This window comes from Lissotriton helveticus, chromosome 10, assembly GCF_964261635.1.
Source record: "Lissotriton helveticus chromosome 10, aLisHel1.1, whole genome shotgun sequence".
NCBI classification, from domain to species: domain Eukaryota; kingdom Metazoa; phylum Chordata; class Amphibia; order Caudata; family Salamandridae; genus Lissotriton; species Lissotriton helveticus.
In genome coordinates, this window is record NC_136071.1 from 472633758 (window position 1) to 472705846 (window position 72089).

The following is a 72089-nucleotide window of genomic DNA, read 5'->3' on the forward strand; positions in this document are numbered from 1 at the left end:
TGATTAAAAGGGAGAGAAGCTTCTTCAGACTTTTAGCAGTATGGGCCATTAAAACTGTGTCATCCACATATAGTAGGGCAGGAATGGGATGGCCACCTTCTCTGGGTACATCAACACCCGCAACAGTCAGGACCTACCCTAAGCTGTTGATATAAAATATGAATAGGAAAGGAGCTAAAATGCAACCATGCCGCACCAATCGCTGAAGTTTAAAATGGTTTGTTCATTCCCCATTTTGGCCATACCTAACGCTGGCAGAGAGGCCGTTGTGCAAATCACGCAAAAAATGTATTAAAACTATATCAACATTCATCCGTTCCATCATAGACCAGAGCTTAGAGCGGTAAACTCTATCAAAGGCCGAGCTGAGGTCCATGAAGACCAGGTGGATGGCCCACTTCTTGGCCTTAGTATACTTACAAGGTTTAAGGTATGTTCTATTGTTCCCTGACCTGGGCGAAACCCATACTGGAGGTCAGACAAAAAGCCTTGCGCTCGGCCCAAACCGTGAGGCCGTTTAAATTCAGCCAATAATTTTCACCTCCGAGTTTATGAGGGAAATGGGTCTAAAACTGGCCGGGTCTGGTCTATTGGCCTTTTTAAAGACAGGGACTATTATAGACTGGGACCATGTAGAGGGAAGATGACTAGATACAGTAGAATTTAAGTGCAGTGTCAGTATTGTGGTCCACATGTCTATACAATCCTTGTATAGGTCACCAGGTACCCCATCAGGACCTGAAGCCTTGTTTAACCCCTCCCATGTTGATGACGAGCTCAGCTCGTCATGGCCATTAGAACGCTCACACGCGGGGATAATTCCCCTGCTGTGCTGAGCGTTCTAAGGAACGGGCGCGCCGTGACGAGATCAGCTTGTCATCAACACACAAGCACCGGGGCGCTGTGCGCGCCCCCCGCCCCCCAGCACGGAAATGTGCCCCGCAGCCAAGGGGTTAAAGGCAACTTGGAAATGGCATCTCTGACCTCCAAGAGGCTAAAAGTTAGATTACGGTCTATCTGGGGGCCTACTACAGGCTCCGGTTCTCCCTCAAAGCTATAAATGGCCCTGAAATGATCCACCCAGGCCTGAGACCAGATAGTAAATGCCTGATTGGTAAGTGTGTCTACATGAAAAAGGGGCAAGTTGATGACACTTCAGAAGGCTGCGCTATTGCGCTTCTGACTGGCCACCACAAACTTGTCCCAAGTCTCTGCTTTGATTTGGGCTTTACGGTCTTTACAGGCTTTCTTAAAGGCCGCCTGCCATTCTTAACCTTTTCTTGACAGAGGAGCTTAGCATGCAAGAGTTTCCACAGGTCCTTGTGGGCTCTAGAGCATTGTCTGTCAAACCATCTAACCACACAGGTGGTCAGCAAAGGATCGATTTTAAGGAGTGCCAATGTAATAAGCCTGCAGATATTAGTAAATGATGCCAAGATCCTCTGTGGTGCCTCTGCATCTGACAGACAGGTTTGAAAATTGGCATGACACGAAACAATCAGGTTTTTGGCAAAAGCTGATAAGACAATGCTGTCCCACTTTATCTTACGCCCCTGATCTGCCACTGTGGGTGCCTGGTAAGCAAGTGTGGAGCTCACCACTAAATTGTCGCAATAAAATGTTGCAGTTATTGGGTTATGGTCGCTCAGATGGTGTTGAAAAACCTCAAAGTCTAAAAGTGTGTCAAACAGGCAACCAGAGACATAAATATAATCAATCACACTACAGTGCCCCCCCTCAAAGGTGGCCATGTAGGCCTCAACAAGATCATGTTTGCTCGCCAATAAGTTCACTAAATTAAAGGTTGTTAGCAGCTTCCCCTTGGTGTGAGTGTTTAAAATGTGCCTGGGTTACGAATGGCCCCTCAAAATCAGATTCCTGACTGTAAGAACAGGAGCAGCACGGGTGCAGGTTAAAATCTCCCACCAATATGATTAGGGTAAAAGGGGGTTCTGACAGAAAGAAATCATCCATAAAACATTTAAAACTAGCCATCGTTTCTATTTAATCTTTCGGCAGAATTGAGTTATAAAAATTGATGAGAAGTAGTCTGCGTTTGTTAGGGAATATTAAAGGGTGCCTAAAATAGTTTTACATTTGGAAATAATCACCTGAACTTTACAGCTATATTCTAATTTAATTAGGGTGGTGAGACCACCACTAGCTTGACCACTAGAGGAACGGGTGGCTAAAACTGAGTGGGGGGAATAGCGATCAAGATACAAACATCCCTTCGTGTCCTATGTTTTCTGTAGACAGATCAGACCAAAGTTCTTCAGTATGTCCAGCCAGTCACCCTAAGAAAGTTTACTCAGGACCCTGGCTATATTGCAACAGATGACCTGAATAGAATTTTGAGTCACAAACAAAGGATCCTCAGTTGGGATGGCAAGGGTCTGTGATTGGAGTAGAGTCTTGTCAACCTGGGTCCTCAAGCTCACTCAATAGAAGGAAACGGGTGCTCAGTTACAGGGGCGTGGTATTAGATATGGCTTGGGAATTTGCAAGGCAATGCCATGGCTTTCCCTTTGGCAAATTTGAATATCTCGAGCTCCAACATTGGAGTTATTGGAGGGGGTAAAAAAAAGCCCAGTGGGAGAGTTGTTATACAGTCTGAGGGTGCGCCCATCGGTTCTAAGGCGCGAAAAATTAAGCCCGCCTCAAGAATTTGTTAAAGTTCACTATCATGCAGTCTCCCACAGCCGTTTTCTGACATTGGCCTATTCAGACCATCCTACGAACCTTCTCTGTCAGCATCTGCATGGAGGGATAAGAGGCATTGGTCCTGGTTGCCAGACAGTGAACAGTCCTGTTTTTCAATTCATCGAAATTTTCCTCTGCCCCTCTCCTCAAAGGGGGATACATCTACCAAAACAATGACATAGGGTGTGACTGACGGGGGCAGATAGATAGTGGGATTGGAGGGGCAGTAAGATGACTGTGATTTTATGGATGTGGCAGAAATGGACAAATCAGTGTTACTCCTGCTTCCCTGTTGTATTGCCATACCTGGCACTTGCCGCCCAGATTTTGCCTCTGTGATCCTTGACATGTCGGGTAAATTAGGAGAATAGGATTGCAAGGACGTTTGCAGTGGGAATGCTGATAAGACCTGGGCCTGAACTTGAGCTTGAGCCTGGGGAGTTACTCCTACCCTTCTACTGACAGTGGCATCGCGTGGAAGAGTACTTAGGCCCGTATTTAGGAAAGTGTGCTGGAGAGCAGAAAACGGTTTGCTTATACTTGAATATAGAGTGTCCACTGACCCGTTCAATGATCCGACTATTTGCTCAAGTGCAAAAATCCGGGTGTCGAACGCATTTAGGGCTGAGATGATCTACGTTTCAAGAGCTTTAAAGGATGCTAAGAGAATGTTAGCTGGAGTATCTTACCCCGTTGCAACAGAATAGTCCAATTACAGAAGTAGATGGAATGCTCACATGCTCTGGAATAGTCTTTCCGCTCGATATGGTAGCAACAGGCATTTTTGCGTCTGGTTCCCAGTTTATGCATTTTAGCGGGGCATTTCATCACAGGGTCCCTTGGTGGGGGCATTGGATCCGCTGTATTGGAGGAGCTAGCTATGGGGTCGAGGTCAATAGGGAGGGGGACAGGTGGAGGACTGACTATATGGTTGTTTGGGTCAACCAGCCCCCCATTCAAGATGCCTGCCGCTTGATTCTCAGGGGATGTGGCTTGATGATTCCCAGCCAGCTCTATTTCGGCACTATTAATCTCCTGCGATATTACTCCCACAGCCTGGTTCAACAAAGACAAAATCGAAGAGCTGGTTCTTGAGCGTTTGTCACCCCCCATAAGTTGTTTCTGCCTTTCTTTTTCCCATGCTCAAGGTTCATAAAAACAACACTGGGTAAATAGACCAGAGGAATCGCAGACAGTGAGCGGAGACCAGTAGCGGCCCGTGGAGGGAGTTCCGTGGGACGGTGAGGCAAAATGCGATACAGCGCGCGCAATGAAGTTCGTTTTATTCATTTAAATGTGTACTTACCTCTGTTCATCCATATTCCGGTGTTTACTACCCCCCACCCTGCCCCTCCCCTGCCTCGCCTCACCGCCCCACGGAACTCCCTTCACGGGCCGCTACTGGCGGCGACAGTAAAATCACTCACCGACTCCAGAGTACGCCAGTATCTTGAAAGCCAGAAGAAAGGGGGGTGGACCAGCCCGGCCTCTTTCAGGCTATGACAGGCCCAGTCATCCCACGGGCACATGCCCAGGCCTGTGCCGCCCTCGTCCCACGCAGGGGGGCCTCTGAGCCCTATTAAGTGCCTCCGGGCGCAGGAACAGCGGGTGAGGGATGCCCTGGAAATTGAAGTCCGCCCCGTGCAAACTCAAGATTCCAGCTTGGAATCTACAAGTTAGCACCACCACTGCTCACAGATTAGTAGGGAAAAAGCAATCCATGTGTCCTTGCTGCTTTGGCTGCAGCACCTGCATTAATCCTTAGTTAGTAAGTAGCACCGAGACTACACTCATAAGTGGTACAAAAGGGGGTGGTGATGGACGGAGCATCTGAACCAATCAAACACTCACACCCAGTCAACAGATCTGGGTTTAATCCATCACTGTTCTTTAGCCCACTTTGCCACCCCAGTTCAGACATGGCCATATGCAAATCAGTCTGACCCTGCGCCTCATGGGAACAGTCCAGCCCGAACTGCCAAGCCATGCCTTCCCTGGACCGGAAACAAGCTTCCGAGGACCGGTTTCTGGCATTTCAGCCGTCTTCAGCCCGGCTTGCTTGAATCCAGTGGCAAAGTGAGCAAGGGACTCACGTCTGAGCATACCCTGCCAACTTATGGCGAACAAAGTGGTACAAAAGGGGATGGTGATGGACGGAGCATCTGAACCAATCAAACACTCACACCCAGTCAACAGATCTGGGTTTAATCCATCACCGTTCTTTAGCCCACTTTGCCACCCCAGTTCAGACATGGCCATATGCAAATCAGTCTGACCCTGCGCCTCATGGGAACAGTCCAGCCCGAACTGCCAAGCCATGCCTTCCCTGGACCGGAAACAAGCTTCCGAGGACCGGTTTCTGGCATTTCAGCCGTCTTCAGCCCGGCTTGCTTGAATCCAGTGGCAAAGTGAGCAAGGGACTCACGTCTGAGCATACCCTGCCAACTTATGGCGAACAAAGTGGTACAAAAGGGGGTGGTGATGGACGGAGCATCTGAACCAATCAAACACTCACACCCAGTCAACAGATCTGGGTTTAATCCATCACCGTTCTTTAGCCCACTTTGCCACCCCAGTTCAGACATGGCCATATGCAAATCAGTCTGACCCTGCGCCTCATGGGAACAGTCCAGCCCGAACTGCCAAGCCGTGCCTTCCCTGGACCGGAAACAAGCTTCCGAGGACCGGTTTCTGGCATTTCAGCCGTCTTCAGCCCGGCTTGCTTGAATCCAGTGGCAAAGTGAGCAAGGGACACACGTCTGAGCATACCCTGCCAACTGATGGCGAACAAAGTGGTACAAAAGGGGGTGGTGATGGACGGAGCATCTGAACCAATCAAACACTCACACCCAGTCAACAGATCTGGGTTTAATCCATCACCGTTCTTTAGCCCACTTTGCCACCCCAGTTCAGACATGGCCATATGCAAATCAGTCTGACCCTGCGCCTCATGGGAACAGTCCAGCCCGAACTGCCAAGCCATGCCTTCCCTGGACCGGTTTTCACTACACTCATAAGGGCAGATTTATTCTGGTAAGTGCACTGCTGTGCAGCAACGGTATGTTTCACAATGGGAAGAAAACAGCCCAGATCCTTATTTATTAAAAAATGGCCTGCTGCTCGTCTCAACACCTTTGAACCATGGCGTAGACGTGTGTTTGTATTGTCTAAAGTTGGATTTGTACTGGAAGCATACCTTTGTTTACAAAATCATGTGCCTAAACATTTTCTCCTGCATTCCAAAAACTGGATGTCTTCTGTTCAGTTCAGTACTCATGCAACATTCAAAATAATTGGTGAAATAAAACACTTTCCAATCTAGCACCTACTTCAAGAAGGTGTAAATTTTGAATGTAAAGCTAAGTCTATCGTAGTAGATCAGTCTTTGCATCAAAATACATCAGTATTTGCTGTGATCTTCCAATTCCACATCCATTAAACGCTTCCATGTCGCAATCTGACAGAAAGCAGCACTGAACAAAGGGCACCCTTTCCATTGCAAAATACCTTTTGAACTGGAAATTAAATACCGTTCCAAGATTTTGCACCGGTACAAAGTCTTAATAAATCTTTCCTATAAACGGGACCGCAATACAAGATCCTGCTTGCATGTTTAGACTGCACTGTGGGCCAAAGTACTACATTTCTAATGGGAAAACAAAAAAACAATTACTAAAATTGTGGATACGAAAGACAACTGAATAAAATGCTAATATCTACCAGTGGACAAGCTGAGGTCCTGCCCTACCACTTTTGTTCTTTCTCTTAAACAATTAGTTAATTATTGTTTAAACATCCCATCTCATAACATTCTACCTAATGGTTCCTAGCAGGGGCCTCAAGTAATGCAGGATGGAAACTTCAAGATATTTAAACATAACATAGTTAAAGCACATTCCAAACTCCCAAGCAATTTTACCTTTTAATTTTAAAAAAGGTTTCACAACAGTAGACGCCCACATAGGGAAGACGTTGTACATGTAGGTTGCACATCACAAACGCCATGGGAGAACCTGAAACCAGAACCAAGCAAATAGCCTTTATGTCAGAGTTTGTTAAATATTGCCTAAGATCATTTGTCCAAATTTTAAAAATCTGATTTTACACTGCCAGAAGTTTTTCCAAACTGGAAACTTCATAGACCCTTACTATAAGAGCTGCAGAAATAACGGAGGATAATAAACACTTCCTATATCTTTACTGTAAGCGCCGCAGTAAAAAAAGAGGTTGATACCCCACTGGGAAATTTCAATACCACTAGATTCATTTTTTACACAATGCTTACTGATACCGAAGTCCTCATATCAGAATAGGGGATAGCTTGGATTTTCTATATATATTGCAGGTTTTCCCCAAACATATTTCAGTAGGTGTCTGCAGTAATTGTAGACCACTTGCATCCGAATTTGGTTGCGCCAACCATTTTAATGAAGGCCTTTTTCATTGCATAAAGTTGAAGAATATTGTCCACATCCTTAGCATTGTTAAAAGACTTAGAAGACGATCTTAGAAGAACTAATTCTGCTAGAAAGGGAACAAGAATGGGCAAAGACAATAGGACTAAGCTTTGGGACCTATTGGTTTTGTCAATGTTTTTAACCTTGTTGTAAAGCATCACCAATGCTGAATAGCATGACTGAAAAAAAAAAAAAATAAGGCCCCATGGTGCAGTGGTTGTGTCATCTTGTAGGCACATGTACCATGTGCTTGTAGGGCACAGGTTAAGGGAATCAACGCTGGGGAAACGTAGGCCACACAAAGGGTGGAGAGCAGAAGCAACACGTGAGAGAGGAGGACGCAGGTGGGGGAAGCAATACAGAGGATAAACGGAAATCAAAACTGAAAAAGAGCTGGATGGGGGAAAGAACATGGAGGGCTCAGATGTGGAGGAAAAGCAACGACAAGAGCCCAATGTGAAGCTGACGGGGGAGAAATCTACAGGTGAGAAAGCACCAAGGGCTGTAACTACGTGAAGGTGATCTCGACATGGGGAGGGCTACTAAGAAGCACACAGGTAAAAGACAGCAAAACCAAGTTCAGGAGAGAGAGGTACATGAAGGAAACATCTGAAAAACATATATACACCCATGAAGTGGTTAACACAAAGAAAGAAAAGTAGTGCTTCGAAAGCAGGCAGTGGAACACTGAAGCCAGCCTATGAAAAGAGATAGTAAATAGGTTATGCTCAAAGGAGAGAGACAAGCACAAGCCTGACTAGGTGGGGCACGAGTAAGACACAAATACGAAACAGGCAAATGAAAGTAACAGGAAAGCCAGGCAATGTTAATCAATGGGCACAGGTCCAGGAGTATTATGAAGAGTAGCTTTGGAGGTCCAATATTTGTACCTGGTACCAGCCTCTGTGAGGGTGGGGGGGATTCCCTGCATTGCCCCTACATCTGGTTCTGTACATTTCTTTCCCTCCCCCAGTCAGGGCCCCAAACTGTCTGAAGTAACAAAAGAAGGGCAGGCCTGGTGTCAGATTCCATTCTGTGTGCAGGCGACAAAGCCCTTTGAAATGTAAGTGGGGCAGGGTACAGATCCTCCAAGTTATCCTGCTAGGATGACCTACCTTTCCACTCCTAAGCCCCCTTTTTGTTACTGTCTGTAAGCAATACAGTAAGCCCAACAGCATTGTGAATCACAGTCATAGGACCCAAGACATTGGTGGAATGCATATATGGTTAGTACAAGAAAATGCCAACTTTCTAAAAGCAATATTTTCAATATGTAAAATCCTACTTCACCATTAGAGAGGATTTTAAATTACGGTACATTTGCATGTAAACAGTATATTTATCCCTGTTCCCAATTTAAAGTTATCATGAAATAAATGTTCTGAGGTAACCAAGTGTATATTAATTAGGAGAGCTAAGCCTTGCAACAGTGAAATATGATTACGTAAACTTTTCATTGACAGGACATGTAAAACTTAAGCACACATGTCCTAAATTTCAAATAATTGCACCCTGCACTCTGCGTCTTTAGGGCCTACTTTAAGAATAACTTGTATGTAATCAGGTTAGGCCTGGCAAATGGGTTATTTTGTTACATGTTTCCTATGAATTTAGTAGGACTGTGTATGGGATCAACAAACTTCATGATACAGGGACTGAGGCTTCTTATATCATCAGTACATGTTGGTTTGGCTAGCTCACAATACCGCATATCAACTGCTAACCCTCCAGAGTTATAGATGATGTTGGCAACTTCGAACATGCCAACTCTTAATCCCAAGGAATTCATGGAAACCGATCTAACCCTTTCGTTTATCACTTTTACATGCCCAAGCTTTTACAAAGAGAAGAGGCAATAATATTTCTTCAAATGTTTATTGAAAAGATAGAATCCTTGTGAGTAAAATAGGTACTGTGATTATTAGACAGATCAGAGACAACATTGGTAGTGAGGTTCCGTGAATTCTGAACCCGTTTTATAAATGGCATGGTTTCGTTATGAATTTGATATTAGCGAACCGTAACTAGTTAGTGCGGCAAGTATGAGTGCTTTCATCACGTTAGACCGATGGATTCACTACGTATTTAGGGATTTTGTTTTAAACCCTTGAGTTCCATTTTGTGTATGGCAGCCATTTTGTGGTTGCCCTCACATAGGCCGATGACTGTGGCTGAACTAGTCTTTTTAAGGACATGTACACCTTAGCTCCAGTTCGTGCTGACTCCTGTTTGACCTGAGTGAACTGACCCTGTTGCCTGAAGCTGACCTTGTTAAACCAGTTCCTGCCCTTTAGCTGATCAAGATTAAGGATCAGAGCACAGGACGTCATAAAGTTTTACTGCACACAAATATGCCTTATCCTACTCTCACCTGTTTCTGCTCCTTTCCTTATGGTCTATTTATTAATTGGGTTGTGGCCTTTTTTTTTATTATGGGTTCGTTCGACCTGTCTAAAGAAGAATGTTGGGTTTGACCGATGATTGATCATGGGCTGGGCAACTGGAAAGTGGGTTTTACCGTCATGCGATACCTCTGGTGTGGATACATGTGATTGGACAGTTTGTAAATGTTAGGTATTTGTCTGGAATGTGATTTTTTGCATAAAAAGGGATGACTTGCTTTGTAAAATTGAGCAGTCTCCTGAGAACTCAAACCGTGATGATTTCTAGGACTTCTGTTACTGGCTGCAGCCAATAAATTTGATCTTTGACGCCACTCAGAAGTATACCGTGTCTCTGTATTCTAAGACAGGTGAACCCGAAGACTTTGGGCGTGCCCCTGGCGCCGCTGGGTTCTAAAACACGGTTCTTCAATTGGCGCCCAACATGGGGCGACTTCAACGGTACTAGTCCAAGCCTGAAGATCGTGAGGAGCTTCGTGAGGAAATTCTGGAGGACGGCCACCACTTCATCGACCCCGGCATGTCGAACGTGGACTGAAGGTCTTTTTTGCGAGGCTTCCCGCTTTACTGACGGCTACGAAGGACTGCTGCCCTGAGTGTCGCCCTGTCTTGGACCCATTTGTCATGCTTTGTACTCCGAGACGATAGACGGGTCTTCTGGTGGCGTGACTGATACCTCAGTTAAGTATAAGTGGGTCGCTTCCAGTCCTTAGTTTTTGGTTCTTTGGTTCTTAGTTTGTTTGGTCCTTAGTTTTGATTTGAAAATTGCAATTTCCTAAGCCGATGGTCTTGTATATTTACGAGTGTATCGGTAGAGATAATCCCTTGAAGTTTGAAGCTCGATTAGTGAGCGAAGATGCCTAATCGTAGCAAATTTGGTACTTGGTTTGGTTGTGGTTGCAACAGGGATTCCCGATTGGAGGATTCATGTCCGATACTTCCAGTTGGAACTCCGACTTATGAGCTCTATTCTAAACACGGCGTGGGCCCCATTACATTTAATGAAGTATGGGTCCACTATACTAGGAAGGATGATGTCTTACGATGGCCCCAATATGGTAGTTTTGATACCGAGATTTTAGATAATTTAGAAATGAAATTATTTAGGAAGAAAGCCCGGCCGGCAATGTTTGACTCCTTTCGCCTTTGGCGTAAAGAAGCCAGACAACGAGAAATTAAACAAGCTAAAAGAGATAAAAGAGAAAAGGATGTATCAATAATGCAAGCTGCTAGGCAGTTTAAAGAAAACGAAGAAGATAAAGCAATTGAGGTGTCAGATAGGCAACGTTGCATGGCCATAGGTAAATGTTATCCGGCCTTGCCGTCTTCTCCTCCGAAAGCGAATGAAGATCTTGAAAAAGATTCTTTGATCTCTCATTTACTGAGATTGCCACCTCCTTATGTGCAGGGTGCTTCTGCGCCTCCATTACCACCGGTTGTTCCACCCTTTGTTGTTCAACCTCCTGCTGTTGTTCAGCCACCCGGTACTCCACAGATGGCTTTACCTCCTCCTGCGCAACCCGCTCTAGGGTCGCAAGCTTCGCTACCAGCTTTGCCTCAAACTCCTTTGCCTTCCGCTTCTGCATCTGAGACTCCTACTGTTCTTATGCCTACACCTTCTTTGCCTCAGAATACTTGTTCTCCTGTTCTTATGTCTGCTTCTTCTCCTTCTGCTCGAAAACGAATGACCAAGACTGTTGCTAGTCTGCTGTCTCCATTGTTTGGGTCATTGAATATGACCCCTGTTGGAACGTAAGCAGAGTCGTAGTCAGCTCCCTAGTTCCGAGGAACGGACAGTGTTGGATTTGTTGGCTCGTAGATGGATTTTGAATGCTTCAAGGTATAATTTGCCAGCGGTTATGGATGTTTTCTTTCAGTGGGAACCGCCTAAGCAAAGGTATGTTTTCGATGTGATGTGTACTTTCCTGCGTCAGGAATGGGAAGATAATGAGTTGGGTCCGATTCCGCAGGATGTGCTTGATGTTCAGTCAGATTTTGCTAAAGGGATGATAGTGGACACTGATGTTACAGATGCTGTAGAGACGATATTGGCTTTTAGATCTAGACTTCCGTCTCAGACGTTGTATGAACCTGATCCCTCTGTTAGGAGGAAAGTGAGACAGTATCCAATGAGAGAGGTTCCTCCACTTTGGAAAGAAGGAGACGCAACTGCTAATCCGCCTGTTTTGCCTCATTTTCAGCGAGTATGGGTACATGTCCCTTGGAAGAGAGCAGAGATCTTGGCTCTTAAGCAGACCCTACCTGATCCTCGTAAGAATCCTGTTGGTTACTACAAAGAGTTGTCTCAGACAGTAGATGCGTGTATAATGAATTTAGCTGACATCGACATGTTGATGGGTAATGTAGCTCCGCAACTTTTGTGGGCGAAGATTCGACATGAGAATCATGCAGCAGAGTTAGGTGATACTTGGGCGAATATTGTTGCTGCAGATGGTAGACAAGTAGGAGGTGCTAAACCTGAACCCTTAGTTGCAGAATTACCTGGTAGAATTATTACTTTGATGAAGACGATGATGCCTGCTTTACGAGTGAATTGGGATAAGTTAGCAGCATGCAAGCAGAAGAAAGATGAGAGTGTGTCTGACTTCTTCACTAGGTTTGAAGAGACGTTTATTGATCACAGTGGTCAGGATATGAGTACGGAAGGTGGTCAAAGGTTGTTCGTGGATACATTTGTCTTTAATTTGTTTCCTGAACTTTCTAATAAGTTGAAGGACTCTGAGAGTTCATGGGCCGTTTCTTCGTCGGCCCAGATATTGGCTACTGCTCAATATTACGAGAATAGCGATAAAGATGAGAAGGATAAAATAGAGAAGAAAACAAAGGATTTAAAGACGAAAGTTCTTTTGCAGCAAGCTTATCCGCCTCGTCAGAATCAGCCTCAGTTTCAGCAACCTCCACAATTTCAGAGATTGTTACAGAAGCCTGAGCCTTATGTTCAGCGATTCTTTCCTGGCCCGAATCAGTGTGCTTACTGTAGAGAGGAAGGTCATTTCAAGAATAATTGTCCGACTTTGTTACAGCGGGTGAATGGTGCACCTGGTCAGAGAGGTCGTGGTGGTTTTCAGCAAGTGCCTAGAGGAAGAAGTCGTGGTGTGATCCCCCAGAATGAGCGTTCATCTTCCCTACAGAATTCTGCGAATTATTTTGATAGACAGAGTGTTCCGAGTGGTCAGTCTCCTCAGTACTATGTTGAGGATTACTATGTTGAAGGTGAGAGTGTTGGTTATAATGATAACTAGGACAGCCATGGACAAAGTAAGGGAGTAGTGTCAGTTCCAGTAGATCAGAGTGGACCGTATGTTGAAGTGATTACATCAGGTGTAGTAGAACCTTTTCTTTTAGATACTGGTGCGACAACGAGTTCTATTATGCATTCTAAACTCCCTGGCGCACCTTTGTCTGGCTTGACCAATGTTTCCGTAGGATTTTCAGGCGCCCCTGTTCATAATCCGGTTTCTAGTCCTTTGTCCCTTTCTATTGGCCCTTGTGAATTGGAAGCTCCACTTATTCTAACGACTGGTTGTGGTGAGAATTTGTTGGGATTGGACTTGCTGAAAAGATTGTATGCGACATTGCATTGTTCTCCTTCTGGAGTACAACTTACTCTTGGTAAGAAAGTGATTTCTCCAATATATTTGTCTAAAGATTGTTTGCCACTGGAATTGCGTTCGCTTCCTGAAATGCTTTGGGCTACAGGTCCAAATGATGTTGGTCTGATGCAGATTCCACCATATGTTGTTACGCTAATGTCGAATGTTAAGTTGCCTCGTATACCACAATACAAGATCTCGAGTGATGGTGAGAGAGCTCTTTTAGTGATTGTCTATGATCTGGTTGAGAAGGGTGTGGTTGAGGAAACAAGAGGTAACCTGTGCAATAGCCCGGTTTTGCCTGTTCTTAAGCGTACAGATGCTTCTCAGCCACCTGTGTACCGGTTTGTGATCGACCTTCGAGAGGTCAACAAGATTGTCGTGCCACAGTTTCCCGTGGTACCTGATATTACTGCATTATTGACTCTGATTCCTGCTTCGGCAGTTTGGTTTTCTGTCATCGACTTGAAGAATGCTTTCTTCAGTATTCCTATTGCTGAGAAGAGTAGGGATATTTTTGGCTTCTCATTAGGAGGACGAAGCTTCCGATTTAAGAGAGCTCCCCAAGGTTATTGTGAAAGTCCCTCAATTTATAGTCAAGCGTTGAAAACTCAGCATGACGGGTTTGTGTTACCAGTTGGTTCTACTCTTATTCAGTATGTCGATGATTTGTTGATTACTGCTGATGGCGAAGAGATTTGTAAAGAGGCTACTCTTTCGTTGTTGCGATATTTGTCTGACCTTCATCATAAAGTGTCGCCTTCGAAGTTGCAATATTGCCGCCAAGAGGTAACCTACTTAGGTCATCTCTTGTCGAAGGAGGGAAGGAAATTGACCCCAGAAAGAATTCAAGCGATTGCACAAATGAGTGTGCCATCGACACAGATGGAAGTTCGTGCCTTTTTGGGTATTACGTCATATTGTAGACAGTGGATCCCCAATTTTTCACTGTTGGCGAAACCTCTGTTAGCATTGACTCTGAAAGATACTCCGTATCCTCTTCCTTGGTCTGATGAATGCCAGAAAAGTTTTTCTGAATTACGTGATGCATTGTGTTCGGCTTCTGTGTTGGGTACTCCAGACTATAGCAAGCCTTTTACGTTGTATGTGCACGAGAGAGAAGGATGTGCGTTGTCAGTGTTGACACAATCTTTTGGGGACAAGCAGCATCCATGTGCGTATTTCTCAGCAACATTAGACCCAGTTGCTAAAGCATTGCCGAGTTGTTTGAGAGCTACAGCCGCAGCTGCCGCTTCTATTCGATAGTCTGCTGGTTTGGTATTGGATAATACGCTGATTGTGATGGTTCCGCATGCAGTGGATAGCTTGTTAAACAGGACTAAGACACAGCACCTTACTAGTGCACGTCTTTCAGGCTACGAGTTGACACTGTTGGCTAGCCATGTTCACAATAAAAGATGTAATGTGTTGAATCCAGCTACGTTGTTGCCGATCTCTACAGAGATGGATGCTCAAGAACAGCATGATTGTTTTCTTCGTACAGAGGAAGAAACAAAGGCTAGAGTGGATCTTAAGGACACTCCTTTTGAAAATGTTGATGGTACGCTGTGGGTTGATGGTTCGTGTTTTAAGCTTCCGAATGGTGAAACGACTGCAGCATATGCTATCACAACTTTAAATACAGTTGTTGAGACAGCACGCATACCACAGAATTCTGCGCAAGCAGCAGAGTTGATTGCACTGACAAGAGTGTTTGTGTTGTCGGAAGGAAAGCGAGTGAATGTTTATACCGATAGTCAGTATGCGTTTGGTGTTGCGTACAGTTTTGGACGTTTGTGGAGAGAGCGTGGGTTCCTTACTTCTCATGGAACTAAAATTCAGCATGGGCAGTTAGTGAATGAACTTTTGGAATCTCTCATCTCCCAAAGCAGATTGCAATTGTGAAATGTAGTGCGAATAGGAAAGTTGTGGATGATGTTGGTCGAGGGTATGCATTTGCGGATGAAGTTGCGAAGGGAACAGCGAAAGACATGATGAGCCGTATGTATGTTGCAGGACCAGCAAGATGGGTTATGGCTGGTGGAATGTGTGAAGACACGATAGAAAGTGTGAAGATGATTCAGGCTGAAGCTACAGAAAAGGAAATGAATGTTTGGAGAGAGAGTACGGGTATATTGGATTCTACAGGTTGTTGGATTGAGTTGTCGGAACACCAGCGATGGTTGTTGCCATATGCGTATGTGCTCCCAGTGGTTACAATGGCTCATGGATTGGCTCATATATGTTCGAAAGGGATATGTAAGTTGTTGGCTCCAGTTTGCAGAATGCTGGAATACCGAAATGTGCAGAGAACGTGGTGAAACATTGTATGATTTGTCTGCAATATAATCCTGGTAAGGGAACTCCAACTCCAGCTGGTCATTTTGCTCCTCCGACGTATCCGTTTGAGGTGATACAGTTAGACTATATTCACATGGAGAGATGCAACAATCTGAAATATGTTCTTGTGGTTGTTTGCGCCTTTTCTAGATGGATAGAGGCTTACCCCCTAAAAGATAATACTGCCTTGTCTACAGCCAAGGTTTTGTTGAGAGAGTATTTCCCTAGGTATGGATTGCCGAGAATTGTATGGTCAGACAATGGGAGTGAATTTGTGGGTCAAATCATGAAGAAAGTATGCTCTGGATTGGGAATCAGTCAGAAGTTCCACGCAGCGAATCACCCCCAGTCTGCTGGACTTGTTGAATGTTACAATGGTACGCTTAAACTGAAACTAGCTAAGGTACAAGCGAGCACTGGTCTTACATGGCCAGATGCCTTGCTGTTGGCTCTTTTGTCAACAAGCACGGTTGTGCATTCTCGAGTGGGACTTAGTCTGTATGAGATTGTGTTTGGTCGTCCAGCGAATGTTTGGGGAGTGCCTCGTCCGAAAGAATACAGCAGTATTTAATACCCTATGTTGGTGGATTACTTACATGATTTGACTGCTAAATTACGTGTTCTCCACCAACAGGTCTATGACAGTTTGCCGACAGCTACTACAGATCCAGGCCACGTACTTGAACCTGGACAGTACGTTCTTGTGAAGAATTTTCAGCGTACCAAGAACTTGCAACCTAGATGGACCGGCCCCAATCTGATTTTGTTGGTTACTAGAACCGCTGTTAGAGTAGCAGGCAAAAAGAACTGGGTGCATGCCACCCACTGTAAAAAAGTTCCTTTGCCTTTACCATATGATCAGTGGGTAAGGGATGGTATCGCCGATTCTGATTGTGAGAAGGTCCCTAGATTCGTTCCATTTAGTGATGCTCATTTGACATGGACACAGTCTGAATGTGAGGATTATGATGTTCTACAAGCTGCTGTGCCTCCTCATCTGAAGATTGACACCACCAATCCGGATCTTCTATTCAAAGATCAGACTGTGCCAGACAAAGAATGCTACGATTTGAGACCAAGAAAGATTGTACATATGGACAAATAAATATTTTCTTTTTTATGTAGTGAATTTACACTTTGGCAGATCAAGAAACTTTTTTTGTCTTTTTATTTTTTGAACCACCATCCGGGTTCGGCTGTAGGGTCGCGGTATAAAGACTTGGGATTGCAAGCCGTGTAGACACAAGGTCGACGGTTCTGGTTGGTCCAAGGGTGTTCCCTAGACTGACAGGCGCATTCCTTAGCGGAAGAGAACTAACTGCCGCGAACAGCACGGTTAGAGGATGGAGTTTTTTGACGCTGCCCAGAATGTTAGGAAAATGGACTCTAAAGTCCGAATATGTATATTGGTTCGTAGCAAATGTTTTTTAATAATGTGTTTTTTAATGCTTTTAAATATTGCATTAGCTTTGGTTTTCTATGCCACACAACAGCCGTTTGCACCTACTTCCCAACCTATGTCTTTTCCTACTACCGTTTCTTTAAATTCTTTTCATATTTTACCTGAAAACGAGCAAATTAGAAGGTCGGAATTTGTGAATAATTCCTTTGTGCAACTTCTCCATCAACACCAGTTAGTAATGAACACCACTAATTGTTGGGTGTGTGTGGTCTTATGCCACATACTATGGATAGAGGTATTCCTTATCTGGTTCTGCCATTCAGTTACAATGTGTCCGTATGGGCATATCAGACGATGTTTATTTATGCCATCGAAGTCTATCCCCTGCGTTACATAAGAAATAACTCAAGTAATAAAGCCTTGGTGAAGGGAATTACAGATATGAGTAGAGATATCGAAACGTATAAGACTATTCCCAAGGATGAGTTACTAGCATATGTTGGTTGGAATGCAACCGGATATAGTATTAGTCTGGGTGAGAAGCAGAGACGAAAAAGGTCACCTCCGATTTGGATTGTACGCCATCGTGGTCATTTTTGTCTGCAAGGGAAAGGCAAGAATCCGAGAGCTCAGTTAGGGAAGAGTGTTTGTACTCAGACGTATGTTTTTGCGTCCCAAACTTCCCCACCGTTTTTAGCAGATAAGAGCATGTATTTTGTCTGCTATGATAGAGCATATACATGGTTGCCCCCTGATTTTTCGGGAACATGTTATGTTGCATATTTGTTGCCTCCTACGTATACTGCTGCTGTAGATTACCACAGAACTAGAGTAGTTAGAGGTGTCTTAAGTAGGGAAGATACTACGGGACAAGAAGTGGGAGACTTTTTCAAGGGTTTCCTACCGTTTGGGGACCTATGGCAAACAGTAGAAACCTACGGCAATTAACGAGAGTGGTTGAATCCACCATAAATGAAACTGCTGGTGCCCTTAGTAATCTGACCGCTGAGCTTCAAGCGGATCGCCTTATGACATTACAGAATCGAATGGTTTTGGATGTCATACTTGCAGATCGAGGTGGAGTATGTAAAGTGATCCAATCAAGTTGCTGCGTTTTCATACCAGATAATGCTCCTACAGTATACGAGGCTATTTCCAGACTGCATAAGATCTCCGAGTCTATACATGTGGACAAAGGAGATTGGTCGTTGACTGGATGGTTTTGGGGACTGTTATCCACTTGGGGATGGAAGATTCTGATGATCATTGGGATGGCTTTAGCGATTCTTTTCCTGTTCTGTCTTTGTGTGCAGTGCGCTCCTGCTATATGTGGCCTCTGTGCTACTACGTCTGCAAGGAGACCTGTCCCAAGAGAGGTACTAAGTAATAGGATTATGCTCCAGCAACATCTTGATGATCTGATGAATATAGACCTGGACTCAGATTGACGTGAGTTTAGGTTATTGCCTATGTAAGGGCAAAAGGAGGGTCTGAGGTTCCGTGAATTCTGAACCCGTTTTATAAATGGCATGGTTTCGTTACGAATTTGATATTAGCGAACCGTAACTAGTTAGTGCGGCAAGTATGTGGGCTTTCATCACGTTAGACCGATGGATTCACTACGTATTTAGGGATTTCGTTTTGAACCCTTGGGTTCCATTTTGTGTATGGCAGCTATTTTGTGGTTGCCCTCACATAGGCCGATGACTGTGGCTGAACTAGTCTTTTTAAGGACATGTACACCTTAGCTCCAGTTCGTGCTGACTCCTGTTTGACCTGAGTGAACTGACCCTGTTCGCTGAAGCTGACCTTGTTAAACCAGTTCCTGCCCTTTAGCTGATCAAGATTAAGGATCAGAGCACAGGACGTCATAAAGTTTTACTGCACACAAATATGCCTTATCCTACTCTCACCTGTTTCTGCTCCTTTCTTTATGGTCTATTTATGATTGGGTTGTGGCCTTTTTTTTAATTATGGGTTCGTTCGACCTGTCTAAAGAAGAATGTTGGGTTTGACCGATGATTGATCATGGGCTGGGCAACTGGAAAGTGGGTTTTACCGTCATGCGATACCTCTAGTGTGGATACATGTGATTGGACAGTTTGTAAATGTTAGGTATTTGTCTGGAATGTGATTTTTTTTGCATAAAAAGGGATGACTTGCTTTGTAAAATTGAGCAGTCTCCTGAGAACTCATACCGTGATGATTTCTATGACTTCTGTTACTGGCTGCAGCCAATAAATTTGATCTTTGACGCCACTCAGAAGTATCCCGTGTCTCTGTATTCTAAGACAGGTGAACCCGGAGACTTTTGGCGTGCCCCTGGCAACGCTGGGTTCTAAAACCCAGTTCTTCAGTACAAGTGCCATTAGAATGGTGAAAAAAATACATTTTTCAACCATGTTGATTATTCCTAATATTACTTCTATCTATCACTAATGCCCCATCACTTGCAAGATCATGGTGTGAATACCCTTCTGGCAGACCATGTTTGAATGATCTAACCCCATACCTTGGTGTAATGTCTTTGGAAATTGACCTCAGTGCATTAACAAAAGCACTCTGTCCTAGTGTGTAAGCCTACACATATTTGCCTGCGCAGTTATCTTTTTTCTTAGACTGAATGCCAGGACCTGCGGCACTGTACCTCATTAACAGCTCTCCACATCATCCATGTTTACTATGGTGTGAATTGTTTCTCATCTGAATTCAAAATGAACACTGTTTAACTAATAAAACACTGCCAGAGATGCAGAAAAACATCTTTACTTAGCCATCTTAAAAAAGTCATTTCCTATGAGCACAAAATAAAGCACCTAGCGTTCAACTATGTGGCCCTAAAACTAGCACTGCAGACCACAGAACAACAATATCTGACCAAGGCAAAGCAGTCATAAAAGCAGTGCTCTCTTACGGCTGGTGTGAGCATTCAGGATGTGACCACTATCCCCAATTAATTATCTCCAAACAAAAACCTACAATGCTGCACTCCCAGGAGGCTTCAAAATAACAGATTTTATTTGGCATCAACAAACTTCACCAGCATGCCACCTAGGCGTTTCAACCATCACGGTGCTGATCCCCGTAAATTTATCTATCTATCTATCTATCTATCTATCTATCTATCTATCTATCTATCTATCTATCTATCTATCTATCTATCTATCTATCTATCTATCTATCTATCTATCTATCTATCTATCTGTCTGTCTGTCTGTCTGTCTGTCTGTCTGTCTATCTATCTATCAATCAATTGATAGCTAGATAGATACATACATATATATCTATAGCTAGATAGATACATACATATATATCTATAGATAGATAGATAGATAGATAGATAGATAGATAGATAGATAGATAGATAGATAGATAGATAGATAGATAGATAGATAGATAGATAGATAGATAGATAGATAGATAGATAGATAGATAGATAGATAGATAGATAGATAGATAGATAGATAGATAGATAGATCCTTGTGGCAGTTGCATTAGGTCAGCTGTTTCATAGGAAAGTGTTTTTGTGTTGCTAATAACATTGGCACTATTTGATGAATCTCCACAAAACATTCCAAAAAGGTGCTACTATGTGACTAGTTTGTGTATGGAAAATTTCGGGTGAGAAAAAAGAGGGGTCCAAAAACACAAAATCCTTATGCATTTTCCATTGACTTCTTTAAGGCAGGCTACATCAAAAACGGCTGAATGGAATTATACTAAATTTGGCAGGAAGCTAGATGTTGGCCGCAGATTGGGCTCTTTTTGATTTGTTGTAATCCATTCAGTAGTTTTTGATAAATTAGGGTTAAAAATAATTGTATATCTGGACTGTTGGGATGCCTATTTAAAAATGGAGTGTTATGATTGGCATAGAGAGCTATATTTCCCTTGGACCATCTTGCTCCCTTGGGAGTCAGACTCCAGTGGGAGTCTGCGCTCTAGTTGGCTGCCAGATTTGTTGTTGGCTGCCATTACAGGACTCAGAGACTTAGGTGCACAAACATCAAAATAGTCAATAGCAGCCGTTTTTCTGGTAAAGGACTTTAGGATTTGGTATCTGTGCCCCACGGAGCCTGCTATCTCGAAGGGACACTCAATCCTTGGAATCACCGCCGCACGCAGACCGGGGCTGGTACTGGTAGACCCAGGGATCACCGTGCACTACCAACGCAGCGCACCTGGTGTCTCTTCCCGCCCCCTGCTCCTCCTATTTGACCACGCCCTTTACCGCGATTGCGGGACACGTGCGGGCGTGCGCCGGGCTAAGCCCGGGCAAAGGGCGGGCCGTTCGAGACTGGTCGGGACCTGGACCGGGCCACCTCCCTTTCAGCTATCCACTTGGTACATATTGATTCCTACCTCGATTAAAGATGACAACGATGGAAACAAGGAGTAAAAGCACGCAGGCGGCAACAGGAGCTGCCAAAGGTACTCTGGATAATTACTTTGTAAAAGCTGGGTCATTATTGATCGATGAAATTACAATTCTCGAAAGGCGTATTTCCCAAGAAATTGACTGGGTGAGAAGATCCTCTATGGGCCCCCTGGCACAGGCCAAGAGCCCAACCAGCAGACCTACCTGCACTGAGCATATTGACACTAGCAACGGGGTAACTAGCACCAGCGAGCATTTAGTGAATCTAGATTTGTCCAACTCCAGCTCGCACACTAGTGCAAAGGATCTAAATGACTTTAATGATACGAGCTTGCTAAATCTCCTACTGGTCCAACCCCACCCTGCTCAAATCCCTAATCCTGACCACGTTTTAGACGCGGTCATTACTAATGATAGAGTCACACGGCAGGGGATAAGGGAAGGAGCGGTCCCTAAAGTGAAAAATAGGCCACAGAAAAGATGTGGGAGGAAGACAAAAACCCCAAAGTCCAATCCTACTCTGAAAGCCAACAGTCATGGACCGAGCATTGTGGGCATTTCGCCTATTGATGGAACTGAGGTTATACTAACAGAGCTTCAGCCTGCAGAGACATTGGAACATACCAGCAATAAGTCCCATGATACTTCGGGTGAAGACATTACCCTAGCCGATATAGGATCACTTTTGAGAACCCTATTATGTCCTTTAGAAGCACGGTTATTTAAAATGGAAGCCTCGCTAGTGAATATAGAGAAATTCACGGCTCAACTAGCCGACACTCCCAAAATAGAGAGCAAAATAGACAACAAGGGTGGCAGAGCGGGGACAGAGACAAAGAACAAGAGGGGTGCCCCAGCTAATACTAAGGTGGGCAATAGTCTAGGACCCCTAGCACACCAGGACAAACCACTTGCCCCCCTAGTTAAGACCACGCAACCTAGCACTAATATTGCTATTCCCAACCAGTCACAAGCACTCCCTCCCAAAACTATCCCCAATCAGCCTAAGGTTAACACTCCTGCCCCTAGCCAACCTCAAAAAGTAATAGTACCAACAGATGAGACTCTAGGAAATACCAAAAAGCCAAGAGTAGTGAACTTGCCGCCGGAGGCAAGTCAGTATACAGTTATTCTAGTGGGGGTGCCAGAGCTAAAAGCCACTCTGATTGAATCTACCGCCTCTCTTAAGAATAAGGTGATGGACTGGTTATCCACGTACAGACCTTTACCGCAAGGTATAACAAGTGACGTCCTTATGGTAAGAAGGGTCCCGTGGGTGGGTAGTTCAAGAAAAACCATCAAAGGAGACTGTGTCCTGATTAGCTTTAGAGACCCCATGATCGTTTCCCACATTTGTGGATGGTATCATGAGGACCAGGGGACCAATATTCAGTCTCTACCTCTCTCCTTTTTCTACCCTCGGCTGAAACACGCATATGAGGAGGATGGATGGGGGAGATTCCCTGAGGCAGGAGGGAGAGGTGACTTCAACTACTTAAGTCGCCACCAACCAGTGTATTACACACCAAACACCGAAGAAGAAGGCTGGGAAATCTGTCACAGAAGGGGAGGTGGCTGGAGGGGAAGAGAGAGAGTTGATTACCGCCATCCTAGATTTCAACACCCTACATATTTTCCCCTGTCCAATAGGTACAGTCATTTGGACATGGTAGATTGACAGTCTAGGCAGAACGTCAGCGGGCATAACTCGTACCCCAGGGAGGGTGTGGAGGTAGATTCTATACCCCCTGGATCCACATTAGATCCAATGCTAGTTTTGGGTCAGCCTGATGTTCCATCATACTCCAAAGAGAAAACTCAAATTAACGTGGACATTCCCCCCATAAACTTGGAGTTAAGGGAACCTTTGGGAGATCTGACTCCCGCGGCAAGATCTTTGGACAATGTAAGTGACATCGTTACCTCCCCAATAGTGGCCTCGACTCCAAAGCCTCAATCCCTGAAGATAATTTCGTGGAATGTGGCTGGCTTGGGTAACAAGCTAGATCTACAGGAATGGACTGCCCTTGTGGATTCCGGGGATGTATGTATGTTCCAGGAAACCTGGGCAAGGGAAGAATATTCCCGACGGGGTTTCCTGGCATTCTCCATTCCCGCGAAGTGGGGGTGGTAGGGGACATCCCTCTGGTGGGTTCTCAACGTGGGTGGCGACACACTTGGGCTGCCAGGCGGTACGTCTCCCCCTGGCTTCTGAGGACATATTAGTGGTTCTGCTAGACTGGCCAAATTCGGCCAGACTTGTTGTGATAAATATATATTCAAGGCCGGTAAACATAACACGCGAATCACCTACTATTGAGGAACTATCAGCTTACCTCAGTGAAATTCCCAAGGGCACCCCATTCCTGGTCGGCGGGGACCTGAATTCACATTTTGAGCCCTTAGCAGGCCTCTTGGATGGTTTCTCCATGGAAGAGGACGCAAGGTGGGCGGTTCCCTCTGCAGTGGCCCCTCCTCCCAGAGCTTGGACACCTCTAGCCCTACAGATCACTGCCCTAAGTCTCAAACACGGTGTTAGAGCCTGTAACGGGCGTATTAAATCTGACATACCGAGCAAACACACCTACAACAGAGTGGGCAGGGAGTCGCGTCTGGACTATGTCCTTGTACAACTTTCTTCATGGTCGCACATTATCGACTTTAGGGTGACAGAAAGAGTTGACAGCGACCACAATGCCCTAGAACTGGACTATGCCTTCCCTGGCATGGAGGACAGTGATCATGCCACGGTGGTGGCTAATCCTGGGCTCCTCCTTGAAAACAACAGAAGGAGAAGTAGGTGGGAAAACCTAGTTGCTAGTAGCGAAAAGCTCCCAAAGCTTTATGCTGGAATAATCCCAATCTTGGAAAAAGTGGGTACTTTAAGCGAGGAAACCCGCAATCAGGAAACCCATAAATTACTCCATCTGGCTCATGAGGATCTCATTAGGACCATGGCGGTTGACCTTTTCACCGAGGGTCAATGCAGAGGGGGCGCATATTGTAAATCATCATGGTACAATGCTGCATGCCGCAAGGCGAAGGGAGATCTCCTCTCATGCATCAAGGAGGGTAAAAGCAGAGTGGAGATACAGGCCAGAAGACGGGCATACAAGAAATTGGTTACCCAGGCCAAGGTTGAATGGGAGCAGGACAAGTGGGAGGAACTCTCTAGCTCTCTAGCTACCAGGGATTACCGCAAGTTCTGGCAAACTGTCAACGTGGGTTCTGAGCATTTAGTATCAGCAATTGAACCGAATATTGCACCTGGGGTATGGCAGGTGCACTTTCAGTCCCTCTATACCTCGGAAGCTGGGGCCACTTGTGATCCACCCCCAAGTACACTTAGCCATTCTTATGGCGACTTGTTCACAGTAAAGGAGGTGCGAGCCGCCATTGCGGGATTGTCATCAGGCAAGGCCCCTGGGTTGGACGGTCTCCCAGGTGACCTGTTCAAACAAGAGCCTGATGTATGGGCTCCTTATTTGCTGATAATATTTAATGCTGTTTTGCTGGGCATGGAGGTCCCAAGTACTTGGTTGGGGGCAGAGGTGGTTACTATATTTAAGAAGGGCTCGCCTCTGCTCCCAGCCAACTACAGGCCCATCAGCCTAATAGATGTGTCCCAGAAGCTTTTTGGCAGGCTTATATTAGTCCGCCTTCAGACCTGGCTAGAGGAAACTGATATCCTGAGTCCATACCAGGCGGGATTTAGAAGGGGGTGTCCACAATTGACCAGATTTTCCACCTTAACCTCATCTATTGGAGGACTGCACCAATCGAGGGGGGTAGCTTGTACACGGTTTTCGTGGACTTGCGAGCCGCCTTCGATTTGGTCCCTAGATCAAGATTGTGGAGCGTGCTCGCTGAGATGAGGGTTCCAGCCGAAATTCTTGACATTCTGATGAGATTGCACCGGAACAACTTTGCACATGTCAGGTGTGGCAGAAATGGTAAATTAACGGATAGATTCCCCGTTGACAGAGGGGTGAGACAGGGCTGTGTGCTTGCACCGACCCTGTTCTGCCTCTTTGTCAACGGGGTAATCGCCCACCTGAACGGGACCAATGACACCGATGCTCCTAAATTGAATGGCAGCAGGGTGCCCGCCATTATGTTTGCGGACGACACCCTGCTGCTGTCCAAAACTCCCATGGGGATTCAGCGAATCATTGACTCTTTTTTAATATTCTGTACAGAGAGGGGCCTAGAGATCAACGCCCTCAAAACAAAATATATGATCCTAAATCCCACCCCGTCAACACGTCCCAATCCCTTGCTTGGTACATCGCGTTTAGAGACGGTCTCCACATTTGAATACTTAGGTGTAACCTTAAATGAGAACATGACATGGGGGACACACCAGATTAAGGCAAACATGAAATTGGTGCAGATCGTGGGAGGGATCACAAGGATGATGAACAAATCAACATATCGTCCACTTGGTCCTGTCATCCAGATCAACAAATCCCAGGCACGGGGAGCTGTTGCTTAAGGGGCTGAACTGTGGGGTCACACTTCTGCCCAAAATATGATGACAACGGAAAATAAATTCATCAGACAATTGGTTGCTCTTCCATCAAGCACGCCGCTACTCCCCTTGAGACTAGATGTGGGAGTTAGTCCGATTATAGAGGAATTGGGACTTAAACCTTTAACATTCTGGTGAAGACTATGGAGCAGCCAAGAACTCACCAACTATAGGTCTGAGCTCAAGGAGTTTTAAACCCTATCAAAAGCCACCCACATTCCTTGGCTTAAATACATAAAAAGATCATGTGAAAGCTTAGGGTTTTCAGAACTGTGGACTGACCCAGCAAATGCATCTGCTAGGATACCACGTAAAGTTCTGTCAATAGCATACTATGACCTAAAGCTTACTATTGCTCTGGACAGCAAGCGTGAGGGTTCTCTGACGAATTTATTTACTCAAAGTAAAGACTCCTATTTCCTGGAAAGTGTATTGGATGGTATGACCCCTGTGCTAACCAGGAAGTTATTTCTCCAGTGGAGATACGGCACACTACTCCTCAGGTCCTTCACTAGTTCTTGGTCATCGCCACCAACTACCAAGCAATGCCCGGCATGTGCACACTCTCAAGAAAGTGATCTACATGTGGTTCTATTTTGCAAGGCCTATCAAAGTATCAGAAAACACTGGCTCGTCCCCCTTCTTAAAAACTTGGGTTTCAGACAGTTCTCCCCTGCGTATAGAACTTTAAAAACTGATGTGTCACCCCTAACTGTCTTTGCACTGGCAAAATATCTCACAGCAATGTGGTTCATTCGTACCCGCATCTTGAAGGCGGAGGCGGACTCATAACAACTTTATTTTATCAATGACTTCTAGTTCTTGTTGATGAATTGTTTTATACATGCCAGTCAAATTTTATAATTAATGTTTTTATAATGATTGTGATTATTTGTACATCTTTGAGGAACTAATAGATCGAAATAAAGATTGAACAACAATAGCGATTCTTTATTTTTAGGAATGCTTATGCATGTAGCAATCGCAACAAAATGTAATTCCTACACATTCCTTAATTACGACTGACTGACAGATTGTATTTTTTCTGCCATAACATTCAATAGAAAATCAGAAAACGAAGCAATTGGTTTTCAATATTGTGTTGAAGCTCAACCTATATGTACAATTATGCTGCAAAATTTAGAAAAATAAAATTTTACAATAAACTACTTATTACTTGGTAAACTTACCGCTGGATATGTGAATTGATAGGATCTTGTCATTGAGAGGGCAACAGCCTGCACAGGTCATGTTTTGATTAGTTTTTAGTTAAGTAAAGTGCATATATTAACCAGTACCCTAACCACATAAGAAGAACTAAAAGAAGGAAGACATACCATGGAGAGTGACGTGCATAAGATTCAATTTTGCCCATTTGAGGGAGCAGATATCTTTGCTGGATGCACTGCATGTAATGGAGAATTGTGTCACAGCAGTAAGAAATTTAGTATCAGCAATTTACTTTTGCTAATATACTGACACCTAGTAATGGAAGTACATTGTAGTATTTAGGATTCTCTAATTCTAGTAGTTTTAAGGAAACTTCTAGGGTAATTCTGAAGGACATACCTTTTTCACAAATGTGGCAATTCTGCCATATGTTGTAACAAAGGTTGTCTCACTGCATGACTAAAACATATTTTCACATTTGTAAACTGATTCTAGAAGTGAATTCTACCTTTCCTTTTGTCTTAAAAAGGGCTAATGCGCCTTTTATTTTTAAAGTTCATTTGGTCAGTGAAATTAACATATTAATTAACTCTTATCCATGTAAATAACACAACATTATTTTGAAAAGAGATGTAAAGATTAAACATCCAACTTGTCAAAAGGTTTTTCAGAACAAAATCTAATAGCTTAGTACATAAAAGGAAATCGCTCATCAAACCAACATTTTATAGTTATGTAATAAAACAAAAGGAATACATCATTCATTCAAAACACCAGTCAAAAGACCAAATAAAGCATTTATTTGTTTTTAACCTTTATATCTCAAGAATAAATTTCAAACATAAGGAAACAGACACTAAACTAATTGTTGCTCAACAGATTAAAAATGACAGTGATTACATTGGTGGGGAATTTAAATGTGCTCAGTAACACATGTCCACGTACTTCTATAAAAAAAAAGGCCTATCATTGAAATAATTTAAGTTCTAAGATATACCAGTTGTGGTGCCCTGCTGGTCACTGTTCTAGTTATCTGATGTACCAGTCACTCCCAGAGGGCTGGCTTACACCCCACTCCACACCCATCCACCACAGGCGTCACAGGACATGAGACCCTGATAATAAAAGGGTCCATGCGCACGTGCTCTTGGCTAGTTCTACCCACCATCTAAGTGTGTTGGTGTCCTTCATAATAGTGGATGGCAGCCTAGGGCTCTCACTATTACACTGGTTAGGGGTCTCAGACATTCAGGGCTCGATTCACAATAGGACTTATGTGTAGTAAAGTTACGAGTGCGGAGTCTCTCACTTGATGGAGAATCTCTGCATGGCGCACTCTCTACAGTGCACTGCGTGGGGTTGCTGCCCAGAGTGCAGATTTTCCACCAGGAGTGCACAGACTCTGCAGGTCTCTGCACTCCAACTTTACAACTTCATTTGTGAATGAGGCCCAAGTGCTGGGTGGTTTGGGCCTCTTTACATGCTACAATAAAGATGTGAAAGGACAAGCAGGTTACCCCATTTGCAGTGGGATATGCCGCATACACGTTAGAGGTAGGCAAGACGTACAAGGTTCAATCTTAGCTAAAACCATGTGCTCAGCTCTTGCTTGGCCCGAGGTCTTCTGGGAATCGACAGCAAAAAGCTAGCTGAGTCCAGACATCATAGCTTCTGCTTACTTTGCATTCCTCTGTGCACTTTCAAATGATTCTCAAAAAAGCCTCATGGGTGAAGCTGTGAAGGGGCTAGTCAGAGCTGCTGGCTATTTGCATTTCCACAATGAAATTGCAAAAGGCCTGTGACATTGACCAGCCCCTCTTCAACTGAACCTCAGGGCGGTTTTGAGAGTGATGGAACAGTGTGCAGAGAGTGGGAGGCAGAAAGGAAGATTAAAGTAGTGAAATAGAATTGGAGAGCAAGAACGACCAGGAGAGACAAAGAAAGAGAGATAGAGGGGAAGACAATCTAAATATAATGGAGAGGCAGTGAGGTATAAGGATAGAGAGTGAATAACAATAAGACTGGGGGAAGGGAAAGAGATAAAGGGGGTGATGGAGGAGGAAGATGTTGAGAGAGAGAAAAAAGTAGGATCAGAAAGAAACAGAGGAGAGAGAGAGAAAAAGAGAAAGAGACAGCGAGAAAGAGAGGGTGGATTTGAGAGATAGTGAGGGAATACAAGTTAGAAAGAGAAAGGGTGTAGATAGTGAGATGAAGGAAGAACAAGAAAGAGTGAGAAATTATTTGCACTATGATATTTTGATGGCTCATTTTCTAAATTGGCTCCTACAGCCAAGTCTGACCAGAGCCTGACTCGATTGTATCCATAAATTCTCTGGCTATCCCACCTCTCATAGAAATTAGAGTACATCCATGACTAGATACACCGAAGCTACACAGCTGGTCTGAGGTTTAGTATAGAATTAGATTGCATTATTACTGCTATTTAAAAATGTGGTCCCTCCTGGACGTCACACTTTTAGTAATATGCCCCACTTTTTTCCATTAAATTACACATATCCTTCATCTCAGACATGCCACTTACCAGTGCTATTGGAGGTTAACATGAAAAGTGGCCACAGAAGGCACTATGTCAGACAACATGAAGTTCTGTAGGTCCTCAGGAGTAGCACTCCACCAGGTCTATATGTATAAATTGTATATTTAGCTACATCAATCTCACTATCAACTGTGAAGTGTTTAACGTCTCTGAGCCTCACTTACAATGATTTGGCATAGGGAAGTGCCGCACGTGTTGTTGCTGTTCTGTCCTACATGAAACCAGAATGGCATGAATGCACCGTATTTATGAGATAGAGTCCATTTCTGTCCTTTCAGCCAGTGCCGGTGCACAATATTGTGCCTAGCGCCAACACAGGCATGCGTTGTTGGCAGGATTGTTTTTGTGCAGGAAGGGACATCTTCCTGCATCAAAACACTCCAAGAAGGTGTGTTCCTCTTTCTAAGTGTCCTGCAGAATGGAGCACACATAGAAAGAGTAAATAATTAGGAGGAGAAAACATATTACCCTGTGTTACGTCTGCCCAGGAGTGGTGTACAGTTTTGACACATTCCCAGGTTTATAGATGCTTGTAACTCTGGGAATGCTTCAAAACCCATGGTTGTTGGGTGGGAACATCCACTCGAATGCCCATGGAATGCCAATCTGACACAGTGTCAGGAAGAACAGCCACTTGCACTGCATTGCCTTATACCATATCTACAAGGCCATGAAAACCACACAAATTGGTTTTGTGTGGCCTTGTAGATATGGGTCAGCACCCTGTGCCGCCGGAGCACCATAAAAAGTGAAACACCAGCGGCACAAAGGACTTGCAAATAAGCCCCTTTGTGTCTGTCTGCAATGACCACCTAACACAAATAAGGGAGTGTTTACAGATGTTTTTATGCCTTAAAAAAACTAAAGACCTACTCGGACTCACTCCGGTTACGGTTGCCCTCCCTCAGAGGATCCTTCCAGACCTCTAATACGGGAAATTGACCCTATCACTGGAATTCAATATATAGCCCCCGGATGCACTACAACTGACAAGGGTATTGGCCCCCATATTTACATACACCGGATGTCCCCGTGTTGACACCAATTATACCCATCACTTCTAGACCCCAATCAGTCTCCAGGACACGGTGTCCCTGCAGCTTCCTGAAAATAACTCCAGTGCACCCCGGCTGGTGGTGCATCTTCACCCATGGCATCCCTATCTCATCTCCATGATTCATTGTTCCCCATCCATATCCAGATCAGCACAAACAAAATTGTAACCTGGTCCTGAAGATGACCACAACTTACTACAGGTTAAAACTCCATTGACCTTCCAGCGCAACTCTTGGCGCAACACTGGTTTTCACAAAATTGTAAATTCTTTCTAATTAATTTCTGTAAATAATTACTTGTGAACCAAATAGTACCTTGTAAATATTGTCACTATTGTCTACCCTGTGCCGCTGTTCCCTGTGTCACTTGTCACTTGCGCTGTTCACCTTGTGTTTCATGAGCACCTACGTGCACAAGTTTTTTTCAGGTTACACCCACATCTAATGTAAAAAGTGCTGATACTCTTTTTGTCTATATATGTTCTAAATACAGAATGCTCCTTGCATTTCTCTCAAACCCTTTGAGTCCCCCGTTTCTCCTTTTTGCAAATATATGTGCATGTTTTATGAACAGCCTGTCGAATATAACCTGTTTAGACATTGTTTTTGTTAAATACATTCATCAACCTATGTCTCAACTGGGTATATGGGTGACCTCCTGTAGTAGGATTCCAATTATTAAAAAAACAGTGCCACTGTTACAGCCTTGTGTCATTGAACTCTATTACATGATACAGAAAGTAAAGCACTTCCAGTTAAATGTCTGGCTACACAGAGCTTTTCCCATAGGTGTGCTTGCTTCTCAAATTCAGGCAAAAGTCACACTTAAGGCTTCATTACAACCACCTCTGTAATTCATTTGAGGTTGTTAATGAAAGTTACCAGTCCTAATGCTTAAGTTGAGCCGGTGGGTTCAGGTGGGGTCCACTAGCGCTCATTTTAGGGATCCAAACTTACTTTTCTTCAACAGACTTTGGTAACGAAAAACACAGAAGGAGGAGGAATAGAAAGATGGAACAATGAAGACAAAGGATGAAAGGAGGGATGAGAAAGATCAATCAACCGCATGCGCGCTAGCGGTTTTCCCGCTGCGCGCTGCGATTTAAAAAAACCCGCGTTACGTGACGAGCTCAGCTCGTCATCAGCATAGGGCAGGTTACGCCCATGACGAGCTGAGCTCGTCATCAGCCCCGAAGGGGTTAAGAGGGAAACAAAGGGGCAGGGAGTGAATGGTGGTGAAAGAAAAAGGAGCGATTTAAAATCAAGATTATACAGCCTTGATATTCATCAATCCCTATATTAGTCACCCAGGCTTCGGTTTTCTGTGGAAAAACCTTTGAGCACCTGCACTTATTGTTTTACATATTAAGCACTGCCACCCCCATCACAATTACGACTTGTGTGGGAACATCTCGGATCCATTCCTGTTTCACTCAGATTCCAGCAGCCAAAAGCATCAAAATCTCTAGGAAAAACCCTTGGAGAAGAGAGGACTTATTGTCAAGCTCAAGTTTAGTAATACTGTTACCATAGTTATTTCCCAATTCTAAGTGGGCCCTCAAGTTCTCACCCAGAATTCACAATTTTTTCACTTCTACCCCCACTCACCTAGAGTTAATAGTACGACCACTATAGATGGTTTTCACACACACTTTGTGAGAGAAATCACAAACACTACTTCCTGGCTTTCTTGATCAGATGAAATTCCAAACTACTGGGTAATCTTCATTTCAAGAAAACATATTTAGTATGAAATGTTTATTCCTTCAAGTCTTTGCAACTGAATGGACTAAACCATTAGCTTAGATCTTACTAGATTTGTATTCACTACAAACTCTCAGGTTGTCATGGCTGTTGATTACTAAGATCCAGATTGTAGAATTCCTCTCGCTTTAGGTCAGAGTGGAAGTGGCTTGTAGCCAGTTTCATAAAAGCTACACATATGACTGTTTGCTCATGCATTTAGTTAGAGCACTGGACAATGATGACTTTTTTATTAGTTTAATTATACGCTAGGCTAGTTTTAATCATACTGTTTTTTCTGGGGCTAGCTCATTACTGTGAGATGGCCTCTGGTTTCACTCCAACTGCATCTGCAATTTTATTCTATTATCCAGCACAAAGAAATAGTTTTCATCATATAACAGAGTGGTGGTAGCCACTCTGTATCAATAGTTAGAGTGACCGGAGATAGGGATTTTTTTATATTCGTCCCTTAATAACTTTGAGCCCATTTGACGAATGTCCGCAAAACTTTGCAGACCTACTGCTCCCATTTTATTCTTGGAGTCCTAAACGTTTTGCTTCATTTCATCATGGAAGTGCACAGAAAAAAGGACAGTCTCAAGACAGCGGTAAAATCCAATGCCTTTTATAGACTTTTGCATTTCATGCAGTGCTAAAACTGCATTTTTACGAAATTTGGAAGGATTATATACTATGGTGTGCAAATGATTCTTTGAGGTACTGCAGGTAAGTAGGGTACGTGTTTTATATGTTTTAATTGATTTTAATTTAGCTATACCTGTGACTGCAGTAGTATCATGGTACTTCTGATGTAAAAAGCGATAATAAGTCATTCGCTGATTGGCAAATGACTGCCTATAAAAAAGATAAAGGCAGCCATGTTGTCTTCAGTTTGAGTTTCCCTCTTTTCTGCGTTAAACCATTCAATGTAGATAAGTATTCAATCTGGTATTTTTCCCATACCTATTACCACTCTAATAAAGTCATAATAGGTAGGGTGGAATATTTATAAATTTATATATATATATATTTTTTAAATCTGGAGTACTGCGGCACAGAGCAAAAAATTGTAAATATACTATAAGACACTATAGGGATTCTTTAAAAGCCCCTTGTGCTACCGGTAAATAATTTGTTCCCATATTAAAAGTGACAGACCAGCGGCACAAGGGGCTTGTAAAGGTGCCCCATTATTTCATAAACATAGTCTTCTAAAGTGTATTTTAGATTTTTACATATTTAAATATGTACAACAAAGTGTTCAGAATAGTGTGCTAATTACTAAATATTACTACACTACTTTGAAAATAAAACTCAGCTCAGAGTACATTGATATAAAAATTTATAGAAATTACAAATTAAAATTTTTAACCTTAAAGAATGTTTTTGGGGTACCGCAGAACTACCGTGCTCCCCGTATTTATAAATCTATATATTTATAGAAACGTATAAATATTTTAATCAACCTGTTACAACTTTACTGAAGTGGTAATAATTAGGGCAAAAATACCACACCTAGGGCCTCATTTACAATAGGATGGCGCAGTGCTGCAAGCAATTTTGTAGTGGCACGCTGTGTCAGCCTAAACGTGCAGGAATGCACTGTATTAACAAGAATACGGTGGCTTCCTGTACTGACTCTGCACAGGTGCTAAAAAAGCTGCCTAATGCCATTGCAGGCCCCCCTTCGCCATTTTGCAAGGGTGCCTGCGCTGCGGGATGATTGATTTTGTGCAGGAGGGTTTCACTTCCTGCACAAAATCAATCAATGGAGGCAATTTCTTCCTTCTATGTGTGCTACAGAATGCATCACACATAGAAAAAGGAAAGAATAAGGAGAAATAAGGATATTTCTCCGAGATGCACCTCCCAAATGCCATCCCTGGGGAGGCATTAGAATCTGATGCATTCCCAGGTTTACGATTCCTCGAAAATCTGGGAATGGTCAGATTCCATGGGTGTTGCATGGGAACACCCACAGCAACACCCATCGAAGGCCCCTTTCATGCATTGTTCTGCGTGAAAGGGGCACATATTTGCAAAGCCATGAAAAGCCATGCAAAGTGGCTTTGCGCAGCTTTTTAAAATATGCTGCAGCACATTGCGCCTCTACAGCTTCAAACATGTGATGCTCCGGTGGCACAAAAGTGCTCTAGGGTCTCATAAACAAGACTGCCTAATACTTACCTACATCAGAAGGCGTAACACAGGCACAAAAGTGCTCTAGTGTCTCATAAACAAGACTGCCTAATACTTACCTACATCAGAAGGCGTAACACAGAAGATGGGCAAAGTGTATCTAAAAACAACATCGTTGTGTTTAACTTTTCACAAGCCAATGATCAGATGATCAGCTAATGACTTGTAATCACTATGTACCGTGGTACTATTGCAAAATGCCCCCCATAGTTTGCTAAAATACTGCAACAACAGATATCACTAACTTTGAATACTTTAAAACGTATAAATCAGTTACACTACTTACCTAAACTACACAAAATAATCATGTGGGCCCAATAATTATGTAATTCTGCCACATTGTAACAAAATGAGACTGACGTTTTTCACGGAACAGAAAATACAAAAGTTTATTTGAAATACTTTGCAATTAAGTACGTTTTGGGACTCTCCTTTTTTTCTTTGGACCACCTTGACTAAACCCTGTAAAACTGGACTCCTTTCACAAAGAAATGAGTGGAACAAGTATGCGAAATTTTGTTGCTATTTATCATACGGGTCCAAAATATTTAAGGGAGCAAATATTTCAAAATACACATTTCGATAATACCTTCACATTTATGCCCAAGATAGGTACCCATTACCACTAAAAAAAGAGGTAATAGGTTGCTAATAACAATAAAACATAATAAAACATAATACTTAATGATATGAAACACCTATAACACAATAGTGGAAATATGTGCTAAATACTATATGGCTGATTTTTACCTTTGGTAAACATAGCCATTAACCAATCACATATCCAATTGTGAGCCCCATGTAATGTGGTGTACCATGAACTTAGCACGGTACACCATAGCACAATATATACACACATTTTATATAACTTATAAGTTTAACATTGCTGACACTATTTACATATACAAACAAGAATATATACATTTACATATTATTATACATGTTTTGCAGATATAAAATTTAAATGTTTTCTCGTATTTTAACCTTCTGTTTATTTTAATTTACACACTCCACTTTGCACCACTCTAATGTATAACAATTCACTTTACACCAGTTCACTGTACCCTATTTAAAGTATGCTACTCCACTATGTGACACTCCAGTATACCCCACTGTATTGTACGCTAATCTACTGTATGTTAGTCAACTGTACTCCATTTCATGTCACTCCTTTCCGTATACATCATATTTGGATCTTTTGCAGATTTATTTGATGGCATGAAAGATTATTCCAAGGATGTAAAGTTTTTCCTTATTTACATAATCTCAACCAACTGCGATGAACATGTGACTGCAGCAATCATCCTTGAATATAAATAATCACTTAAGTCTAATAATTTATGTGATTAAAACACAATCTTAAAATATTTGAACACTTTTCCAGGTTTAAAAACATATGTAAATCTCAATGAAAAAGTCGTAAGTGCAAGAAAATAACACAATTCCCAAACACATTTACAATCATCTCTGTAGCCAAATTCCTAAATTTCTCAACTCTTTTTCAAACCATTCCAAAAACAAAGAACAGCAATGCAAACATTATATTTATTCTCTCTTAAACAAATATGCTAGTGCTACTTTAGAAGAGGTGATCTTGTTGTGCAATCAATAATCTTTTTATTAAATCTCCCCACAACACCTTTCCATTAAGAGAAACCTATTATGGGTACCACAGATGTGATCACCTTATGTGGTCTACATGTTGTTTATTCAGTGTGCCTTTTCAGGATCCTTTGATGAGGGGATCGGTACCGGATAAAATTGATGCAGCTTGTACTTACTCTATACATGAGAGTGGGCAATATCCTCAAACAGTGATGCTGAAGGCCAAACTATCATATGACGTCAAGATGGCAGAGCGATTTAAAGGCTTGATGCTGTGATCTGCGGGTAGGTAAATTGAGTATCATTAAGTTAGGTCATATTGATGTATGTAAAGTTCACAAAACTGCTGTACTGTGTTATACAAAAACAAATTGTTATATTTACAATAATTGATCCAAACTGGGTTGATGTGAAATTAATGTCAGATACTTCTGAACTAATTAAACCTCCCTTTAATATTTTCCCACCGCCATTTTTGTTTCAGAAGCATACAAAGGACTGGTATCAGTCTCATAACCTTCAATTATGAACAGGACTACTTTTTTTTTATGAAAATGAACATAAGAGAATGATTACTTCAAAATCTCCTTGTTAAAATAAACGTCAGGGAGGTCAAATGAGCAGATTGGTGATCATACAGAAACAAGGCCAATTGATACTATATCCGATCATAAACAACTGCATTGTTCTTCTCTAACTAAATCTTTGGCACTGGAGTAGCAGCGTGGAATGCAAGACCCTGGCACCAAGATTTCCAGTAACCAGGCATATAAAAAGACAGAAACAAGTTTGACTTTATAATCCTTAACTAAAAGCTGAAGGGAGCGCCCACAAATGTATTTTAATCAGTCCAATAAAACTACATATATTTGAGATCTCTATTTTGCATAGCAATTAACTGTGGCGTTGTCAATTAATCTTAAAGTAAAAGGTTACATCCAATCATCTTTATTCATGAGAATCATACACATTTATGATTGATTGTACAGCAACATTCCTCCGTTGCCTTGCCACACGTCATTACCTTTAGTGTGTGATGAATAACCTAAATTTCATCTATACATTCCCTAGACCATCCTGTACATGCTGCAAGACAAATAGTAGTTTTCCAATAAAAATGTCTCATGTTTGCAAGCTGTGTTTGTTCTTCCCCTTGATTTGCAGAGGGGAGTCCAATCTACCAAAGAAAAAAAAATGTAAACAAACTGAGTTTTTTCGACTTTTCTCTTTTGGGGGAAACTTTTTCTGATTAACGCTTAACTATCTTTTATGAACTTCGCAGCGCCCCCGAGTCTTCAAGGAAGGCCCCTCACTGAAGACCTGTTGAAAAACATTATGATATTGTCGCCTCCAGCTTTCACTACAGTAGTTCTGACTTAGACTACCTCGTGGCATATCAAAAATGAACAACCCGCTGCTTACATGTCGGCTGTATTCATGCAGGGCAGTCTGCTCTGTATCGGATGAGCCAATTATAGAAACTGCCTACAGTTTCCCCTATCAGCCTTCATACTGCTTTGTTGAAGCACTGTCAGCTTTGACCAAATCTTTGATTTTTAGTTGGAATAAAAATGCAACATCACCAATAATTTGTGTTTCAGGCTTTAATTATCGCAATAAACATAGCCTAAATAAAATTTGACCTGAAACCCTCACATCTATAATCAGACTTCAGGTACCTGTTAGAGTTATTTTTTTCATTTTGGATGTTAGTAAATGTATCGCTAATTGAATTACAGCAGCTGAATGATATTATTAACTAAGCCGAGCTTCTTTCACGCTTGTTTCACAGTTCTGCCCATAGAGTCAATGCTGCGTCATAATTTTAAATACTTTTCCTGAAAGACTTCACTTCCCCGACATTAAAAGTGAATATACAACAGACACAAAGAGAGGCGGGTATGTTCTGAAAGCACAGTTTGAGGATCAGTTAGTAATTAGGGAAAATAACTTTTGGTTATTTTATTACAGATGCACTTGCCAGACTCATTCACTCCGCTGTTTTGCTTGTCAGGTGTTCCTGTGGTGGTGGACTGAGTTGGACTGGTTTGTAGGGGTGGTGCTGAGATGGGTAATGGACCGGACACAAGAGCCCAATACTTTTACCTTGGATTTTAAAGTGCACAACACACTGGGAGACCTTAGATGCCTTTAGACAAATGAACTTTAGCACTTTTGAAGTAAAGGTGGAGGGATGTCTATGTGATAATTTTACTGGTCACCAACTAATGCTAATGCTAATTCTAGATTCCCCCTACTTCCATCCTTGATTTTCCAACTCAAGGAACACAGAAAAATGTGTGAAGCCAGTAGACAATACAACTACCGTACTCTGAACTAAATATGGCGAAGGATTCGGTGTAAACATTTACAGATTATTTGTGAATCGCCAAATAATGGCATGTGAGTTTCAGTTTAAATGCTCATCTTGGTTGATTGACACTTCAGAACGTGCCATGAATGTGCAATAAGAGGGATCTTTATTGCATGCTCTAAGAAGAACTTCTACTGCCTGCCAGGAGAACAGTGGAAGAACCTGTTTCTACCACTGGTGTGCCTCCACGTGGAGAGGAGGCTGTTGGAGTCAATTTCAATTTCAACAAGCTTTATTCGATTATTAAAAAAATAGTCATAAAAGCACAAATAAAATGCAGCACATTGCTTATACAGCTATTAACAATAAATTATTCACATAATTATGATTAGATTAGTATGGATTTTCTACAAGCTAAAACGTTCTTTAAAAACACTCAAATTAATTCAGCGATATAATCTTCATCTAGTAGTTGTTAAAACAGGAAAGTGGAGCGGCATTGTCTTAGGCTGTTGGAGTCTATTTCAAAGGGTTTTGTGCGGGAAGCTTTAAACATCTGGGATTTAGACGGAAGGTCCCACTACAAACAAGCTTAAACCAGTTATGCCCTAAGTTGAGAGGGGATACAGGGAATGAGAGAAATATATTCGATTTCTGTGGTTGCGCACTCCCGAAACACAATCAATAAAGCAAAATGCCAAAGGCATCCCTGTAAGAATAGCCTTATGCTGGGGAACCATGAGTCCATATCTGCTTCACACATACACATGACCAGGGTATTGCAAACAATTGTGTGGCCTTGCCTCACACATCACCCTGGGTGTCATACGTTATCATTGAAAAGACTCACTCATTAGAGAATGGTGTTTGATCAATTCCATGCGGGAGCAATAATCACCTTCATGCTTCGCATATGTTTTTAACTAACTTGTTGACTTTCCACCAATAAAAAGAGAATACCTGGAGAAGGCAACTGAGCCTTTTACCTTTTAACATTGGATCCCCATCCCTCACACCTAACTGAAGTTCAGCCCTGAAACAACAGGGCACCTGCAGTTGCTAGGTTTCACCCAAATGATTTCATATTCCCAATAAAACATCCTGTACCTGCTCTTCACCTGCTGTATCTATGCCTTGGATATAACTATTAAAGCTAATTCCTGGATATATCTCTCTCTTATCACAGTAACTACAAAAACATAGCATAACTACCAAAGTCCTTAGTACTGACACCTACCTATTTAAGTACCACAAGCCTGCAGAGAGAAGGATTTCACTATCAGGCTTCAAAAATTTGTCAACACTACAGAAAGTCCCAATCCAAAGCCAAAAGTACCTGAATTCATCCGATTTTAAACCATACTAGTAAATTGTATAAGATATTATGGGATATCACAAACTGAATACTTGTGCCCAATTTGACTATTAATGTGAAAATATCATGGACTTCTTAAAAAGAAAATGTCCTAAATATTCCAGTCTGTATATTTAAGAAGTTGGAAATATCAATTCTGACCAAGCCTACAATATCCAAATTCCATTCTTATCCTTCATTGAAGTGAGCCTGAGGAACTGTACAAAGCAGCTAGTAGGCTGAAAGCCTGGGCCATACTAGTCAATCCTTATCCAGTTTCTGTAATAAAAGACCACTTCTTAATTTTTAGAAGAGAGATCATAAAATAATGAATGCCTTTCCACAACAAAAGTTCAACCAGAAACATGCAATAAACAGCCCTTTTGTAAGGACACTATCAGCTGACCTACTGGAACCAGGCAATTGTAAACCCTCTTGACTTTGACTTTTTATTATCAAGAATATGGTGGGTGCCTTAATGTGACAATTACTTGGATTTATAGAATCAAACTCCCTTCTACACCACATCCAATCCTGATTTCTCCCAGGTGCAGGGACATGGACAACAGTAGTAGACATCAGAGAATCCCATTGTGGTGCAAGATGCCTGCATTGGCAATAGGCAGCTAATTTTAATGCCGGAGCTAGGGAAAACACAGGGGTGAACAGCATTGTTGTATATAGGGCACATTCCTGTGTTTTGAAAATGTAGAAGCACGGCACTGCCAGATTTAGCACTACTCTGCGCTCTGTAATTTCATTGTTCAAAACAAATGCCCGACCCACAGAGATAGGTCAATGAGAGTGTTGCGAGTTCAGTCTAGAATGTACTGTGTTCAAATTTGAAAAATTTCAGGCAATATTCAAGAAAAAATTGAACACTCATTTCTTCAAAGAGACCCTCCAACTACATCTGAATCACATCATTGGTAAAAAAAAAAAACACCAAAATGGACAGGACATTACTCAGTGCAGTTCAGACTCAATGAACGGAAGAGGATGTGGCCCAGCAGCTAGGGTGATTAACCTAGAAGCTGGGGAACTGGGTTTGAGACTCGGCAGGGACGCTCAACATCCTGTGATTCTTGGCAAATCACTGAATCTCCCCATGCCTAACAAAATGAGTGTGTCCATCTGTAATGCAACTAGTGCTCATGTAATGTGCTATGATACCTTATGGTCACGTTTGTGCCATATAAAACTCCCCCTCAAAAAATACAGGAAAACTTTGCATGAGCTCCCAGCTCAGCCATAGCTTTGGACTTCCCATTGCCAATGAATGGATTTATTAATCTGAAGAATTACTTTTTGCAAATTCAACCGTTGCTACGTCGCAGTTGCAGATGCCAATCAAGCATGGTAAACAACAAATAAAATGAATAATAAATATAGTTAAAAGACTATAAATCGATATAGATGGACTGCTACTGAATATTGACAAATGCATTTACATGTCTCCTAGGCCAGAAGCAAGCACACTGGCTTCACAGTAAGGCAATACATTCCTTTAAACAATTGACTAGCTCGGAGGTCCGAAGCCATAGATAACAGCCTATCTTCTACCGCAGTAAAGTGGGGGAAGTCTTTCTTCTGATTACTCAACTGAGGTGGATCACTTGCGTTTTTTTTATAGAAATTGATTACCATGATATTCCTTTACCCATAAAAGCAAAGACACACCATCAGTATCCCTTCCTCTCTAGGACCAAGATCACCTCCTTCTTGAACAAGGGTTATTTAACGCAACATACCATCTTATGGTCACAAGGTCACTAAAATATTGTTTTGCCAATTTGATGTTAATAAATGCAACCATAATTATTCCAGCTAAATGTCTAATTATGCGTTCAGCCAGTCCTCGCCCTAAGAGTGGGTGCTTCCCATTGCCAATCAGCTAGGCCATGAATTAAGACATGGGGCTATCTGTTGCCAAGGCGCGAGTGACATTTATGGAATGGAAAACATAAATTAAAGCGATGTTCGCTGCAATAAGGAGGAACATGGCAATTGTGGATAGGTAGTTAATTACAACATTGATTACATTATAACAAATTACAACAGACTACAACAAAAATAACAGAAGTGGCTTTGTATATAAGGTGAGAAGGACAGACTTGCCGACTCACGCAGCGCCACTGTGTGTCAAACGATATCTGCTCCCACAATATGGTCACTTGGTGAAGAGCCAACATCACACATAGGCTGGGAGCCTCCACACTGAGAGGATTTCACACTCATTTTTGGAGGCTCTAAGGAGCAGATGTCCATTAAGAGGTGTAAAAACAACCGGAACATAGGTCGCTGCCTCAACAATCTTTTCTTGGGCGGGGGAGTTCAGTGAGGGAGGGCTCAGAAGAGACTCAGACATTTTTTGGGGCATGACATCCATCGCTCAGCACATGGGGAAATGGTTTGTAAAGTTGGCTGGTCTAAAGTCTCATGACATAATCATGAATCAGACATTTTTTGGGGCATGACATCCATCGCTCAGCACATGGGGAAATGGTTTGTAAAGTTGGCTGGTCTAAAGTCTCATGACATAAGAGGCCGTGGGCAGGCAGAGTACTGAACACGAATGAGCAGTTTGCAGTATCACTGGGCATATATGAGAGGAGGGAAACATTTCAGAGGTGACCACAATCATTCCACTTTCTCTTAAAAAAACGGAATAACAGTTTTTGTTTTTGGATTTAGCCTTAAAAAATTAGAATATAGCTATATTTTATGACTCGGTTAAACTACTTTACCATAACTGTTGCTTTCTTTTTTCTTTAACAAACCGTGAAATTACACATGTTCATTTGCAAGTAGGATATTTAAAGTCATCCACGTTTATTCTTCCCTGAAACTTCACCTTTCCAGTTCCTTGACCTTAAAAACACTTTGTTAAAAGGATAAGTAGAATAATTTGCACGGGAGGACTGGCAGAATTGCGAGGAAAGGTACACACGGCCCGCAATTCTCCTTCAAAGTTGGTCATTCTTGTTCGCTCCTTCGTCTTAAAAGTACAGCTTGGCCATTCGCTAAGTGCGAAGCAGGGGCCAGATGTACGAAATTGTGTGTTTGCGAATTTCTAATAGCAAATTATAGCGATTCGGTATTGTGAGATCGTAAACTGTGATGTACAACAGTGTGTTTGACACTGTTAGCCATTCACAGTGGGTCACAAATGGACCTACTTCATCAATATTCATGAGGCAGGCCACAATTTGTGACCCATTGTGAATAGCTACAATCACAGGGATGGTGGCCCGCTGGGGTCAGCAAACCACCATGTCTGTGATTGCTTTTTAAATAAAGCCATCTTTTGCAAAGGAAAACGGGATGCATTTCCAAAGTAAAAATGAAAAGCTACCTTTTCATTTTTTAAGAGTAGACAGGCCCTAAAAAACGTGGCTGCTGTTAAAAAATGTTGACGTCCACCTTCACAAAGGGGAAGGGGTCCCTTGAGGAGCCCTTCTCATTTGCGAGTGGGTTACCACCAACTTGAAGTTGGTCGTAACTATGAATGTTTTGCAACCGCATTCCCGGTCGCAAAACATTCACACTTTCCAGTGCTATTCAGTATTAGGAAGGGATGCCCTAAACACGCCCCTGCTTATACTAAATCGCAAACGCAAAATGCGATTTGGTAACAAATGACCACAAATATATTTTGCCTTCTGTACATGGCAACATGTATTTTAAAACACAGGTAAAATTTTACAATTAGAAGAAGCTACAAGAACATTCGAGTTTCCCTTTTAGTTGCGGCCACCCCAGCCTTAAAGTTTAACCAAGCTCATCAATTATCGGAAGCCTTTAACTGGCTGGCACTGTTTGCCCAACATTTCTCCTCAGCTCGATCTCGCAGCTCATTATAAGCCTCTCTATTTATTTGCTACGTGTTACAGTCCTTAACTTTGGCATCGCACGCGACCAAGAAGCCAATTTTACTTTTCCCTGTGGTGTTAATTGGTAGCACATGTTGCCTGCCTCTTCATTAATTATGTCAATGCGACAAACCCTCCATTTTCACCGGTGGGAATTAACAAGGCGTCGAAGAAAGGCCTGACAAAAAGCCAGCAGACTGCTCTGTGGAAGGCACGGATAACCAAGGCAACCCCCGGGTTATCAAGTGATGTTCATTTTTAAGCCTGCTCCAGCCTCTCCCCTTCTTAGATAGCTGTTCGGATTTTAAAACTCAATCCTTGCAGCGGATAAAATTGGTCATGTTATTCAAAGGAGAAAAAAGCTGAATTTCTGTCAAGTGATTCGCTCTGCTGTGCAGATTTCGTGAGATTGGGCTGAGTCTGCCAGTGTGAAGAGAAGACCAGGCCTAAGGCATTGCATGACTTAGGGGGGGGGGAGGGGTTAGAATGTAGCAGATTTGGAATTCCACTACTGACAAGGTACTCCTCCAAAAAGGTGGTAGAGTGCCAAACTGAAGGTACGGATGGTCTATTTGGAGTTGGGTGGACTGTCAGGTTTCCTCTGACACTGCCCCCAGCAGCTCGAGTGGTGAAAAGCTTAGATTGACAGCCCGACAGGAAAACAACTGGTTGCCCTACAAAGCAAAAACAAAAAATTACACCCACACCCTGGTGGAGAAAAAGCCCAGGGTGTCAAGACCATTAGGTTTTTTGTTTGGGTAGTTTGTTTTTCTAAAATAAAAACTATTGCTCAGCAACCTTGCAATGGCTCCAGAGATGTTGTGTCAGCAGCTCCCCTGAAGGCATAGAAATCTCCATTAAGTGTGAGGAGATCTCTAAATATGGTGCGCGGTAGTGTGCCAGGGCAGTGGAGGTTTTGTCCTCCACCCTTTTGGACGATGGAGGACCACCGACTAAGCTCTAAATGAAGCCCTCCATTAATGACTTTTTCAGTAAAAAGCCTCTCATCTCCAGTGAGCCACTCTTAGTAAGCATTGGCAAATCCACAAGATCATGTCTCGGGCAAACCAGGGTGATGTTAACATTTTGAATTTGTTTTTATTGCAAACTTATCTGAACAAATAAAATAAGAAATATATGGAACAAAAACATGCTGCCTTCTGAACATGGCACCCATATACTTGCAATAAGAGGATAGAGTTTAGCAAAAATATCAATCACATATAATTTTAATAGAACAGTGCAGGATCTTCCTAACACTAGCTAATAAATGGCGGCTAGAAATATAAAAATATGGTGAGGCGCTAAGGCGCCAAACTCACCATATACACTACTACCCCGGCATGCACCTCTCGTCCTGATCGGCCTTTAGGGGCGGCTCCTCCGTTTGAGGGGAGGGGCATCACTCCTTCTGCTGAGAGCACAGCAGGCACACATGGATATGTAAAATGGCATGTCAACGCAATTTAACTTAAATGGTGCAGTGAAGGGGCGGGGTGGATTCCTGCTATTACAGGATTACAGCTGCCACTGTGGTGCTCTTGTCAGATGGTCGGCTCTATTGCTAAGGCAAGGCCGACTTGCGCAATGCGCACCCAGCAATTCCCTGAATGTGAACAGTCAGGGGACTGCCGGTACAGGCCCCCAGCCTCAAAAAGAGCACTGGGTTAGCCTGCTCCCACCAATCCTGGAGCTGCTTGCAGCCTGAGAGGAGCTCCAGGATTGGTTGTATTGGTCTCCACTGAGCAGGAAGGTAGTCCTTCCTTTTCCTGCTCGTGGATGCTGATCGGGTGGAGAGGTGCACACGGGGAGAGCAGCATTTTGTGATTCTGGCGCTGTGGCGCATCACCATATTTTTATAGTTGGAGCTGGCACTGTTGGCATCGACAAGCAGGAAAGGGAAGGGCTTCATTATTCGTGTGTGCCTGCTGTACTTGCATCAGGCGGGCAATGCTACTCCGCTCAAATGGAGGAGCCGTCCCTGTTGTTATTTGCACAAGGAAAACCTACATTCAACATTGAATTACTGAAGCCTCAAGACCGTTTAAACACATGCATGAAAAAAATAAAACATATAAGAAGTGGAAAGTAAAGAATGCTTTGTCAAAGACAAATATTGTCTCTTTAATCCTCGCACTGAACTGTAGATATTTTTTGGTGGATGTACAGACATAATTGGAAAAATTGCCACCACTCACAGTAAAATAGTGCCAGAAGCTGAAGTGGATAGGCTAATTTCCTCCTGCTTTACTCTGGGGTGGGCAACAGCTAAATATGGATGACAGTGCAATAGTATGAGGAAGGCTGAGCCAAATCCAATCTATGTATGTATTTTTTTTTTACTTCAGGATGGCGCAACAGCTAAAGCTTATTGCTTAAACATCAGCCAGTTGAAGATTAATTGATTAATGAAAGCTTTTCCTTTATTGTATTTTTTATTTTCATCTACATATTAAATAATTCTATAAATGTGTAAAAAGGAATCAAAGTATTCCAAAAGTATTGCAAACGTCTATAAGAACATGACCTCCTTTTTAGCTCTGATACAGACAACTGTAGCTGCCTGAAGGAATTCAAATCACCAATTCTTTAAAAAATAACATGGGTGATCGAGATCTTGGAAAAACCTTTGCACATAGCTCATCCAAGGGATTCTCGAGGCCCTATCCAATTTCAAAACATCCAAAATGATATCTCTATTTAATTTTGTCTCATCCTTTGACCCCAGAGTCTGTGCCATAATAGCACTGGCTCAAGTTTTATTAAATCTGAAACAAAGGAGGGCCCCAATTCCGCATGACATATGGTTGCGGAGGTACCATTAGGGACCGATAAGATATACCTTAAAAAATAGTTTTCTACTCTTTGAATGGGGAGCAAATCAACGGGTCCCCAAACCCTAGTCCCATTGATTGCCGCAGAGACGCACTTATCTCTATATATTTTAATCAGTGCCTCCGGTGGTCTTTTCCAGAGCTTAATCACAAAGGCTCTAAGGGCGGACGTGGTGCGCAGTAGTGCCAATTATTTGCCCGCTACCGCCTGTGACCAGGAATCACTATGTGATACCAAAGGGGATGATGGAAGGAGCATTTGAGCAAATCAAACACTCACCCCCAGTCAACTGATCTGGGTTTAATCCATCACATTCTTTAGCTCACTCCACCACCCCAGTTCAGACATGACCATATGCAAATCAGTCTGACCCTGTGCCTCATGGGAACAGTCCAGCCCGAACTGCCAAGTCATGTCTTCCCTGGTCCTGAAACAAGCATCCTGGGACCAGTTTCAGATTCATAATCCTCATAACCAGGCTCTCTTGAATCCAGTGGTAGAGTGAGCAAGGGACCCACGTCTGGGCATACCCTGCCAGCTTAGGACGAACAAAGCGATACCAAAGGGGATGATGGACGGAGCGTTTGAGCAAATCAAACACTCACCCCCAGTCAACTGATCTGGGTTTAAACCATCACCATTCTTTAGCTCACTCCACCACCCCAGTTCAGACATGACCATATGCAAATCAGTCTGACCCTGTGCCTCATGGGAACAGTCCAGCCGAAACTGCCAAGCCATGTCTTCCCTGGACCGGAAACAAGCATCCTGGGACCGGTTTCGGTTTCATAATCCTCATCAACCAGGCTATCTTGAATCCAGTGGTAGAGTGAGCAAGGGACCGACGTCTGGGCATACCCTGCCAACTTAGGGCGAACAAAGCGATACCAAAGGGGATGATGGATGGAGCGTTTGAGCAAATCAAACACTCACCCCCAGTCAACTGATCTGGGTTTAATCCATCACCATTCTTTAGCTCAATCCACCTCCCCAGTTTGGACAAGACCATATGCAAATCAGTCTGACCCTGTGCCTCATGGGAACAGTCCAGCCCGAACTGCCAAACCATGTCTTCCCTGGACCGGAAACAAGCATCCTGGGACCAGTTTCAGATTCATAATCCTCATCAGCCAGGCTATCTTGAATCCAGTGGTAGAGTGAGCAAGGGACCCACTTCTGGGCATACCCTGCCAACTTAGGGCAAACAAAGCGATACCAACGGGGTTGATGGACGGAGCTTTTAAACAAATCAAACACTCACCCCCAGTCAATTGATCTGGGTTTAATCCATCACCATTCTTTAGCTCACTCCACCACCCCAGTTCAGACATGACCATATGCAAATCATTCTGACCCTGAGCCTCATTGGAACAGTCCAGCCGAAACTGCCAAGCCATGTCTCCCTGGACCGGAAACAAGCATCCTGGGACCGGTTTCGGTTTCATAATCCTCATCAACCAGGCTATCTTGAATCCAGTGGTAGAGTGAGCAAGGGACCTACGTCTGGGCATACCTTGCCAACTTAGGGCGAACAAAGCGATACCAAAGGGGATGATGGATGGAGCGTTTGAGCAAATCAAACACTCACCCCCAGTCAACTGATCTGGGTTTAATCCATCACCATTCTTTAGCTCAATCCACCTCCCCAGTTTGGACAAGACCATATGCAAATCAGTCTGACCCTGTGCCTCATGGGAACAGTCCAGCCCGAACTGCCAAACCATGTCTTCCCTGGACCGGAAACAAGCATCCTGGGACCAGTTTCAGATTCATAATCCTCATCAGCCAGGCTATCTTGAATCCAGTGGTAGAGTGAGCAAGGGACCTACTTCTGGGCATACCCTGCCAACTTAGGGCAAACAAAGCGATACCAACGGGGTTGATGGACGGAGCTTTTGAGCAAATCAAACACTCACCCCCAGTCAATTGATCTGGGTTTAATCCATCACCATTCTTTAGCTCACTCCACCACCCCAGTTCAGACATGACCATATGCAAATCATTCTGACCCTGAGCCTCATTGGAACAGTCCAGCCCGAACTGCCAAGCCATGTCTTCCCTGGACCGTAAACAAGCAACCTGCGACCTCTTTCGGATTCATAATCCTCATCAGCCAGGCTATCTTGAATCCACTGGTAGAGTGAGAAAGGGACCCACGTCAGGGCATACCCTGCCAACTTAGGGCGAACAAAGCGATACCAAAGTGGATGATGGACGGACGATGGATTTAAGCCCAGATCTCTGTACTGGGGTGAATGTATAACATTGTTATACATTCTGTCCATCAACTGTTGTTTTTGCATTTGTCACCCCGAGTGGGACGGGTGTGCTCAGACGTGAGTCCCGTGCTCTCCACGCCACTGGAGTCAAGCTATCCTGGCTGAAGACGGCTGATAGCCAGAACCCGGTCCTAGGATGCTTGAGTCCGGTCCAGGCAAGACATGGCTTGGCAGTTCGGGCTGGACTGTTCCCATGAGGGACAGGGTCAAGGCTGATTTGCATATGGCCAAGTCTGAACTGGGGTGGTGTGGTGAGCAAAAAAATGATGGATTTAGGCCCAGATCTTTGTACTGGGGTGAATGTATGACATTGTTCTACATTATGTCCATCAACTGTTGTTTTTGCCTTTGTTACCCCGAGTGGGACGGGTATGCTCAGACATGAGTCCTGTGCTCTCCGCGCCACTGGAGTCAAGCTATCCTGGCTGAAGACGGCTGATAGCCGGAAACCAGTCCTAGGATGCTTGATTCTGGTCCAGGGAAGACATGGCTTGGCAATTCGGGCTGGACTGTTCCCATGAGGCACAAGGTCAAGGCTGATTTGCATATGGTCATGTCAGAACTGGGGTGGTGTGGTGAGCAAACAAAAAAACGATGGATTTAGGCCCAGATGTCTGTACTGGAGTGAATGTATGACATTATTTTACATTCTGTCCATCAACAGTTGCTTTTGCATTTGTCGACCCGAGTGAGACAGGTATGCTCAGACGTGAGTCCTGTGCTCTCCACGCCACTGAAGTCAAGCTATCCTGGCTGAAGACGGCTGATAGCCAGAAACCGGTCCTAGGATGCTTGATTCCGGTCCGGGGAAGACATGGCTTGGCAGTTCGGGCTAGACTGTTCCCATGAGGCACAGGGTCAAGGCTGATTTGCATATAGTCATGTCTGAACTGGGGTGGTGAGCAAAAAAACGATGGATTGAGGCCCAGATCTCTGTAATGGGATGAATGTATGACATTGTTCTACATTCAGTCCATCAACTGTTGTTTTTGCAGGAATCATTATGGGCACAACGAATGCCCAAATATGAAAATGTCTTGGTGACCCCTATCTTTTGTCCAGACACAAACATACTTTTATGGTTTTTTAGTACTCCAGCAACAACGCATAGTGAAGGTCTTGGAGGAATTCATTCTTAGGTCAATCTCATACATAAATTTGGAGAAGCTATCCAACAGCCTCTGCAGTCCAATACTGGTGCAGGACATCAGTACCACATCGTCTGCGTATAAAAGGGCTGGGATAGGTCGTCCTGCCACTTGGGAAAAGTCATGGTTATCTTTTAGGAGAGCCTCTTCCAGGCTATTCATGTACAGGTTAAAAAGAAACGGAGCAAGGACACAACCTTGCCTAACTCTGCTATTAATTGGTAAGGAAGCTGTGCGTTCACTCTGCAGTCCGCAACACACACGAGCATTAGCATTGATATAAAAACGTTTAAGAAAATAAATAACCTGTGAATCAACCCCCATCGTGTCCAAGATTTACCAAAGTTTATCGTGGATCACGCAGTCAAATGCCGCTGTGAGGTCCACGAAGGCTAAAAATAAATTCCCCCTTGGCCCTAGTATCTTTTCCGACTAAAAGGTGCAGGTTCAGGCCCTGCTCAACGGTACCTACACTGGCTCAATAGCCGTATTGTTTTCCTCCGCCCATGCTTGGAGGCGTTCTAATATTATTCTGCCTACTATTTTTGTTATAGCATCTAATAATGATATGGGCCTATAACATGTTGGGTCCTGTCTGTCCCACTTTTTAAAAATGGGGACAATAGTTGATTCTACCCAAGTGGGAGGGAAGTCTGCTTCGCATCTGGCATTTAAAACTTGCATCAGGATGGGTCCCCAAAGAGTAGTATTACATTTAAACGAATCAATGGGTGTCCCATCAGGCCCAGGTGCCTTGCATTCCTTACTTACAGACAGGGCCAGTTCTACTTCATCCAAGGTGAACATGAGAGCATTTGCTTGGGTGGGGGAGTTCAAATTGCGAACATCCTGGTTAAGACAGTTTGTCAAAATGGAGTTACCCATGCCCTGGTAGACCTTGGTGAAGTGGTTAATCCATTGCTCCTCGGTTATAGCTATTTCGAGTGATGGACTATTCTCTCTAAACAGGAAAGGGGCCCTAACCACTTTCCAGAAGGCTTCACTGTCATTAAACGTTGACGCAGTGATTAATGCTTCCCACAACTCCTTTTTAATAGTGACCTTCCTAGCCCTTAGTGCTAATTTATATGCGTCTCTTGCCACCTTTCCTTCAGTACCATTCCTCAGGAATTTATGTAGTACCTTTTTCAGATGGGAGAGAGCTTGAGTACATCTCGGGTCAAACCAAACCTTAGTCTTAAACGCTAATCACCTTTGTGCATTCATTTGTTTTACGTTGCTATCATGGTAAGTTGTTGTTGGATTTACAGCATTTCTGTTCATAAAGTAAAGACACACGTATCCACAGGCTTTCTTTATGATGCAACAATAATACTAACATTTTGCCAGATGTATCTACTAAAATATTTGCTATGTGCCTGTTAAGTAGGTGTGTGAGAAATCATTCTTTTTTTGAAACAAGTAACGTGAGATACTGGCCGGAGGCTGGCATAAGCAAAAAATGAATCCCAGCAAGACGTTTTGTGTTCATACTAATCTTCTGCATGAGAAAATAATGCAAAGTTGTGTAATGTAGAACTGTCTGGATATTAACAAAGTTTGTTTAGTGCAAAATTTGCAAACTTTACAAGCTGCATTACAATTTTGGCAAGGAATAATTTTATTGTTTCAAAGCAAAATAAATGTTCTATTTTTCATAACATTCTAATTTGATGAAATAACTTAGCTCTGCTAATAAAGCCTGTTCTGCAAAGGTGCCCTTCTTACTTCATAAGGAAGATAAAGTGAGCAGTTGAGGCTTAACCTTTGGAAGCACAAGGCTTTGTCAGATATATTATCATTCTTTGTCAAACTGAGATACTATCCAAATGTCTCTGATCATCCTCTCGGTCCTCGACTACCAAACCAGAATTTTCTTAATTATAAAACCATCTGGGACCATATCCTTTTTAGGTCGAGCATTCAAGACCTCTTGTACATACTTTAGTATATACTGATATGTGTCTGTACTTTGTGGGCTCTGGAGATCAGCCCTAGGACTTGTCTGGTTCCGCTTAGGGACTTTTTTTTTCTGTTCAACTGCCTCTATTTATCTGTCTTGATAGAAAATGTCCAGTAGAGGGCAGTAAAATACCAGGATTGCTTTCTGCTTGTTCAACTGCCTCTATTTAACTGTCTTGATAGAAAATAACCAGTAGAGTTCAGTAAAGTACCAGAATTGCTTTCTGCTGAGGGACTTTCTTTTTTTAAATTGTTCTGGCAACTGCCTCTATTTAACTTTCTTCATAGAAAACGACCAGCAGAGGTCAGTAAAATACCAGAATCACTTTAGCATTCTCTAGATTCCAGTTCATAGAAATTGTCTTCCACGAGCACCCGTAGACAATAACAATTTTTTCAAATTTTGTATTTTCAGGGATATGACCACAGAAGGCCTTGATGTTATATTAAAAACAGAGCTTTGGACTATACCATTTCCTGCTGAAAGGCAACATGTCTCTCCATGTGTTCCCATACCTGGTGTGTCACGCAGTGTGGTTCTTACTTTCCCTCCATGTTAAAGAACAGTAGTTGTTTCAGCACCCAGGCTAATGTGCTGCATAGCTGAATACATAGAAGGTCCCAAAGGCGAGACCGATTGCATTGCAATTTTTTATTTTTTTACTGTTGGCAAATACACATTTCAAAGCCTAACCCTGGCAGAGGATCTAGATTTGTCTAACTTGAAGCCAAGTCTGTGTAGGTAACAAATTACTCCAGGCAAAGCGAGGCCAGCCTCTCTCTCTCCTCTCCTTTATTCCAGTCTCTGTATATTTCAACACCCAAATCATGCTTACCAGTATTGAGCGGGTAAAGGATATGATCATCAAAGCATTCAATCTATGTACACAGGTGTGTAAAGGTCTTGTGGAAAGTGAATATCTCCAGTGACAACCTTATGAAAGCTTCCATCTTTTAGAGTAACATTTATTTGTGAGAAAGTAGATTATAAGTTGGGGTGGATGGTAGTAACCTACAAGTAATAACATCACTATTCTTGTTAGCTCTGATAAAGGTTTCAGTAATTTAAACCTAAGTTCAACCACTGCTAGATATGGCTCAAAGCAAAAAGGCACAATCTTAGCAAAAAGGTTAAAGCATTTAGAAGTAGTGAAACAGCTAGTAAGTTGGAAAGACAACACAATAAAAATCAAATCCCATTTCAAATGATAAAAATAGAGAATAACCTAATGAAGAAAAGGACTCAAAGCAAACACATATCCAATAAGGGTGTCAGGATATATGAATGAAAAAATTGATAAATAAAAATAGTGTCACAAAGCATTTAGGGCCTGATATGATGTCACCTGGAGTAGCCTCCGACTGACATCTTCGCAGATTCTGGACTGCCCAACCTCCGGTCAGAACAAAACAATGCTCTGACTCCATGGGCCAGACTTCTGTGCCTATGAAAAGGATGTAATACAGCAATTCATCGCCTGACCTTTTCTTTCTCTACCAATCAAGTATGTACTGAAAATCTACCTCGAACATAACACTCAATGGCCCATGTCACACATGTTGCAGAAGAGTAGCCAGTGAGCTGCAAAGCCCAAGTGATACGAGTCATCTATCTAAGGTGGCACTAATGCAAAAATCAATTTACTGTCTGTTTTTGCTAAAATAAATAATTTCCCATCACAATCATCACTTTATCACAAAAACGAAGTGCATTTGAGTCCTTCCTTGGTGGATACTTTTTGAGAAATGTCTTCTCCAGATGTTAAGTATTTTATATCATTCAAAATGTACCCATCTTTTTTAATGGCACCAGATGCAAAGTTAACACTTAAAAGTCCCACAATGATTCCCATACCTCTTCCGTAGCAGCTCTTACATATGTGACTTCTGTTGAATATCATAAGCTGTATTTGCTCCCCTGTCAAAATTGTAATAGCAATGGTTTGGTAAAAATCATTTATAAATGGTGGCTGTATTTAATAGATTGTAATGTGTGGGCCTCATTCACAAAACCATTTTTTGTCGAAATCTGCTCCCTTTATGGAAAGTACAAAAGGATACCTGTCACCTGTAAAATGTGTGGTTAATAATTGTACACCGTGAATGGTTACAATGCCACTGTCATATACTCAAACGAATAGGGGTGAATGGGAGGATGAAGGTTTGGGTTGCCTTAAGAGTTTGTGAATACCCACAAACATATGAGTTGATTCGCATTTCCAAACTCTTCTCCAACGCTAACAATGGCCAATGATTTACTCCAGCAAAGGGCTGTAGGAATACTCCTTCCAGGAAGGAAGTGGAACATAACATCCCCAAGTTTAGAGAGGTGCAGTGGAAGTGGAGTATTCATGGGGAAAACTTATATTTAGGTAGCGAAAAAAGAAAAAGAATGTTCATTTTCCCAGTAGGCTGCATTTCCACAAAGCAGAGTTTTTCCTTATGTATAACTCTATATAGGGTATATAGAAGATGTTGTATGCCATTCCTAGTAGGCTGCCTATATAGCTGTCTCTATGGCAATACAGCTTGGCATATTTGTGATTTCTACAAAAATGGTACTGTTACATCTGTACATAAATGTACATTTAGGGGTGTAAATGTGCATTTTTCAAATTGGTGAATCCAGCCCAGTTTATGCAAGCAAAGGTATTTTTCCACCAAATTCCCCATTCACAGCTCTATGATGAACAGATGGAGCACGAACGCTCCAAGTAAAATGGCAGCTCTGTGTACAAGCTCCGTCAGCTGAAGCTATTATTCACAAGCACAGTCCTTCCAAAATGCCCACTGCAGTGAGCTGATCTTACCTCCTACTTCTTCATATCCGGCTGAGTGAACTGATATCATTTTTATCTCTGACGGGTTCCCCATAAGGTGGTGACGCTGCATCAGAGCACAGCGACTGGAGTGGAAGCAGCCAGACGAGGCTCTCTGTGCTTGGTCCTCGCAGTGCAGAAGTGATGCCAGGTGTGGTCAATCAGGATCTGCTGCACACACAAGAGAAACAAAATGGAGGATTGCACTCCCACAAAAAGGGGGAATGTCGACTGCCTCGACCCGTGGCGGTGGTGGGCCTGCTTAAGTAACACAGTTCTGGGTGTATGTGTACACTGTACTGGTGGAGGTGAGTGTTTACGTTAACTAAATTAAAATGGAGTAAACCACTCAAATAGCCCTGAAATAATACCACTGGTACTGCAACATGATTTATAAAGTCTGAGGCCCTAGTGATGTCAAGTAGCTCTACCAGTGTGGAGTGGCTTGGATGAATTTATTTATGTTGAAAGTTTTATATAGCGCGAACATGACCACCGAAGGAATCAGAGCGCTTTACAGATTATGCATCAATGAGGGTATAAGCAAACAAAACAGAATATACAGAGCGACAAAGTCGACGTCTAAGACTGTCCAATGTTCTCATGAGGGAAAAGCAAACAAGAGAATCAACACAGCGACAAAAACACATTTTAGATATGTCAGACAAAGTCAAGAACCAGGTGGTTGGGATAAAGTCAAGGCTATGGTCCCCAAATCAGATGAGGGGGCCAGGCTAAGGCAGAAATTTCTTGGTCAAGAGCCCCTTGACTTCTTTTTTGAAGGAAACAGTGGAAGGGTTCACCCTGACTTCGGGGGCAGGGTGTTCCAGATCCTCGGAGCCAAAACGGAGATGGCTCAGTCTTTTTTTTGTGGTTTTAGCAAAAGGGAACTGGAGCTTCTGGAGGCTCTAGAACCACAAGAGAGTTCCAGTTTCTGCGCGAGGTACAGCGAGGTTTTGAAGTGGAACGCTTTGTGAGCCATACATGCAATTTTTAACTGTATCCGAGCTTCATATGGGAGGCAATTCAGGTCCCGCAGGTCCGGAGAGATGTGGTGGTATTTTTTTGTGCCAGTTACGAGCCTAGCAGCAGAATTACGGGTAGCCCTAAAAGAAGCCATCCTCACCCTAGGCAGGCCGCAAAGTGTTGTGCTCCCATAATCCAGCTTTGAGAACACTAATGCTTGTACTGCCACCTTTAGGTAATGAGCAGGGGGAAAGGCTTTGAGTTTCCTAAGTAAGCTGAGTTGGAAGTTCGCTGCTATGGTGAGGGAACTGATGTGCTTCTGCATGTTCAGGCTTTTATCTAGAATGACGCCCAGAGAGGATGCCGAGTACACGAGGTGCTGTCTATAGTTGAGAGCAGTCAGCTGATTGATCCATTGTTCAATGACGAGGGATTGGTTGTGTGGGGGAGTAAGAATTCTGTTTTAAGAGCATTAAGCTTCAGGAGGTTACTTGTCAGCCAGCTTTGAGTTTCATTCAAGACTGAGTTGAGGGACTGAATGTCTTCGGGGGGGAGCTATCTTCAGGTATAGCTGGATATTGTCCGCATACATATGAGAGTGAATGCTGGATGATATTAATCCAGCTCCGCGATGGAAAGTAAAAATGTCTAAGTGCAGGACATTTAATGTAACTTGTCACTACTTCATCTGGGAGATTTTTGCTTTGATGGTGTCTCTGGGTGCATTCCTGCTTTGTTAGTCATAACGCCTGACATACCGATTCTGTAGCTAAATGGTGGCACTGGGCAGGGGCTTAAGTACCTGCCATCATATTTGAAGGAGACTTGAGACTAAGGATAAGAGCGGTTTGACTTTGGGTATTCCCCATACAACTGTTGAGCTGTCCTGGCTGGAGATTCCTGCTGCTTGTGCTTACACACATCTAATGTTAATGCGCCAGGTTGGGTCTCACTGTAGGAGACACTACACTGGTACATACCCAGCAGACCTCTCAGACTGGCATTTGGTAACTGAGCAGAGAGTGTAGCAACTCAACATGGGCAAAATAGATGCCCGACTGACTCGTCTCACTATTGGGGTTCCGAAAAAAGGCAAAGAAACAAGAGCTGGATGAGGTAGAACAAAGTGATAGCCCTGAGTGCAAGAGTTCTGACTCCATCTCAGCAACAGAAGTAAAGGCATTACTACTAGAGATAAAATCTGAATGACATGATTTTTAACATACTTGTATCAACCTGACCGAGTGCTGAATATTAGTTACTCAAGGCAGCCGAGGCCCATGCAGGTAAGGGTGGGAGGGGATTTCGACAGGCAACGACGACTGGAAATTAATTATTTATCGAATTTTCCCCCTTGCTCATCTGTCAAATTCCTCCTCAACTCGGCCCCACCATCATATTACTCTTACCTGCACTTGCCGCTCCTGACTGAAGATGACACTGAGACCCAGGCTTTAATGGTCCTGTGTATCGCCGGCTAGATGGAAAAATTCAGTTTAAGAATGAGTACTTAGAGGCACACCCCACAGGAGCAACCTCAGAATCACGGAAGGGGTAGATTCAATACAATGGGCTGAACTAAGGACTATAGCAAACAAATTATGATAGATAGATATAGCTTCAAATGTCTAATGGTGGCAGAATGAGGTCACCACTCTCTCGCACCTACAATTATCCAGAAGTCTCTCCCTGCCCCATCAGTATGAAATTATTAAACTACCATGGTTGCGACAAGATTCCCTGTTCATTGAGTAAAAGGAAAGAAATCCGATGCAAAGAAATGTCTATCTCCTTCTTCACAGACTTCACTTAAGCTGTCCAATAGGCAGGGAAAATATTTGCAACTGTAGAAAAAGAAATTACAGGAATACTGTACACAGTACGCCTTGCTATACCTGAAAAGACTGTGATTTTCCCTCCAAGGTAAAACATTATTTTTTGCAAACCCAGGACAGGTACACTTATTTCTAAACAATAGCCCAACAGAGAATCTTAAAGCTCCTGGATCAGATAACCTAACTGGGGCATTCCCCTCGGTGATGTAGAATAATTTGGCAGGAGCTTAACAACTCTGATCTAGTACTGTAAATGGCAAGTATCAAGACAATAAACTTTGTATTTTGGCGGACTGTTCTGGACACAGTGGAGCCAAGCACCTGCCTCGGCTGGGTGCCGCGACAATTTTCTATAAATTGTACAATGAAATGAAATGAAATGATTACGCACTTGTATAGCGCACGACTACCCGTAGGCATCTCGGCGCTTGTACGAATACCGCCGAGGAACCCTTCCTGGCCTTTCCCTGTGAGGAGCCCACTCCTGGGCACCCCCAAGGTGAAGTCAGGCATCCTCAGCGTTGTTGGGGCCGTTGTAGAGATTAAGCAAGCTATTGCCCAGAGGTGCAGAGTGGGACTCATGATTAGAATAGGCACCGAGGCGAGAATTATCAGGTCCGAGGAAAATGAGCCCGAGACCCGCAGAGGCGGGAATTGAACCCTGGTCCCGGCCAGACTACTGCATCAGGGTCTGCCGCTCTAACCATTGAGATACAAAAGGGGATGATGGACGGAGCGTTTGAGCAAATCAAACACCCACCCCCAGTCAACTGATCTGGGTTTAATCCATCACCATTCTTTAGCTCACTCAGCCACCCCAGTTCAGACATGGCCATATGCAAATCAGTCTGACCCTGTGCCTCATGGGAACAGTCCAGCCCGATCTGCCAAGCCATGTCTTCCCTGGACCGGAAACAAGCACCGCTTTGGCCGCCATAAGTGTGGCAGGGTATGCTCAGACGTGAGTCCCTTGCTCACTTTGCCACTGGATTCAATCAAGCCGGGCTGAAGACGGCTGTAATGCCAGAAACCGGTCCTCGGAAGCTTGTTTACGGTCCAGGGAAGGCATGGCTTGGCAGTACGGGCTGGACTGTTCCCATGAGGCACAGGGTCAGACTGATTTGCATATGGCCATGTCTGAACTGGGGTGGCAAAGTGGGCTAAAGAACGGTGATGGATTAAACCCAGATCTTTTGACTGGGTGTGAGTGTTTGATTGGTTCAGATGCTCCGTCCATCACCACCCCCTTTTGTACCGCTTTGGCCGCCATAAGTGTGGCAGGGTATGCTCAGACGTGAGTCCCTTGCTCACCTTGCCACTGGATTCAAGCAAGCCGGGCTGAAGACGGCTGTAATGCCAGAAACCGGTCCTCGGAAGCTTGTTTCCGGTCCAGGGAAGGCATGGATTGGCATTTCGGGCTGGACTGTCCCCATGAGGCACAGGGTCATACTGATTTGCATATGGCCATGTCTGAACTGGGGTGGCAGAGTGGGCTAAAGAACGGTGATGGATTAAACCCAGATCTTTTGACTGGGTGTGAGTGTTTGATTGGTTCAGATGCTCCGTCCATCACCACCCCCTTTTGTACCGCTTTGGCCGCCATAAGTGTGGCAGGGTATGCTCAGATGTGAGTCCCTTGCTCACTTTGCCACTGGATTCAAGCAAGCTGGGCTGAAGACGGCTGTAATGCCAGAAACCGGTCCTCGGAAGCCTGTTTCCGGTCCAGGGAAGGCATGGCTTGGCAGTTCGGGCTGGACTGTTCCCATGAGGCACAGGGTCAGACTGATTTGCATATGGCCATGTCTGAACTGGGGTGGCAGAGTGGGCTAAAGAACGGTGATGGATTAAACCGAGATCTTTTGACTGTGTGTGAGTGTTTGATTGGTTCAGATGCTCCGTCCATCACCACCCCCTTTTGTACCACTTTGGCCGCCATAAGTGTGGCAGGGTATGCTCAGACGTAAGTCCCTTGCTCACTTTGCCACTGTATTCAAGCAAGCTGGGCTGAAGACGGCTGTAATGCCAGAAACCGGTCCTCAGAAGCTTGTTTCCGGTCCAGGGAAGGCATGGCTTGGCAGTTCGGGCTGGACTGTTCCCATGAGGCACAGGGTCAGACTAATTTGCATATGGCCATGTCTGAACTGGGGTGGCAGATGGGCCAAAGAATGGTGATGGATTAAACTCAGATCTTTTGACTGGGTGTGAGTGTTTGATTGGTTCAGATGCTCCGTCCATCACCACCCCCTTTTGTATCGCTCTAACCATTGAGCCACACTTCTCTTACAATTACAATTACAATGTAATTTTGCATTGATATAGTGGGATCATCCCACACAAGTCATGATGTTTATGTTATGCATGGTAGGTCAGATGGATAGTATAATAGTTTCATGCTCCTCTGACCCTCCCAGACTGACTGCTAATTTGGAACTTGGTTTAATGGAACTCATATTAATTCCTGCTGATCTGTTGGTTAGTGTTAGACCTGACACCCTTGGTGTGGTATTTCCCCAGAGTTTTTACGTTCAGTCCATTATTTTTTCTTAACTTGTTTTTTTGGGCTTTAGGACTCTGAGCACTTTACCACTCTGAACCTGTGGTAAAGTTCTTGTCCTCTCTCCTTTAAATATGGTAAAACTGGTAAACCCCTTGCCAGGCCTAATAAATAATCCTTTTAAATACTGTGAATAAGTCACCCTTAATGTAGGCCCAACAATCATGTATATCAGGGTGCATGGGATTCAAAAAGTAGGATGTGTGTTTAAGTTTTACATGTACTGCCAGTGAAAAACTCCTAAAGTTGTTTTTCACTATAGCAAGTCTATCTTTCCCTTAGACTAATAATGGTTTACCTTATTACACTTAATAAGTGATAACATCAGTTTGGGAACAGATAGAGAAATGCTTTTTCCCACTCATTTGAATTGTAATTGAAAATCCTCTTTAGTGGTAAAGTCAGATTTAAAGTTACTATTTTGAAAATGCCGCTTTTAGAAATCTGGCAATTTTCTGCCTCAACCAAATATGTTTTTCTGCAAATGTCGTAGGTCACATGACTGAATAGTTCTCCTGTGGTGTGTTGTGCATTAATTCCAGACTTGGGGACAAAAGGGCCTTGAGTGTGGGGCAGAGTAATCCTCTCCTGAGCTGGATGTCCCAAGAGGTTGTACTCAGCCCTTCCTAAGCTTCAGAGGGGAGTCTTAGTGCTGTGCCACCTCCTTCCTGAAACCTACAACCCACACCTAGGTCTGCCTGCCCTTTGTTATCCTAGACAGTTTGGAGCCAAACCCAAGAAAGTGGAAAGGTTACACAAACAAGCACATCCCCCACCCACAAGCTGGCACTGGGTACAGCAATGGCACTCTCAAAACGCCTCAACAGAATACTCCTAGACTTTTGGAAGATTTAGAGGAAGGTCTGCCCTGCTGTTCAAAGAAGGAAGACTGCACTTGCTAGCCTAAAACCCAGGATCCCCAAAATGACACCAAGGTAGGTTGGCTGACCCCCTGTTTAAGCTACAGGGACACAAAAATCTTCCAGGGGCTGATGCTGCAACTGCCCAGCTGACCAGCACCAATAGGACCAGCCCGCATCCTACTACTGACATCTTCTGGTGTGAGTCTTGATCACCAAGAGGTGCCCCACGAGGTCCTGGACCCTTGGCAGGAATCAGAGTGTAATCTACTTACTTCAAAATTAAACTCCAGGTGAAAATCGAGAAGTTTGTAGCTCTTTCTGGCAGTGAGCAGGCTCCTCCATTAACTCCAATCACAGTGTCTCCTGCTGATGCAAAATTCCAACGGTGACCTGCTGTTCACCCCAAACAGTGGCCACCCTCGTCTTCCACAAATGTGAAGCTCAAGCAGCAACATGCTTCTCACACCAACATCAATATCCTCTAGACCAGTGATACTCCAAGTCCGGCCCTGAGGCCGCTTGCGGCCCTCTTGACCTTTACATGCGGCCCCCCTGGTGAAGAGCAGCATGAGCTACTGTCTAGTTGCTGAGCAATAAAATTCAGAAGCAAATGCTAAATAAAGGGGCAAGCATTTATTAACATGCAAATAAATGCCTCCTCCTTAATTTAACATTTTTAGACCTCCTTACACAATCCTCGACCCACCCAGACCCACTGCTGGCACCCTCCTGGCATCAGTGCAGCCGTCTGTCACACCACAGACCGTACTTTGTGGCCCCTAGACAAATATTTGTGAATACCCATGCTCTAGACCCACACCAACACTCAGAGAAGGTAATCTATTCATTGGTACAAACCTGGTCCCTGTATGTGGGCCACAACCAACTTTCTTAGTTAAAGCAAGGCTGCTGTGACTTGAGGAGTAAATTACATATGTACTTAAACATATGAGAAAGGCGATGCACATGAATGAGATGGCCTCCCAGCTGAGTAAAAAGAAGAAAATGCTAAAGAACTGGCTCTTGTCTTGTCGAAGTATAAATGGAGGCCTGTCAGAAAGAGGTGATCCCATATTTGATCAGGGAGGCTATTGTGATAACACTGTTAAAACCAGATAAGCCCATTCAACATTGCGAGTCATACAGACCACTGTCACTCATTAATGTAGACAGTAAAATTCCGACTGAAATACTAACCAATAGAATACTCACTCTGCTTTCCAGTTTGATTAAACTGAATCAGTGTGAGTTTATACCGGGAAGTCCACTGTGGATAATGTTTTTGCCCTCACCCTCTTTATAAACCCTGATATAAATGGGGTGGCTACTTTCTTGGATGCAGCCAAGGCTTTTGACTTGGTTGAAGGGCACTTCTTAGTGGCAGTGCTCCAAATAATTTGGGTGGGTAAGGCAATGCTAAATTGTATAATGTTGATATACACTGATCCAAAAGCTACAATTAAGATAAATGGTGTTTTGTGTGCTTTGATTAGGATTAAGACTGTTAAGCACCAGGGTTCTCCCATATACCAACTCTCTTTCTGAAATTCCCGGATAAGCCGGTGGAGAAGGATATGCTCACCCTGGTCCTGACGATACCCCACCCCAGAAAGCTGGTGACTACAATGTACAGTGTAGTAATGGGAGGTCTGATGGTAGACAGTGCATGCATTAGACCACAATGGTCACAGGACCTGGGGACGGAACTAGCAGAAGCTCAGTGGTCTTTCTGCTGTCAACAAACTAAAGAGATCTCCCCTATGGAAGGATTTACCTGATTCATTTCAAGTTATATCCCATGTGTACCATACACTGGCCAGCTTGGCCAAGAGAGTCCTGATTGATGACATCTATTACAGGCATTGCTCCACTCCGAAGGCTGATTTTATACATTCAGCATGATGCGGCCCAAAAATGACTGAATTTTGGCAGGAAGTGGGACAAGCACTAAAGACTACGACTGTGAGAAAGGTTACTCGAGATACCCTGATAGAACTACTGATGTATGCCAAATCCATCTCTAAAATTTACAGAAAGTTCATCTGCACTGCCCTGCTGTTGGGAAAACGGTGAGTGGTAATGATGTGGGGAAGGGACTGTGCCCCAATCTTCAAAGAATGGTTTATGGATATGACACTGTGTGAAACTTACTGGTATGTAAGTAGCAACACTTCTTAGCACATCCCTCCCAAAAAAGCTTTTGTCACCACTAACATAGTTCCTGGCTGTTAAAATGTACCCAGCTCATCCTCTCCCTCACTAAGGACCCCCACACCACCAGACTCAGTTTCTAGAAAGGAATGAAAGACGTTGCATCCTGTATGAGCAGCAGCTGCCTGAAGCTCAGCTTGGAGAAAACAGAAGTCCTCATCCTTGGAGCCACCCCCTCAGCATGGGACATCACTTGTGGCTTCAGCCCTCATAAACCCCCCAACCCCCATGGACCACACCCGAACCCTCGGCATCACACTCGACTCCTCAATCACCATGACCCGACAGATCAACGCAGTCGCCTCCATCTGCTTCAACACCCTCTGCATCCTTGGCAAGACTGTCAAATGGATTCCCCCGGAATCCAGAAAGACTGTCCCCCACGCACTCATAACTAGCAGACTGGACTACGGAAATGCCCTCTATGCAGGACTCAACAAATCCTTGCTCCACAAACTCCAGACCATCCAGAACACCGCGGCCAAACTCTTCCTCGGCATCCTGTGACATGAACACATCACCCAACACCTGCGAAACCTCCACTGGCTGCCCGTCAAGTAGAGAGTAACCTTCAAGCTACAAACCCATGCCCACAAATCCCTCCACAACACCGGACCCCAATAACTCAATAAAAAAGTCTCCTTCCACATACCCAAGAGAAGCCTCCGTTCCGCCAACCTCACCCTCGCCGAAACCCTGCGCATCCACAGAGCCAGAGCCGGCGGAAGAGCCTTCAATTACATTGCGCCAAAGACCTGGAACGAGTTCTCGATCGACATCAGATAATCCCCCCCCTCTCTCTGCACACCTTCAGGAAGAGCCTCAAGACCTGGTTCTTAGGCTGGACCGGAGCTACACCCCTCCCACTCCCCAGTGCTATGAGGCCCTCATGGGTGAGTATTATGCTTTACAATCCCCTGAATGATTGATTGACCTATGAGTTGCAAACATGTCATTTTATGGCAATAACCTGTCATCTATAGAGCAATTGAATAGGAAGGTTGACAATAGTCTGGTCACGCTCTCATGTATACCGTATGCCAAGCTTGTGATAATTGTAACGCTATGTATGTCATTGCTCTAATGCTGCATATTTATCTCAAAGTGATTTAAAGTTTACCAATTAGCTGTTGTTGCATTAACCTGTTGTCCGATAATAAAGAAAAACTATTGCAATGAATATCATATTACACTCTGTAAAAGTAGAAGAAAAAAACCCAATTGGAGCACTTTATAATAGGAATTCTTCGTATTACTATTACGTTTCCATATGCTATTTTTCGTGCTATTTACATTATTGCAATTGTTATGGTAAATCTATGTCAAGTTTATTGACAGTTCGAACATCTTTGTTCATCCTCAAACAGTTAAAAACAAATGTACAAACATAGATTAGATAAGCATGAATACAAGGATATATTAAACAGTTTAAAAGTCCTCTGACCAAAAAACTAATATAGACCAGTAAAACATCAATCAAAATGATAAAATACACACAAAAAAGAAAACACTGCTTACCCATATCACAATACAATTAAAATAGGCTAAATCACTCTTCACTAAAACAAGTACTTAGATAGCCCCTAAATGAGGTTGTCCTTGTTGGCCAAGTCATTTCTTTATGTCTGATGGACCATGCAGTAAAAAGAAATATAGAGAATGCAGTCCCTACCACACTGGTGGAGTCACCTTTACAGAATCTAAAAGCGCTACTGCAGTGTGACATCCCAAATGGGCTACATAAGGGCACCATCCACCTGGCTCTTGTTCTAGAACAGTTTGACCAAAAGAATATCAAATGTTCCTCAGTCTGATTGGAAAGCATATATGACTGGAACAAGGTGAATTTTGCCTATAGAGGTATCCATATTGATGTAAAGACAGCTGCTGGTAAGTACCATATTTAAACAGCTTATATAGTGAGCGAGCACAAGCTGGGTGGATAAAGTTTAAAAATATCTCAGCCTAAGGCTTGGTCTTATGTAATAAAAAGAAGCCTTGGGCGACTACCTGTGGTATTAGAATATTCAATCTATGCCATAACTCTCTCCTAAAATCTGCTTATATACCAGCCGCCACAGTATACGTTATGGAAGAAGGCACTTTTTCCCAGAGGTTAGCTTAACCCTGATCGTATAATGATTTTTTAACGCACGCTAATCGCCTGATCATGTTAGAGCAGTTTAGGTCACGGATGTCAATAAGACCCTCCCTATAAAATAGTAATTCCTTGACTGCCCATATGCAAACCCGATAAAGTAGTGGCCTTAATGAAGCCATTTTACAGACATGTTTGAGGTTGAGGTACAATCTAAGTAGAACCAGGGGTGTGCCTCTCCCCATGCCTTGTTCTCACTGGTCCCCGAGAATCCGTGGGCAATAGTTCCACAACGCTGCACCCCTTGATCGAGGCTTACAAATTTACATTGGTGAGAGAGTTGGCTACCAGGTAGCCTTTCTGGTAAATCTAAGAATGGACACCGCTCTATTGAGTAGCCAAAGAGGACTTTTTTAAATGTGTGGTCCTCATGATCCAGAGTCAGCCTACCTAATCCCCAAGTATTCAAATTCCTTGGCCATTTTTAACAATTCCTATACCAGCCAAATAGTTTCCCTCTCCCTCTTCCTCTTGGAATAAGTCATCCATTTGGTTTTGGATCTGTTAATTTCAAGGACACGTAGCATGTAAAACATATTAAATACAGCAACAAGAGTTTGCCAAAAAGTGTAATCCGCAAAAGGAGGGTGGAAATATCCTGGCCTGTTACTGTGCAAGAATCATTAAGACAGTCAGACATTTAACAAAATTGCTAATGTACAGAAGGGTGATGGTCTGAACCAAGATTCAGCCCTGGTGGACACTCTTATCAATGTCAATTTACTGGATTAATTCACCATTCACGCCAAAGCGAACTCTGGCAAAGCACCAATCATGCAAGCGCACAATAATGGTAAGCAAATTATGTGGTATCCCCAGCTCTCTAAGCTCCTCCCAAAGTTTTCCCTTGGAAACAAATCAAAAGTGTCTCATAAATTGATGAACACAACAAAAATTTCTCCTCCACCAATGTCCAGAGTCTTCCACTTGGTCATCAAGAAGTGAAAGACCTGGTCAATGGAGCTGAATTTGGACCTAAATCATGCCTGGGGGTGGGAAGAAGGCAATTATCAATTCATTTGAATAATCTCTCCAGGACCTGTTTACAATTAACCTTCTGAAGATTGTCAAGGAAGCTGATTGGATGGTAATTTGACAAGATAATCAGATGTTCAAATACTATCTATTTAGGTTTTTCTGCCTTAGTGATAAGAACTCCCTAGAGGTTGGGTAAATCTCTCCATTTTCAGCTGGGGGAAACACCTGTTTGACCTGGCACCCTTAAGCTGGTCTTCTCCTGGACTTTTTGCCTTTTGCCTCCACTTTTTAATGATTATTTTTGATGGCCTTGGGACTCTGAGCACTTTACCACTGCTAACCAATGCTAAAGTGCATGTGCTTCCCCCTAAACATAATCACATTGGTGTATACCTGATTGGCATATTTGATGTACTAGTAAATACCTATAAAGTGGTACACCATATGCCCAGGGCCTGTACTTCAAATGTTACTAGTGGGCCTGCAGCACTAATTGTGCCACCTAAAGATGCATCCTTTCAAACTTGTCTGAGGCCTGTCACTGAGTGCCTGTGTGTACAGTTGTTTGCCACTTCGACTTGGCATTAAAAACTACTTAACAAGCCTTAAACATCACTTTTATTACATATACATCACACCTAAGGTAGGCCCTAAGTAATTCTAAGGGCAGGGGGCTATGCAAGTAAAAGGTTAGTACATATACCTTTCTGTTGTGCATGTCCTGGTAGTGACAAACAGTCTATTTCGTTTTTCCCTACTGTGAGGCCTACTCCTCTCGTAGGCTAGCTTTGGGAATTCCTTATTACGCTGCAATTCCTGATCAGAGAAGAGTAGCTTTTTCATATGTTTCATGTGTTTGGAATAGTAATGATAAATCCTCCTTACTTGTGAAGTTGGATTTAACATTACTAGTTTGGAAATGCCACTTTTACAAAGTCGACATTTCTCTGCACTTACTGCTCTTTGTGCCTGGCAACCTGTCTTCAATACACATCCGGGTTTGGTGATTGCTACACATTGTGTATCCCTCTAGACAACCACAACCACAGTAAGGTGAGGCTCATCTGCATTCTGAGCAACAAGCTGCATTCATCTGCAGTCTGATGGGTCTTCCTGGGCAGAGAGGAATGGGAGGGCCTAACACTTACACTTCAATAGGTAATGTCCTGTCAACAAACAAAGCACTGATTAATCCCCCATAGATAGCCTGGCAGACAGGACTGGGTTGAACGGGAACCTTGTACACTTAATAAAGCTGCTTTGATGTCACCCCCTACATTAAAGGCCCTTTTGGGTATAAGTTCTGGGTTTCTCACACCAAACGTAAGAAACTTTGTCATCTTGAACTGAACCTCTGTCAGTAATCCTTGTTATGCAGCTTAAAAGACTCAACTGGACTGCTTTTCTGGAAGGACTCCTTTTCTGCTTGTTGCCCTGCTGCTCCTTGAATCTGATGAAAGAGAGCTGGACTCCTTCCCCTAAAACGATCTCTAAGGGCTTGCTAGATTGCTTCCTGTCTGCTTCATTTCTGCTGGTGCTCCTGGGCTCTGCCTTCTGTGTGTCCTACCCTTGTATGAGGTACTGTCTCCAAGTTCCGGGCCTCAGAAGTGGGTTTTGCCACTGTATTGCTACAAAACCAGCACATTGTCACCTTTGCGACGATCGAAACCAATGCATCAACCTTCGACAACAGCGGTTCTACAGCCTGCGTGGCACAATGATGACCCTCTGCATGGCTGGACAACAATGCATTGTCTTCACCTCAGCAAAGCTTGATGATGACGCAGCGACTTAACTACAGGCAAAAGATTGACTCGTTGTGCCCTCAGCATTTTGCTCCAACGGGCCCTGTATGGGTCCAGTAGCTGGCCTGCCCGCCATCTCAGTCGGCCTGATTTTGGGATTTGCACCAGTCCCTTGCTACTTCCGGTAACCTTTTGACCTCTAGTGACTTCTAAGCACTGTTTTTGCATTTAATCTTTACAAAATAATCTCTCAACTTCTATTGATTGGATTGTTTGTCATTTTGGTCATATTTTGCTCAGATAAATATTCTATTTTTTATAAATCTGTGTGAAGTCTTTTTGTAGTGTATTCGTTGTGTTACTGTGTGTGTGTGTGTGTGTTGCACAGATATTTTCACATTGCCTCTTTAGATAAGCCCAACTGTTCAGTGCCAAGCTACCAGAGGGTGAGTACAGGTTATCTTTTAGTGTGTATCTGGCTTACCCTGACTAGAGTAGAGTTTCCTGCCTGGGCTGGGTGCAGACCTTAGCCAACTAGGAATTCCATTTCCAACATAGGCAATTCCATAGGTGGGTACTTACAAAGTAAAAATAAAAAGAACAAAATAATGAATCAGTATCTTAAAGGACCATGCATGAAAGTGGAAGCTAAAGTGGGATGGCCCAGCCTCTTCATGGCAATGACGGTTGAAGACGGCCCTCTTTTCGCCCCGGCACATGCCCTGCATGTGTCACACACTACAGGGAGAGTCGAGCGCTTAAAATTTGCATGTTTGTAGGAGCCCCTCCTCCTCCTCCTCAGGGGCTCAGCTGGATTGTGGGAAATTAAGTCCCACTGAGACCCCAACAAACAACATAGGTGTCCTGTGCCGCGAGAAGAGTCCAGCACTTAAAAAACTTGAATTTTTAGGATCCCATCCCCCTCCTTAAGCTGGATTATGGGCCATGAAGTCCCACTCAGCCCCCAACAAATAACACAGGCATCCCGTGCTGCAGGTTGAGACCAAAGCTTAAAAAGCACAAGTTTGTAAGAGACCCTACTCCTTCATAGGGGCACAGCTGGATTATGGGCAATCAAGTCCCTCTCAGCCCCCACCAAACAACACAGGTAGATCGATATAATTTCATTTTCTAATCGCTGTTGTCCATACCTTGCTATGGACATTTCATCATGCGCTTTGGAAGATCTCCTGGGACTTCCAATTCCTCTATAAGAAACTATGGTGTAGAAACAAATATTCAACATTTCAGAAGTGAGAATATATTGAGATTGATTTCCATATATATATAGATTTCGGAATTATCTCTCGAAACCATAGCCAATAATTCTGAATTGATTAGGATTCGTATAGTGCCTTGCTTAAGTGTTCAGGCACCACTCATAACTGGCAGATGAGGTAACATTTGAAGGGAAAGAATGAAAAAGAAGGCGCCAGTTTTAGAAAATGAATCGGTTGCGTGGTTTCTTCTGAAAGCCAAGCTTTAGACGCCTGCTGGTCCTGAAAACACTGTCTCCGATACGATCTCTAACGGGTACCGCTCTGACAGCATTTTTAATTATATTTCTTATTATTAAGTTGAATGAGAAATAGTGCTCAGGAAAGTGAGATTGATAGCTTTGCTAGGGCCATCCATTACAAGCCAACGCTGCTGTTGTGGATACACATTACTGATAATGTGTCTTACCATGGGGAGGCCTTTGAAGCAATCAGCCTGTTACTGTCCCTCACAGGGTTTTATCATAATAAAATCTTGATTTCGGTGCACCGAGGTGACCAGAAATAGATGGCTTCTAGGCATCCCCTCACAGCTTTACTTGGCCCTAACATCCTCATTTTGGAGTTACCTAGAAACAAAAACAGAATAGGCCCAGGGGAGTTCTGCCATTATAGCTGGTGAGAAATATGCCTTCATCGCACGGGCTATTTACTGCACACTCTTTTCTTGTCTTTGCTGCACTCTACTACTTTCTCGTTTGAGAGTTTTGTGTTTATTAATGTCGAAATCATTTTTCAGATGCACGTTTTGCGCAGTCCTCATGATCTGTTCGCAAAGAGCCCACGTGATCTTTGTCTCACCTACTGCAGAGTCAGTGTCCCCGGCTTAGTTGAGGAGCAAACTCAAGGGCCATATGTATCAAGCCTTTTGCGAATCGCAAACGGCCTTTTTGCATGTTTTGGGATGTATGAAATATTCGCAAAATAAGGAATCGCAAAGTTTTGCGATTCCTTATTTTGCCATAGCATTTAAGGAATCGCAATTTTGCGATTTCTTAAATGCTATGTATGTAGAATTTTTGGGTAGGGAATTTTGGTTAAGAATTCGCAAATTACCACCAACTTGTAGTTGATGGTAACTTGCGAATTCTTCAAAAAATGCACACTTTGGCATTTTTGAAGGTGGCATGGGATGCACACACATGCCCATAGGGCATGTATGTTCGCCATATGCACACATATGTACATTTCAGGGGTGCAGCAGGGTGTCTTTGAGACACCCCTGCACCCTTAAAATAATTCTCAAATTGCGATTAGCAAATTGCGAATTCGCAATTTGAGAATTATTTCGCAATCATTCCTATGGGCCGGGCCCATAGGAATGCATTGGATATTATTCCTTAATTGCGAATTCGCAAAATGCGAATTCGCAAATAAGGAAGACTAAGGAATCGCTAAAAATTAGCGATTTTCTTCATACATACCATTTTGCGATTCCTAAATAGCGATTCCTTAAAAATCGCTATTTAGGAATCGCAAAAGAGTTTGTTGATACATATGGCCCCATGTTTTACTAATTTGTGGCCCAGCCGAAACACCACACACAGAGGCCCTCATGTCATGTCGTGCAGAGTGGTGTACCCAAGGGGCATAACTCACAATTCCAAGGTGCATCTGGTGGAGGATGCACCCGGAAAAACAAACGTGTTACCACGCACACGTTCCTCCTGATGTAAGCTGTTGGAAATAATGTACATGATCAGATCCACAATTTAGAGGAACAAGAACCGATAATTCTGAGTCCGCATGTTATTCCACATTCCAGGACCAGGAACGCGAAATGCCAAGCAGAGGAGAGAGAAAGGCCACAGTCGGCATCTCCAACCCAGATGTTTCCAAGTCCAATCGACAGCCGACTCGGTATGCGGGTTAGGATGCCCACCAGCTGCCCATTTGTTTGCAGACAGCAATTTGCATTATTGTGTTAGTTTTGCAATTGATTGAAAATGTCTTTCAGTGTAATATGTTGCAATCTGAGAGTTGTCTGACAGTGGCAGCTGCACAATCCGGTGAGATGGCAAACACTTGTATCAGAAGAAATAGATAGGTTTGAATATTTTTTTGATGTCCTTCAGGGTTGCTTGCTGGTCTAGACACATTAATGCCAGCGATTAAAGGGTTCATCGCAATATACCCTGGGTCTTTGCTTACAGGCAGATTGTTTGGAGAGTAATTTCATCAACTCGAAATTCATTGTCGAATTAGCTACATTGTAAAATATCTTTATATGGGGTTGCATTTGTAAGAGATGGTACCATGTGTTGGCTAGATGTTGAAGAATTTGAAGTTAGAAAGGTTCCGATCTTTCCACAGCCAATGCACGTAGCACTATTTTACATTTCAGAAATATGAATGATTAACCACAGGGCTAGTTGCCAGGAAATGGGGTGACCAAATTGAGTGAGAACCATGCTAAATACGTAGTGCATAGCTTTGTATCAAGCTAATTAGCATTCGCAAAGGCCGAAATTCGCAGAATTTCGGCCTTTGCGAATGCTAATTAGCTAAATGGTATGTATGAAACATTTTCGCAGCAAAATAGGGAATCGCACATTTTGCAATTCCTAATTTTGCGATTGCACTCAAGGAATTGCAAAATTTGCGATTCCTTAAATGCAATATATCAAAGAAATATTTATGCAAAAATGCCAATAAGGATTCGCAGATTACCACCAACTTCTAGTTGGTGGTAAGTTGCGAATTCTATTAAAAAAGCAATTTATTAAAATTCCAAAGGTGCCATATGACGCTCATACATGC